The 52096-nt window shown below is 43.7% G+C and overlaps 1 protein-coding gene across 1 annotated transcript; it reads right to left on the reverse strand.

The window, feature by feature from the left end:
• Positions 1-212: 212 nt before the first annotated feature.
• On the reverse strand, positions 213-28775 carry ABHD17C (abhydrolase domain containing 17C, depalmitoylase). The gene is made up of 3 exons (XM_032122834.1): positions 27499-28775; positions 5094-5273; positions 213-1953 (listed from the first exon to the last, which is right to left on the reverse strand). The coding sequence occupies exons 1-3, from the start codon at positions 28029-28031 to the stop codon at positions 1734-1736; spliced, it is 933 nt and encodes a 310-aa protein (XP_031978725.1). The 5' UTR covers positions 28032-28775; the 3' UTR covers positions 213-1733.
• Between the last annotated feature and the right edge of the window lie 23321 nt (positions 28776-52096).

Below are 52096 nucleotides of genomic sequence, written 5' to 3' on the forward strand. Positions count from 1 at the left end.
TGACAATTTTGGCTGGAAGAGTCACCAGAGAACTGCTGGGGGACAGTTAAAAGTCACAATTAGACAGTACAGATGCCCAGATCCAGAGTCTAAGCACCCAGGTGATGTGGATCAGGACGCATGTCCTCATGTCTCTGAAAGTGAAAAGACAAGTTTTTCCCCTTTTGCACTAACAGGGGCAAGGCAATAATCAAAGACAACACACGCAGCACTGAAAATTAACTGCAGGCCTGTTATAAGAATTCATAATAACTATGTTCAAATATTTCTTCCAGGCAGTGAATCATAATTTTTCATTACTTAGAACCAGCTGAACACCACTTAAACATAACCTCTTCATATTTCAGTTACATACCCAGGTTACTCTACCAAGAAATCTGTTCTTACACTTTGCTCACTTATGAAAATTATGCACCAAATAAGATTCCAAACTTGAGCAAGCTCTAATCCATGCATCCTTTATTCCATTACAATCACTGTGTTGCTTTCTAGCAACAGGACACAAACTGCAATCAATCGCGATCAATTTATACAACAATCTGAGGCTTACAGTACATTTAAGGCCTTTAAATTTGGAAAAATTAGACCTATGCTAGTAGTGTAACAATTTTTAAGTGTTTTGCATTTCTGATGCATAATCTGTGCGATTCCAGTGTCAAAGAATCAAATTACTTCTAAACTAAAAAGATCAGCTCAATGAAAATTTAGTTACATAATTCATCAAAACATAAATGTGTAAATTTTTTTTTTTTTTGTCCTGGAAACTTTATAAAACTTTAATAGCAAAATAATATAGGGATAAAAACATATTTTAACAAAATGTATTCAATCATATACAAACCAGAATTTTGCAGTTTATTGTAACTAGACTTAAATTAAAACTACCAATTAAGAATCTATGCACAATGTAAATTCAAATATGTACAGTACTTTTAAAAAGTCTACAGGAATGCTTTACAGAAGGAAATGTCTGTTATGGCTATTATTCAGACAATCTGAATATTAAAATGAGTTTTCTAGTAGTAAATTTACACATTTATTTTTAAACAAAAGCAGTTTTGTCCCTAGATCCTTTAAGAATATTCCAGTTATGTTTATACACGTAATGGAGAGGTCATTACAGAGTTTAGCCCCATATAGTAGTTTGTTTATTTTCAGGTAAAAGTATATTTAAATAATTCACTTGGGAAGATCAGTAAGTTAACAAAAGAACACTAGAAGGGAGGAGGGGGAACTTCATCACAATAACTTTCCAGTTACAATACCACAGCTAGAAACTGCACAGAGAAAGTACTCCCTTAGATTGAACCCATGATTGTTCAGAACAAGCTGTAGCTCGTAACAGTTGTGTTCCCCACACTGAGAACACGGTGGGGAAAAAGTCTTTGTAGGACAGAATTATAAATGATCTGAAGTGAGACAGAGAAAACTGATCTTCGATTAATACAGCACTAGGTAAAAAGTGTCCCCATAAAGCAGCTAGGATTCCCACTTCCTTCAGGGCAATGAAGCTAAAAATTGTTGGAATTACAGTAGTTGACCATATTTGTGTGCATTAGTAGAATCATTTCCAGATATAAAAGACAAATTTCATCAGATGTTTGATTAGAACACCCTCAAGACAGGGTATTTCTTCATAGTATAAAGCTATTACAGCTATCCAGTTAAAGCATGTGCAAAAACAGGTAATTTCTTCCGTTCACAGTAACTGAGGTAAAATCAGGTAGGCTTCTTCAGGAGTTGGGAAGTTCATGAGATATGAACTGTTTTAGTCTCTCTAAGTACTGTGCATAAAGCTCTATGTCATTATGCCCAGCCCCTTCCACCCAGAGGGGCTCCACTGCTCGTGGACATCGCTCGTACATGGCCAGGCCATGGGAGAAATCGATCACCTCATCTTCGGTACCGTGGATGACCAGCACAGGAGAGGTCACTTTAGAGATCTTGTCAATGCTGGGGGAAGGAAAAGAAAGACACAGCTCAGCTTGGGGGTTTCTGTTTCATAACATTACAGAAAGCAAGCTTAACTATTGACACAACCCAGTTAACACTGCATGTTTTTAAATGGCTGCAGACCATTGGAATTGTGCACAACTGATATGAGACAAGGCTCATTCCCAAAAAAAACTACAAAAAGGAGCCTGCATTGCCATCACCACCATCCCACCAGTGCTAACAACAAGTTTGAGTGGGCAGCATGCAAATAAAGTTTGGCACCCAAAAACCCCCACCAAAATAGTGCCTGTATCCATCACCCAAAGCACTGTGAGGCAAGTAAGATTCCCTGGGACATTCTACATGCATGGACTCTTCTCAAATGACATATTATCACCTTCCAATTTAACAGCTTAGGAACTAATTAACTACATTCCAGTCGCAAGATTTCATTAACAAACAAACCAAAAAAAAAAAAACCTTGGCTCATGGAGCTTGAACCTGTCTTTAAACCCCCAAATTAGGCAGATTCAGCTAAAGGAAATCAATCTAAATACTGATTGTTTAAGTTCAAACAATGAAATAGAAAACTGGGAGAAGAGCATTACACAGGGATATTTAACTGCAAACCACAGAAATCACACAGGATTTTACTTTATGGAACCAGCCTCTTTGCCAGCTGTGACTGCAAAGTGGCCTTAGAGCAACGTTTTTCCTTTTGCCCAGCTACCCGTAGCACACCAATATAGCTTGAGACTACCTGTCAGAGAAAAATGGGTTCTGAGGGAAGGGAAGAGTGACAAAGGCACCTTCCCACCTAAGAGGTCAGGCCAGCAAACCCCAGTTATGAAGCACCCTGGTAGCACATGAACTTGCAAGCAGTGAACAGCAGCTTTCCCTGACTCTCCTCATGCAGGCGACAGCTTTTATTTCCAGACAGCCATTTCACGCTGGTAGTTACCAGTGATTCCAAATCTGGGTACAGACACCCTGTCCTAATGAACTCTCAGCTTCCTACCAGCTCCACTTCCATCAACAAATGGAGGAACGTGGAAAAATGAGTTTTGGTTACACTCGATTTGGTGGGAGGACAAATCTATTTCTTCATGGTAGCTAATAAAAGGTGTTTGGATTTTCCTGCTCCTGAAGAACAAGCAGGCATGCAATTTTGGCGTGACCATTGATTTTACTAAATGACCAAGACTGCTTAAAATGATTTAAAAAATACAGATGCCAGCATACCCTGACTTAAAAACAGGTTCAAAAAAGTTTTATGAAAATATAAAGTTAACTAGAAAGATGTAAACTGAAGCACTAAGCCTCACAGTTACTAACCTCAGCATTTAGTATTCTAGAGAACTGCCACTGGTATTCCAGTGAACAGCTGAGTGTAAACACATTTCTGTCTCTCTCTCTGTATCTCTCAAAAAAACCCCACAGGTTTCATGCCATTTAAGGTGCTATTTAAAATTAAAATGCAGCCTATTTCACTTTTCCTGCCTGAAACTTCAGCTGTGTGCAACTATGATGAATGAAAAAAAAATCCCAATATAAAAGAGGTATCAGAATAACACAAATTTTGTTCTTCCCCATTTTCATCCCAAAATTAGTATCATAGCCAAATGTAAATACTTTATAATCCACATGCTATATAAACTGAAGTTTCAAGCCCATGAAAGGTCTGCTGTGACAGACCTATCAGCTACATACAGCTACAGAGATGTTCATGCATGATTTTTGTGGCTAGACACTAAGTTCTCATTTATTGTAGGAAAGCCCTTTCACTTCAGTATTCATATAATGAAACCATTTTTCTTCCCATATATTCACAGACCATTAAGCCAGATAATATTTATATTTTGCAGAAAATTGGAAGGCGTCCCATTGCCAACTCAGCAACTCATAAAGCAGTATTTAAACTGCACATTAGCCTTACTTAGTATTCTCAGCCACACAGCTCTGCAGCTAGAAGAATCTACAGAGACCAAATTCTCATGGAGTCCCCAACATAAAACGAACATAATAGCAACTCACTGTAGGTGCACACAGAACTGTTTTGTTTCCCACTGTGCAGACAGACAGTTGAGCTGCACACATTCATAAAGTGCACTGCTGTTTATTTTCACTGCTCCCAGTACCAGGGAAGTCAGAGTGACAGCAATGAACAGCTCAGTAGGGCAAGAACAAAATACTCAAGTGCTACAGCACATCTGCTGTCACTGTTCCCCTTCCCACTTGTCTTTTTTAAACTGTTATTTGATTTGGCTGGTAACAGCTAATCACTGTTACTTCTGTAATCAGAGCTATGTTTAAGGCTTTGTTTTTTCCTCTCTCGCAGAAGCATTTGTAAATATTGGATTTCAGCTTTGAGGATGATGAATGAGCTGGAGTGTAAGTGCTTCAAATTCAGTCTGCACCTCCAACAAGTTAATTAATTAACTAATAATCTATTTCAAAGAGTTCTAAACATGGGGACTGGGAGAGCCACTACTACTTCATCACCATTCCTTCTAGCTGTTCTGGCATACAGATTCATACCTACAGCCTCCCACAGCTGCTAAATTTAATCTGTTGTAACCAAAATAAAACAAGCATAAGAAATGCAATGAATATTCCTTACTATACTTATCACAAGCATGACTTCTGAAGCAAAGCCAAATTTTGCCCAAGACTTCAGTGTGTGTTTTATCTTCTCCCTTCCATGGACCACTACGCTTTTTACCTGTGCTTCCCCCTGCCCTCCTATCGAGAGACTGGCTTCCCCTCTCATACTCTCCCATAACGTAAACTGGATCAAATGAGAAGTTCTAAAAGATTCCTAAAATATCTCCTCTTCCCATGACCTCTCCCACACCCAAATACTTGGGTACTCTTAAGTCTGTTGCAATTGCTTTTCCAGTGAAAATTGCACTATAAAAGCAAACGTTTTGTCTTAAAACCAGTTGTATATAGCTTTCTAGAGCTTCCCAAAACAAGCTTAAAATCTTCTAAAAGACAGGACAGGGACTTTGTTTTGGTCACAAAATCAGGGTCCTACAAGATCTCCACCAGGGAGAACAAATACAAGTGTCGGTATCTACTTACACCACCAGTCCCTTTTAAACACCTACAGAGCATGGGTGACTATAGGAACCCCCCCTTGCAGCACTGATACATACCTTGGGAAAGCATCAAAGCAATAGGTTTTCCTGGTGTCAGGAAAAGCTACCCGTAATCCAGACATCAGGGGAGAATGGAGGATCACTGCTGCGCACTCGTACCGAGATGCCAGGTCTACTGTAGGGACAGTACCAATGCTCTGACCATACAGGATAATGTTCTCAGGACTAACACCATACCTGCAGAGAAAAGAAAGATCCCTTTAAAAAAAAAAAAAGAAAAAAAAAAAAGGCCAAAACACATTTCACATCACAGATGCAAAAACCAAACCAACCAAACAAAAGTAGAGGATAAAACCCAAAGCATCCCTCCTATCCTTTGTGGGTCTTTATTGCTAGGAGACATGAACTTATAAGTTTAAATTTTAAAACAGTCCAGCAAAGTAAACAACCCAAACATTACACAGGCTGAAGAGAGCTATCCTCAAAGAAGGAATGGCAGTTTGGTCATTAATTTTCACCTTCTTCAGAACACCTCTTGTTGTTCACGCCACAGCACAGCAAATTATAAATGAGACTTCCCCCCCCATCCAGAGTCACTCTCAGGAATTTCAGCTGGATGTCCTAGAGGCTAACAGCCCTTCCACCATTAAACAAGACAGTTACTCCTCTGCCCACCTTTCATTCCATGTAGTTGGAATAAAAAGACAAAACTGCCTTGCTAGTGACACCAAAGACAACAGGTCTGTTCATTTTTCCAGATTCTGATCAGTATAAAATATTCCTCATTTTTCTTTTCCAGTTCAAAACGTGTCAAGTTTATTTTGTAACTATAAAAATACATCATTCCATAAAATGCAGGGTTCATAGGGAGTTCATAGGTTCCCCAATATTTCAATCCAGTCTATAAAACTGTCCCAGCCTGTGCGCTGCTTCACACTGCAAAAAAAGCTGAGAAAGAGACTAATTCAGTTTTCATTTAAAGTATGCAAAATAGAAAGGAATTTGGAAGGGGCACAGGAGGAGGTGACAGTGGATAGGAAGAAGTGAAGAGTATTTGCCCACCACAACTTGTTAGGAAAGCTGCAAATCAAAGCTGTTACTCAATTATAAACTATTTACCTAGAATACTTCTCTCTGTAACTCCACCTCTCACGAATGCAGAAGAGAACACGTATCTAGTAGAAAATTATTTGTGTAAAACCTGTCTTTTGGACAGCCTACACCATCTACAGTCCTGTGGTCACTGCTGTGACAATGAAAATCAAGCCCTGCAGTTCAGGCTGTACCCCATGTACACCTGAAAGGTACATTTTCCTTGCAAATTTCCTTGCAAAGCTGCTTGCAAGGTGTATAGCAGGCCTGGAGAGTACTCGACTTGCAAGCAGCTAAATGATTTGGTATGTGCAAAAGAGAAAATTACAATGGAAGAAAGATCAATTAATAATTAAAATTAAGAATAATCCAGTAATAATCGTCCAATTACAGGCTGTCAAGATTGCCTCTTTTTATGATGAAGTATAACTAGACTGGATTGTAGCCCCTGTGAAACTGAAATTTTCTTAATATTTTTGTACAGCTGAGCGTAAGGGTGCTTTTGGCATCTTCTGTTATATGAATAAGCAACTGTATAAAAATATCTCTTTGGAGTAAAATTTTATCCTCTTGGTAACCAAGCAGCAGTTCATGCTGGCGGTCTGTCACCACAGCCACAGCCTGGTGCTTTTGAAGAGATGTTGTGCAGCTCTTTTAGCAGACTTTTTTCTCCCTTAGTGTTAGATATGGTCCAGCACACAGCAGGGCCTGGCTGGCTTGGTTAACAGGACCTTGGAACAAAGTCTGGTCCTCACAGCCTGTTCCAGCTGCTGGGTGGGGAGGGCTGGAGGCATGCACCCCAAAGGCACCGCATGCATCCAGTCTATCTGCCAGCTGTTGCATGATATTAAAGACAGGCAGAAATGCATCAGCATCAGGGACATACAAGAAAACAGGACTGGAACGTGATCATCTACATGGCACTTCAGTGGGCGTGGAACGACATTAATGCTGGCAGGTTCCGCAATGTCATCCTGAACTGCGATATCATGATAAATGTGAAATTCCCTTTCTAAAAGGTTTACAGTATAAGCAGAATGTGGAAACAGATGTTCGAATTAGAATCAGAGGATAATAGGACAGCACAGGGTGGCCAGAGAATTCAATACATCCAATTGCCTTAGTATGGCAATCTTCTTCAACACTGATCTGGCTTTAGACTCACTCCTTTTGATGTTAGCTTGCTTCTGAAAACATCTCATGTTGTAAGGGGAGTACCTTGCTATTGGGGCAATAGGTACACCAGAGAAAAATCTGTTTCATAGTATGCCAGTTAAACTCAGATACAGTCTACAGCATCATTTAAAAAGCCCAGAGATATGTCTAAACTTAGAGTAGCTCTTCATCACCACAACTATTCAATATCTAACTCCAAAGAAAGGCAATGTGACAATTTGGACAAAATTAATAACTGTAAAAGGGTATTAGGACACTGAGTTAGTGCACTCTTAGCCTATTAGAGCAAATGTCTTTTCTGCTTTACACTGCTACTGACTGACAACTAAAAATCTCTGGGCCTGTTTTATTTAGGGACACTTCCCCTTTCCAAGAAGGAAGCGTTACTGTAACAGATTTATCTTTTTAAGCCCTTTACCATCAGGTCATCACTCAGCAGACAAGACATCGAGCTTACCGCAAACATCAGCGGAAACAGCTACATGTAATATTTATTTATTGTGAGGCCAAAGGACACAGGACAACTCATGAGCGAAGGCCATTAATAATTGAGCTGTGCAAAGTCCTTGGAGCTGAGGGCCAGGGCTTGGCTCCGTGATCCTCTGCACCCTCAAAAACACTGCCCAGTGGTGACTCAGCAAGCACAGCTCAGCCCAGGTACAAACTCACCTGGGGGCTTTATCTTTAAAACCCAACATTCTTAAAGCAGAGGCCGGGTCCCTCCCTCACTTTCTGCAAACTTCCTTGTATCAGATCCTTGCACAATAGGAACAGAGATACAGAAAGTGAAAGAGAAGGGAGGAAGCGCAGACATGGGTAAGAAGGCGGCAATGAACGGGAAACTGGGTGACACAGAAAAAGGGAAACAGTATGGTAGAAAAAGGCAAAAGACAGTCTGGAAAAAGAGGAATCCTGTTACAGTCTGCTCTCCTATTAAGGAAGAAAGTCTTTCCACCAGCTAAACAGCAGCTCCTAAAAATAACTTCCCTGAAACACACAAGCTTTGGTCTCTGTGGAAACAGAGCTCCATCCGACAGAGCAGGAGAGCCAAGTAAAATTTCTGGATATGCTTGGACACTCCTCCTGTGGAGCCCATGAGAGAGTTCTAAACAAGCAGGGCAACACCACAGTATGGAAACCAGCCTTCAGCAAAGCCAAAGCAGGAAACAACTCAGTTACCATGGACATATGCAAAACCCTGATTTGACAAAGGGGGAAATAAAAGAAGAAAAAAGGGCAGGCATGCTTTTTTCCCCAGAGGGAACTCCATTACTGACAACTGCAGCTACTGCTGTATAAATGATGCAAACATTTCTGCTCCCCTTTACCCACAAATACTTCCAGGTGGCAAAGCTCAAAGCTCTCCAGCCTATTCCACTCTCAATAACCCACAAGTACTCTCTGTGGCATACAGATTACATTTATTTGTGCAGAAAACCCCCCAGCAACCTTCACAAGCAGTACAGCTCTCTGTACCTAGAGCTTCAGGCCAGGTCTAGCTAAGGCCCCAAAACACTCCACAGTCTATAGTAACAGTAGTTTGGGGTTTTTTTACCCATGTTACTGCCTCAGTTAATACAAATGAGGTTTACAGACAATTCTAGTCTCTCCATGAACTACATGCACAGAAGCTGGTTATTAAGAACCCACACTCCAGACTCTTCTACTTATTCCTTCACAGCGTAATGAGAGACCTCAGTGACGCCAGCAGATCAGTGGGATACAGAAGACTGGGAATATTGCTGACAGAGAGCACAGCAGAGGATGAGACAGCTACTTCTGGTTCACCTGCTGGGCTGCATGGCTTGGGCCATGTCCCTCCTCAATTTCCTCATACAACAGCGATGATGGCACCCACTGCCATGCAAAGTACCTCATACTTTCTGGCTGACAGCACTATGTGCAAACTATGTATTATCTCAAAGCATCTTTAATTATGAGCCTAAGATACTGAATCCCTCCTCCCCACAGGGCTCCAGCTTTGAGCCATAGAGCTGGAAAGTTTACCATTGCTATTTTTACTCTCTCCTTGCTCAGTGGAGAGTGCCAGTGGAATGCTGCTGCAGGGACTCCAGACATGTCACAGCTGAAGCCCTGCAACGTTCATGGCCAAAGCATCAGCATCTGTGCCAGTCCTCAAAGGTGCCAAATACATATTCATTAAGGAGGCCAGTCCTTTTTTCAGCCTTACTGAATCCATGAAGTTAACCTCACCTTGCATTTTCAGTTTGAATTTTTGTATTTGCTGTCCCATTATCCCTTACCTGAACTGGAAAGCATAGAGAGCAGCATGTATTCAGCAACAAATTAGTTTTCAAGAATGGCCACAGAAACTGTCTATGCAGAGCATTTTGATGGCACAAGCCCCATTCCATAATGCTGTTGAGACCTAGTGTTTAACTGCTACTAAACTAAGGCAGCAACTGACGGGCGAGTTCTTCCTTACAACACATAAAGTACATAAATTTACAAGGCCAGGAAAATGAGGTAATCAGCTCCTGCATTCTCACAAGGGGACTGAGGCTGAAACTGGGCACTCCCCTCTCCAGCAAACACCAATGAAATAAATCATTTTCAAGACACGAAGAAAAACCAGCATATATCACGAATGAGACAAATCATGCCACAATTTGGAGGAAATAATGACTTCTAGAGTACCTTTACTAGAATATACATGTGCTCAGCTCTTCATAAGCTATTCAAGTTTCTGTTTACACAAACCCATTTGTCACAACATACAACTCATCTTTTCAAAATGCATTATCTCTAAGTTTAATAATCCAGAGAAAGTTACATCACTTGTTAAGAACCACTGATAGATATTGTCCAGCATCATTATACACTTCCATAAGATATCCAATGTACATTTTCAGAAATAAGTGGCTATTTAATCCTGTATGAATCTAAAATTCTAATTTTGGGGGTAGAAAGAAAAACAAAAATCCACAATTAAATAAATCACACATGCAGACTGCATATCTTGACTATAATTTTATGCTGTGTGACTTTTACTTAAAATACATCAACACTAGCAACTCAGTCAATAATGATTATTGAAAGAAATTGACAATATCAGAACAAAACACAGAATTTTGCATTGTGCTTCAGCAAGTACCACTCCAGCACGTCAGCCAAAATACCAGAGAAATTACAGCAGATTTTCAGTCTAAATGCCAACACTAAATTGAGAGGAAGGCATTAGATTAAGGATTTTTCGAGTTAACCATAAAATGAGAAATGTCAAATGAGAAAAATCAGATTTCAAGACTCCCAGGAAACCCTGGCACACAGCAAGTATCCCTGTGCCAGTTTCTTTGAATCCACACAAACATCGGTCTAAAATTCTTCACTGTTTTACTGACACTGACGCTTTAAATCATGAGATTTCCTCCTTCTCTACCTTATTCCTCTCCAGGCCTACAAGTACTATGCAATTCAAGTTCAGGTACATCACACTCTCACTTCACGTTTCCATGGTGCTAAGAGCCAAAACCGGGTTGTACTCTGGCTTATGAAGCTGCAAAAAAGAGAGACCAATTTTTCTGGCATATGTCCCTGCACACTGTCACAGGAGCAGATAAGTAATTCCACAAATGTGTTCACTCTCAAAATAATTTAAATGGCTGACAGAGAAACTTAATCAAGGAATCCACCACAGTTTTATATCACTATTACTTTTACTACCACACCAGAGAGTCATTTGGTTATGCTATGGGGAAACCCCAGTGCTAACCAATATAAGCTAAGTGACAGTGGAATTACAGAACGAACCTATGATTCTTGAAAATGCCCTCCTAAAGGCAATTTTGGAAGTTATTAGCAAATACCACACTACTACAGGCTTGCTGGACTCTGTGACTGTAATGCTAATCCAGTGATGTACCAGCTCCTCTTTTCATATAAATAATAAATGGATCAAGTGGAAGCAACTTCTAGGTGCTTCTGAGGGTGATCATTTGCCCTGCAGTAACTTAATTATACCAAAGCATGAAATCCCTGCAACTGGTTCTTGACTGCTGTCCTGTGACAATCAGCAGTCTGTTATCAAACACTGAGAACTGTGCTCACAGTTCAACCAAGTCCTGACAAGAATATTGGGTATCACTGGAGATATTGAATATCATGGGAGAGCTCAAGCATCCATGACAAAAACAGGGATCTACACACTGCTGAGTGGTGAAGCCACTGCAAGTTTGCTCTGAACAACCAGGGTAGGTAAAGTGGTATTTCATGGCATTCCCCACTACAAACTGTAATGAGATTACATTTTAAATTAACTGAATTATGCTAATCTGCACTGAGTAGCTTTCGGGTGACATGTGTATGACTTCTTTTTTAATCCAAATAATGCTAGTTTGTCTAAAAAAATGCTCCTTTTTCAAATACAGCCTTAAGTTACCTGTTGTTCATCTGCCTCAAATATAGGCTCCTGAAGATGTCATGTTTTGAAGTGGGAAACACCTTCTCTGACTAAAGTAAAACTGCTCAGGACTCAGAGCCAAACCAAGTGCTCTTGAACAGTAAATCCACTCCCCTCCTTTTTTTTTTCTCCCCCCAGCTTCACCATTACAAGGAAGTTCCTTTTCCCCCAGGCAAAAAATAGGCAGTCTGTGTTTGCAGATGTATTTGTTTTAAGGAACTAAGAAGTAAAACCTCCTTTGTTTTCTCTTGTACTGAGGAACTTCAACTGTATTTATAACATGACTTTTCAGCACCACAATAACCCAGGATACTGATTTTGGTAGATGATAGATTGCTCATTTGTCTACCACATGAACTAGCAGTTTTATGTATAAACAACAAACAGATTTGGAGCAGTTGCTTCTGCCTGCCTGAGAGTTTGTTGGGGTTTTTTTGTTCGGTTGTTTGGTTTTTTATTTCCCTAGATAGCAGGGAAGCAGGAAACAGAGTTTTCATTAAATGTGCACTGAAATTTAAGCTGGAACTTGTGCCACAGGCATGCTGATGTAATAGAATAACTTAGCCCCTACAAGCATTAATTCTTTCATACTGAGTGAAAGCAAGAAGGCCACTGACAAGCAAAAGGGACTCTCGTAAAACATCCAAGACAAACGAGCAATGATGTGGCTGATCCATCTGTTGAACTCCTACCTTCACCATTCCACTGCTTTATGACAAAAGGAGAATAACACTCCAAACTCAGTGCACACTCATGCAATGAGAGGGAGTGAGCACCTTCCTAAATTAATTCCTAAATAATCCCCTCTAAATGTTGGGGGGTTGTTTTATTTCTCTAATCACAGGGGCAAATACAAACCAAACCCACTGTAAGTTGAAATACAAGAAGCTAGTGGAAATAGGATCTAAACATAGATATATTCAAACAATTCCCACTGCCCCCAACTTTCTTTGCTTTAGCACCCTTAAAAATCCTCTGGGGTTCTGCAGTCAGCCCTGGCACAAGATTATAGTTTTGAACAAATGTGGGAGCTCTCTACTCATAATAGTTTCTTGCTTCTTGCAAAGTGCTTTCTTAGAGCAATCTTGATTCACACCATTTAGTCCCAAGACACAACAGGTAAATGGCATACAAAATGAATTTTTTACTCCAGTTATCTTAAAAATAGAGCACTGGAGTTAACTTTAATGAAGTATTTTGCATTAAGATGCTGTGTAGCAAATAAACCTGGAATACAGAAGACTGGAAACTTTTGCTGGCCACTGAGAACCATCTTTATGACCACAGCATCAATAATTCACAAAAACTCAGTCAGTTACATTCTAGTATGTACTCTTTACTGCAAGCAGTGTACAAAACCTATACAGTCATTCTCTGAAGTACATTTAAATAAACAGAGAGCAGAAAAAATTCAGCTACTTTCACAGAGAAGCTCAGTCTATAGTATCTTCTGAAGGAATCCATTATCTTCACCCTCACTGTCTATCTCATCTCATCTCTCTCCTGCTGGGGTATTTTTACTTCAACTGCACACATATCCTATGTTCTAATACAGCAGAGGGAAGACAGATGAGTATACTCCTCACAACACTTGATGTGACATTAAAATTTCAACCATGTTTTTACTGTTGCAAAAAGCCTGCACTTTCACACTGGGCATCCTACACTCAAAACCTGAAAAATAATGTAAACTACTTCCTAAAATTGTGCTCCTAATAAGGGCTGTTATCAAAACCAAGAAACACTTGATGATATCCATGCACTTCAGTTAAAACAAGTATGTGTCAACTAACACAGAAACTGATTCCCTAGGAGACATTAAGCAAACCTGAGTACAAGTACTAATACTGATTATTCATTCCCACAAGTTTTGTGCCTTCATAGCTGTTTCTTCGATTTCAGCTACTTCCAAACTGAAGAGCCTTGCATTACTCCTGAGGCTGAAATTTCACAGTGAGCCAATGCATTTTGGCTCACCTCCCAAGCCCATCACATAACCCTCCTCACCAGCCTTGGCTCAGCACTGGGGAACTGAGGGTTTACAAGCCTGGAGGAAACAATCTTGTGGCTCTTCCACAGTTCTCAAAGCATTTTTGTTCAGAAGCACTGTATTATTCTTTTTCCAGCATTTCCATCTGTTCATTGAAGCCCCTCTGGCACCTCTCTCAAGCACTGCTCTTGCCAGGACTCTTCACATCAAACTCCAACTTCCTGATGTATTTCCCTTACCCCTACACACCTGAAGCACCACCAGGTGAGGCCACCCTGCTGTGGCACTAATTGCCATGAGCTGCACCTATGCAAGGCCTAAGCCTCTGACTCATGAGCTGGGATTATTTATGGGAGGAGCACAGTGGCTTTTGACCAGAGCTGCTGCCTGTTCCACCCATCTCTGACATTTCTCCCCTTCCACCCGCTACAGCCCAGCTGCTCATAAAGCAGGGAACAACTGCTCCAGTGCACAAACCAGGACAGTCAAGACAGAAAGAAATGCCCTTTTCTTTCAGTGTACCACACAGTGTATTAGCTGAAAATAGTTATCACTGTATAAACATAGGATGAAACAAGACCAATCTAATGGATCAAACTGCAAAGCTCACGCAAAAACGTCACACCAGAAGGTTTGCACAGCTGGTTAGTCACACACACTGTAATTCATAAAAAAGGTATTCCTGACCTAAGGATCTGAAACAAGAAGCATATACGTAAATTCTGCTGAAGGCAGTTAGTTGCCTGGATGCTGTAGCAGCATTAAATGGTTTGCTCATGCTGGAATTAATACGTTGGAGACTAATATTTGGAAGATTAGGTGAAAAAATTCAAAGCAGAGCACTCAGAAACTGGTATCTATAGATCTTGGGCCTTGAACTGCTCAGGTAATGAATCCGACCACTGTTTGAATGCAACTAACTAACTATTTTCTTTTGTGTGGGGGGTTTCTGTTTCGCAGTTTGTTTGTTGTTTGGGTTTCTTTCCATTCTTGCCTTCTGTTTGCATTCTCTTTCATCTGTTTATTGTAATCTTGTTTATGTTTCAATCTCTAAGTAAAAGCTATTTCATCTACAGGTTTTACTAAGAACTTCACATTTTCAAATATTAGCAGCATTAAATGAATTGGTTTTGCTATGATTATTTGATACAGCTGGCAAGCCATTAAATGTGAAATACGTAACACCGATACAGCATTTTCCTTACATCACTTACAGACAACTGTAGCTGTATCTAAAACACAAGATGGTAGAAAAAAAGATTCAAGTGTTATCTCCATAATGCTAACAGAGGAGAACAAAGAAAAAATTCAACTGTCTACACAAACAGCAGGTGCTTGTAGCCAAAATCCTATTACAGCCGACATTTTCACACTGTTCTTCAAAGACCCCTGCAAATCTGAATGCTGTCTCTCCCACAGAGCACCAGAGCTGGAGTCCAAGAGGATTACATGGGAGCTGGAATGGATAAGGCCTTGCAAGAATGCAAGCAGACAAACTGGATGCAGCATTTCTTCCATCCAGAAGCATTAGTGCAGCTCAGGCAGTGATTTGAGTCTCCAACAGAAAAGAGAAGAGGGAGCAGAAAGGCAGGATTGAGAACAAGAATGGCAGAGAGGTCCTGATACAGAAGTGGTCCATGACAGTGAACTGGTCCAGTGTTCCTAAAAAGGACCAACAGCAGATGAATGCATCTGTCCCCAGAACATGAGTCTTTCAGCAGCCAGCACTGCGTGAAGATGACTCAGCTGGCAGTAGGATTTCTCTCTCCTTTATAGACTTACATTAATATGCTCAAGCACTGTAGAAGTAAGTTATTAAGTAAGAATGAGCTTCTCTCAAAGAAATGCCATACCTCATAAACACTGGAGAGCTCTATAGAGAAGCCCAGTGAAGAAGTCTCATGGCCTGTGCTATCCAGGAGGCCGTACATCCCACTCAGATAGTCCTCTTCAATTCCCTGGAAACATTTCATGTCTCTTTGAGCTACTCTACCCATTTCCACAGACTTGAAGAAAGGCAGTATTTTCTTTTGATTTAAGAATCAAAACAATAGGCGCTTCCTCTGCAATTACATGTCTCATGAATTATAAATAGGAAGAAATCCTACTTGGCTAAGTGACACTGTAACCTCTATTTTTCCCTACCCCATGGTAAGTGGAGAAAACACGTACCAATTTTTTATTTGCTCAAAACACTGAGCTTTGTCACAGTGTGAATCTGCATACATTTAAACATCTGCTTTCAAAAAGTGCCAAATTCACAGCCTTACAGAGAAACACAGCTCTCTGATGAGTCTCTCCTGTCTCTCTCAATTATCCATTTTCAAGCAGATTCATTAAATATTCTAGCAAATACCAAGAATGGTAAATGGCAAATGTAAGATGACAGTCATTTCATGAAAGTGATTTATTACCTGAAAAGATTCATCCAGCATCTTTTCAGAGAGAAGAAAATCTCAGTGTTCTGTCTTTTTCTGTGCATTTTTATATTGGCACTCTTGACTTTTAAATCAGACTCTTCTATTCCTTTCTTCCCAAGCATCCTCATCTTGCACATGTTCCTTTAATGAACTTTTAGCACAATCAATGTTCAACCCCCAGTAACAGTCAATATAAACCTAAGATGATTAAAAAATATATAGCAATCACCAGGATTAACAGTACCAGATGTTTTAGAACAGCAGACCACAGATAACTAGTTCAGAGCTTAAAAATCAAATTTCCTAGCCACAGCCTTTATCACCACAAACCCAGGGGCTAAATCCCTCTTCCCTCCTCCCAGTAAATACTACTTAGAATTGTGTACAATAAAATTTAGTACAGAGTCAAAGTTTCTGCTGTGTACTTCTGTTTTGTTGAAGTGCTCATAAAACCTGTCTTGTGCTCACTAAGGACCTGAAAAGATAGCACCAAAAAAAGTAATTTATTACAGAAACATACATCTGCATTTAATGATATGTAGAAACATTGCACATCAGTAAACTTAACCTGTCTTAAAGCAACAAATGCTATTCTAAAAAATGGGAAGGGTACTTCTGTACATTTAGAAAAGTACTAACTTTCCTAAACTCAGATGAGAAAATTCATTCCTGGAACCAGGTCATATATACTTGTTCAGCTTATCCAGCTGTCTTATCTGGGATCATCCGAGTCTATGGAGTAAAAGACATTTTGCCCAGATTGTGTAAATCAAGAGGTTTTAACAATGATCAAAGAGCACACTTGCAGACTTTGTTTTCTGCCAACACACCTAGTTAACAGGGCCAATTGCTTTTGTAGTTTTTTCGGTGAAAGATTTCTTGCTAGTCAGCTTTTTTCTCTCAAAAAAAGGATGCTTACCAAGCAATCACCAGCTATGCCACAAGAAGCAGAAGTACCTCGCAGTGGATCAAGGACAACTGTTAATGCAATCACTTAAGGTCATTATTTCAGCTGATGCTAAAGGTAGAAACTGATCTGCAGCTGCATCTTAGAAATTTAAAAAAAATAAAAATGAGAAGAAAAGCAGCTTCCTGATGTTATTCACCCCCCTCTTTGTCTCTGATGCAGTCCTTGTAAAGCATGCAGGCTCCCTACTTGACTGCAGTATCACCACAGAACAACTGGTTGTGCAGGAAGAAATGTTAGCAATTCCAGTCCATGCCACACTGGCACTTAACTGCCTCCCAATAAACCAGCACAGCATAAGGAAGTCTTGTACTGCTGGCGTTCCTGTTTTTGAAATAACAGATAACAGCACAGAAGTGTATTAATGTCATGTAGGTTTTCTGCAGTTCACCATTCCACAACATGGCCACTTTCACTTATAAGCTTCTACTCTTTCCTCCCCCAACACACATTTTTCCTATTTATGCACAGTTGTATTTTACAAATGGATATAGTGTTTCCCTTTGTGCTAATACCATAGAGCTTCCAAGAGAGAGGCAAAATAGAAATACTGAATGAGAATTTAAAAAAATATTTAAGGAGAAGTCTGGTCAGTTCTGCAGGGAACAACATGAAAGAACATAGTTCACTTGGCCCAGAAAAACTGGGAATAGTGGAAGGATGAAAAACAGAGTAACAGACAACAAACGATGCCTGCTAAATCCTCCTCTCCCCCTCAAAATTTCAGTAATTAAATGAGCTAAGTTTAAGCTAACACTGCCAGCTTTATTTCAAATTAACACGCAAATTAATGTACTAAAAAATTGAAAATTGCCATGAAAGTCAACCGAAGAGAATAATAAACTTTAGTGCAATTTCTCCTGCTGCTGAAATGCAACAAATTCAGAACTACATCCAGGTAAGAAATATCTAAGATCCTTAGGTTTTGTGTTCTTTATTATGAATATTTAAGAGGATTTTTGGATGGAAAGAGTAATTTCCTGAAATAATGGGAAGGTGCCAGATTCTATTTGTGTCAATAGTATCTGTTCAGTGCTCTACACAAAATGATCTACAGATCTAAGATGAGCTTTGACAGAAGGACATCCAGTTTGGAAGGTGGGATATTTGGCACCAGATTCCTTAATCTCAGGATAGAAAAGAACTCAACAAATCAAGGAGACTTTACAACCCACTCGCTCTCTATAAAACTCTATGAACATTTAGGATTTATGACACTATTATCTTTCAAGATCTATCAAAAATTCAGATCCAAATTACATTCAAGTACGTTCCGTCATCTTCATTTTTTATTAATGCAAATACAAATCAGAACAATTTCTTTTCTAAAAGCCAACTTTGTGCCTGTATTCCTTTACAGATAGTCATTTCTGCATCATCATACTGATTTTTAGTACAAATTTCAAAGAGAAAATAAAGAACTAATTGTACTGGACTTATGCACAGCAGGCTTTAGAAGGGAACATCACATTACAGGAATAATTAGCAAGAGTTCAGGGGAGAGGGCAAAGGGTTTTGCTATCAGAGAAACAGAAGGCTGGAAGCTGGCAAAGATACAGCAAGCCAAAACCTTTTAGGCACACTGGACAGGCTTAAGGTTGAAACCCCACTTAATATCTTAAACTACTGTACTGACTCCTGAAAGGGAGCTGCTTCTTGCATCAGAAAGTGCTGCCTGCAACACATGGTAACTCCCAGTGTATTTATTAACCAGTGTGAGCAAAGGTTACACGTTCATACACCCCTATGCATAAAAATAGCAAAACTGCAGCTGAAACATTACCCCGCCTCTTCCCACAACTCTGGTACTTTTACAGTTTGTTAAACTTGATGAGATGCTCATATCCAGACTGAACCAGTAACTTTTTCTGTACCTTAACACACATTAAAGCTCATGCTTTACCAGAAAAAGACAAGCTTTTTGCAGTAGGGTACTACAACAAAAAATACTACAAACAAAATGTGTGATACAACTTAAATATGCAAGTTGAGGTACACGTGAGTCTTAGGGGAAGGAAGAAACTGACTGACTCTTGAGTAGCTGCCTCAAGGTAAGAATTGTCCAGGGAACACCTCCAAAGTAAATATTATACAAAATTAGCTACTTCTTTCAAAAATAACCCAAAATGACACTTAAACATATGAACGCCTTTGTGAGAAATGAAGTTCTAAACAACAAATAGCATGCTGGAGAAGACTTTTGTAAATTTGCCCTGGAGAACATGCTCCAAAACCAAGACCATTTTCTTGAAAGATCCCACTTTCCCTAGGCTGTCCTACAGCCAAAATCCCACTTAAATAAATTCATTAGATGCTGGGGAAGACTGTACAGAACTGGGACAATGATTAAGTTCTGCACAAATTGGTCCAATGCTCATAGCAGCAAATTAACTTCTCAAACTTTCCTTTAAAGTATAGATGGTTCCATACACCACTTCGGTTGCAAAGTGCTCAACAGAAGTTCACTTTGTATTACTACTTATTACTTCATATTATTATTGTCATCTTTTTTATTTTGCATATTATTAAGGCTTGCAATTTATTGTATAGTGTAATAGTTAAGACGAAGTGTCTTGTTTAATTTATTTTAAAGAACTATTAAGATTCATGGGATAATGCTAAAATAATCTGAACCTTATCTCAGTTTATCTGCACACTGGAAAAATACACAGCTGGTTTTGCTTCTTTGCTGATGCTGAACACCATTTTTCCAGTTCTGTAAGGACATTCATAGCAAAGCTAACTAAAAGTTAGGAGGAACACTTAGGAAGATTCTATAATCTGAACAAAACCCATTATAAACAACCTTATTAAAGGGGAAACATTTCACGTCATACTATTTAAAGGGTGCTTTCCTGAGAAATATTTTGAAGTTGTTCTCAGAACTTTCAGACTTGTTGGCTCACATTATCCATTACTCCACAGTTGCTCTGCTGCACACAGAAAGAAATGGCCATACCATAGCACTAAGTTAAAATTAACTGGTCTAACATACTGGGATCTTAAGAAATGTGGCAGTGTTCTGTAAAAAAAAAAAAAATCATAAAAAAGAGTATCTTAAAGCTTCTAGCTGGCACTGCATGCCTTGAGGAGGGTTACTTGCCAGACACTGAGCTATGCAGTTCATTTAGCAGCATGCCTTGGCTGATAAATAAGGCTGCCATGAGTCAAAGTTCTTAAAGTAACATTTCTACATGTAAGCAGGATTTTTTAAAAAGGCACTGATCTTCCTAAAAGCATAGCCCAAACTGTCTAATCCAACAATCAATTCCAAATCAGCAGCTGAAAACAGAATTTTCATCTTGAAAGGTACACCTAGAAAGAACTTTAAGAGACTGTACCAATAAATAATGCTACTGTCAGGAAAGCATATGTGAAGTTTTTCTAAAAGATTTGCAATACAAAATAAAAACCAGAGGCAATACTTTGAGATTACCTCTCATTTAAATTTTTTCCCTCTAGACTTTGAGGCAAGCGTACTAACTGAAAACCTCATCTTCCACATCAACATCATTCTTCATTTGCTAACCCACATGGAATTCCCCTTTTTGAAAGTTGAGAGGCTACAGATTTATTTCATGATTATAGGGATTTTCCCAAAGACATGCATGTGCTTATCAGGAGACATGAAACCAAGGGTGGGAAGGCAGGTGGGCATTGAGCCAGATCCTGCTGTTTAGCCCTATTTTGTGCCTTTGTATTATTTGGTCTCATAGTCAGCAAATCCAACCACAATGTTTCATTTTAACAGGAGAACCTTTGTTCTGTAAAGCTAACACAGTGGTTAAAAAATATAATGATATGGATACAGATAATGCCAGTATAACTCTGTCATTACACAACTGACCCATGCTTGCACCTTTCTGTGATTGTTTGCAGGCAGCAGAGCTTAATGTGCAAACAACAGTAACCCATTTTTCTCAAATTAGCCCTTGGAATAAAGAATGCAAAGATGTTCCTCTGTCCTTAAGCTGACACTGTGCACTATTCATCCATCCCATTCTACATTCTTAGCCTTCTGTTAAAAGCATCTTTATTCCCCTGTGTTCATACGGCATTTCCGGGGTTTACAATCCCACATTTCCCACTGCTCCCAAAACCTGACACACTGAAAAAAACCCATTGCCAACAAACACTCAGTTTTAGTCAGGAATGAAATTGAGCTTCATCATCAGATGTCAGGCTGAGCACGCAAGACCAGTGTAAGTCATTCATCTAAAAACTGGAAAGCAGGGCAGTCAAGATGAAGCAGTAGCAAATGGGTCACTGCAACTGCTTGTTCAGTTCACCAGTGCTCGTCGGCAGCAATCTCAATTATCCACCACCAACTGACACAGGAGATACAGGAGGTTTGCCTATCAGTTGGTTTGAGTTTGTATTTTAAGCCACACAAACCCAAGCTTTAAGAGTCAGACAAAAAACCTATTCTTAAACACTTCATTTCAGACACCTAAGAGCCACCAGCATTTAAAAATTATAAAAAGATTTCTTTCGTAGATTCAAGGACGCACAAGGAACTCCTCATCTTGTACACAGGTAAGCAGCTTCAATTCCTTGAATTTAAGTTCAGTGGCAACTGAAGCTATCTCCTAATCTACAGGAAAAGATTTCTGATCTTCTTAGGGGCTACTTGGCAAAAGCGAGCCTGAATGTGCACACGCATGTTAGGCACAACACATCTGCCCCTTATTTTATGACTCATTTCAACTGCTTCCAACGCAGCCTTGCAATTGATTTACATTTGTGAAGGAGGGCAGAATGGATTCTTAGTTATTCATTAAATTTATTATCAGCTTGGGGAAAAAAACAAACCCCTATGTTATTTGCTCATTTTCTTTACTACTGCTGCATAATTTTGAGACTATTGACCTTAAAGCCAACAGAGAATACAACTGTGGAACTTAAAAGTGCGTTTGGGGCAGGGATGGAAAGTTAGTATCATCACATTGGCCTCTCCACCAGGCACATCATATTAAAAGGAAATAGGAAATTCAGACCTTTGTTCCAGCAGTCAGGCTCCAAACAACCAATACATGGCACTGCCCTTGTACGAGTCTATCTCCACATGAGGAAACATCACAGGAACAAAAAACCCCAGAAAACTAAAAAGAACCTGTTTTCTTCATCCAGTATTGAAACAGAAATATCCAATCACTAAGCCAGCTTTTCCCACAAAGCCAGCTGCTGGCAGATAACCACTTGCACACCTTGAAATGGTTTCCACCTACCCATTCCCACAGCTATCTAAGAGCTACCAACAACGTGCACAGGTCAAACAGCCATGGCAGACAACCATCAGCTCAGCCTCAAAAGGTGACACTTCTCTATCCAGAGAAGGAGAAAAAGCTTGCCTTTCTCATGCACTTCATGTAATTTAGTGCTAAAAAGCAGTTACTTCAGCATGGAGGATTTAACAACATGTTTCTCTAGAAATCTTTTATGTTCAATGCTCTGATGATGTTGAGAACCAAGTCCTACAACCTTTGTACATCAGGGTAAACCAACATCTCCAGTTCAGGCAGTTGAATTTCAGGACTATCTACACTCAGGAGAGCAAGTACTGTTGGCCAAAGGCTCTTTGGCAGCTTATTTTTCTTCCCAAATAACACCAGTTGCAAAACATTCTTGACAGTGAAAATTTTCCTTTTTTTTTTTTTTTCCTTTTTAACAAGCTTTGATCTTGCAGTCCTGACAGAAACAGGGAAATATTTAACAAAACTACTTTTACTTCAGTGACTAAAAGACGTAATACAACACCAAAGCTCAGTAAACACTTAGAATAACTTTGAACATCAGAGCACCTGTTTTGCACAGTTGTTGGTATTTGTCCCAGGGACGCTCATAATCTGAATTAATCTCTGCTCATTGCATAGACAACAACAGAAGAGGATTGTGTATGCTTCTATTTTTGCTCAAAGTTATATGTAGCCTTTCTCAAAGCATTGACCATGGCAGGTAGAATAAGTTAAGTTTTAGAGGGCAGTACCTTTAAACAATCCTTTGGAGACACTGTAACAACATTATTGAAAAGCTGGTATGACTGAAAACATCTACCAGGTGATGCTCCATGAAGAAAGGAAACCCTATTACTCCAGGACTATTAATTGTGACTCTGCCAAGCACTGCCTTTGGTCATGTCAGGAGTTTAGGTGGTAACTTCCAATAAAAACCTTTAAGTATCTAATCTAAAGAATTTGGCACAGAAATACAGTGTTGGTGAAAGAAGATTCTGTTGCAAAGAAAATTGATGTAGAAATTGACTATTTTGATTAGGCAAGGTAAAAAACCCTGAAGCTGTTATTCACCTGGAAAGCTGTAACCACCTCATCACATCAGAATGGAGACAAACTAAACTGACACACTCTCAGAAGATTAGTTATCACTCTGGTCTAATCCAATTAGGGCTGTTTCCTGATTTTATTCAATGTAAGACTTCTCCACCAGCCCCCTACAAAGGAAACAGCAATAATCTCCTGATAATCAGCACCACAAGTAATAAAAACAAATTAAGCTGTATTTTGTTAAATGCAACAAGAACACATCTTCTAAGCTATTTATCAATTACATTTTCTTCATCTCCTTTACGGATGCAGAAGATGGACTAACAGCTCCTTGATACTTTTCTACAGAAGCAGACGGAGTGGGGCAGCAGTGCCTTCTTTCTTTCGACTGGGATTTTAAAACATTTCACCAACCTTCTCCAAATTTTTTTGGGAACATACAAATTGATTTTAATATAAATAGCATGTGATCGACAAAGCAGCCATGGTTTTGTGCTTGAGCACTGAACCCAAGCCCTGCATGTGCATCCTGTTTTTAAGTACTGTACATTGTCTTAATGTAAAAGTGTTAGAAAGTTCAACCTTCCCATGTGGAATTCAGGAAAGGGGGGGAAGAGGAGGACAATCAAGTCATTTTGCACAGATGTTGCATTAAGACAATCAGATATTAGGATAAGAGACACATCTGAACAAAAAGCAGCAACTTAAAACCACATGGACAATGAGAAAAGACAGTCTGATAAACCATCTCTTCAATCTGGTTCTGAACTTGAAACAAACAGAACAAAACCAGACCAACCTGACTAAAATAAAACACAATAAATATGATCTGTAGCAATAAGATAGAAAATTCTTTTTGATAAACATCGAGATGCCAGATGGAAATTCGTTAATCAAGTGGAAATAAATATATGTAAAAGCCCAAATTAATTACTGATCAATACTTGATATTAGAACAAGAACAACCTCTATTGCTACAATTACAACCTCTGAAGAAAAATCTATAAAAATTCATTTTATGGGAATAAAATTATACATCAACATCTTTACTGGGCTGAAAGACAGTATTGAAAATCGGTAATTAGTAAAATTATCCCTTAAGAGTATACTTTATTCATGAGGAGAAATACTAAATTCCTTTAAATTAAGGGAAATAAGTTTCCTTTACAAAGACTAAGAGAATGGAGAATAGTTGAGACTGATCTTACAAAGACAGGCTGATAACTGAAACAGAACAAAGGAATTTGATGATTTTCTTTTCTCATCCACTGTTCTCAGATAGTTTTATAATCATTTGTTATGTAAGGTTTGATTCCTAAATGTGTATGTGATAGCAAGATCCTTGTTTCACGACCTTGAAAAAATACAAAAATCTGCAGCCATGATGGCAACCCCTGCCAGCTCACCATCATTTCTAAAATTTGACAGCTTCCTCCAAGCACAGGTTAATTCCCACCTTCTTTTCAGAACACACCGACAAATTAATGACTGCTAAGTACCAGTGGTACTTCAGAGGCACGATTTAAAAGGAAAAAAGAAGGAATCTCAGACTTCCAACAATTTAATGATTCCTTTCTGCTGCCAGGTGGAATGTCTGGTGGATTCAGAAGAGCAACAGCTTCCCACGGAACTTAGCACAGATGACTAAATGCTTTTGATGGCACAGTGAACCTCTATTTTAAGACTTCACTTTTAACTTTGCATTACAGTTCACTACCATATGACTGGAGGCCAAACGCCAGGAATTTGCATTAAGAATGAAAGCATACACAATCTCCTGGAGCTACCAAGGAACTGCTGCAGCAGGAATGCTGTAACATGACATTTTACCTCAAGAGGCATACTTGTATGTCTACTGCAGAATATTTCACTTAATTGTGAGCCACTTGGATTGAGGACTAGGAAATGATCAGCCTTGTGAAGTTCACACTGCTATCTGGAGAATTCATCAGCAGAAAGACTAAGGTTTCAGCTCATACCTGTTACAAACACAACGGTCATCTGTTAATAGAATTGATTAACTTTCTACTGAAATTACATTTTGCAGTGAGCAACTTCTTTACTGAACACCTAAAATACCGCAATCATAGAACCACAAAATCGTTAACTTTGGAAAAGACTTCAAAAGAGCATCGAGTCCAGCCATTAAGCCAGCACGACCGTGTTCACCACTAAACCATACCCCCAAGTGCCACACTCACATGGCCCTTTGAACTATTCCAAGGGTGGTGATGCCACCACTTCCCTGGGCATCCAATTCCAATGGTTTTTGGCTCCTAAAAACCTAACCAATGATAACTGCTCAAGTATACTCTCAAGGTACACCAAAAGGTTGGATTAATAAACATGGCAAAGTAAGAGTTGGGAAATTTTAACCCCTCAATTTAAGGTGGAAAGGAGAGCCTAGATCTTGTATAAACCACAGGAAAGGACACTAATGGAAACCTATAAACCTGTCCAGACACACTTCTATTGAAGAAGCCCGATCATCTCAGAGCAAGTTGGGCATGTGTTGGCATCACCTACTGGGTCAGGTTTCTTAAAAGACTTAAGTGAAGGAACCCCTTGTTTCTGGACCTACGTAGAACTTAACCACGTACTAAATGCCTGTCAGCAGAAGAAGCACCTCCAGGCAGATGTGAAAGTGCTTTTTCAGAGCTTGAGAAGGTTTAAATAAAACAATATCATCAACTAAGTATCAAGTGAAACAGAGAGAAAACACAGAAAACTGAAGGACAAACATTAACTAGACTTGGCTTAGACTTACCACTTTTTCTCCCTTGAATCTTATTTACATCACCCTTAAGTGTCATAGTGGCACTTAATAATTTATTACGCATACAGCATATCAAAATTACTTCTTTACATAAGACCACATTATTTGAATTCAAGGACACAAATATTTTTTAAAGTCCTGGAAAACGAGCCCAGAATCTAGTCTTGTCACCAGACAGAACACACGCTATGAAAGGATGACTTCTCCCTACACCTTTCTCCCCCTGCTCTTCGCTTGACTTAGGCAGAGCAATGTCAAAAGGCATTTGGACTCCACGACTAACCAATCCCTGGATTCTTGCAAAGCCAATTATCTAAATTAGTAACAACTCCTGTCACTATTTCTGAAGCTGGCATGTATCCCCAAGATAGACATTAAATACGCATTTCACGCAAGCCCAGTTCATCTACACAACGCCAGAGCCAAGAACTGAAAATGTTCACCACTTTTTTCTTCTCGGCTTACTACAATTTAAGCTTTTTAAAGCTCTCTCTTTCAGGACATGTTGTGCGAGGTCATACTTTAAGAACCACTTATGCAACAGCAAAAGGAGCTCATGGTTTCTGTGGACAATAGTGAGAGGCCCAGGGACGGCCATCAGTTGTAGCAAGGAGCCAGAGCCAGCAGCTCTGCTCAGGATTTTCTAGAGGCCAAGGGCTCACTGCTTCCATTCACCACGCTGCTTCTTGCCAAGCCTTCTCACTTGCTCCATGCCTTTGGATGCCACATACTTTGGCATCTCCTGGCAGAGTCCCCAGCTCTACTTCCAGATGTCAACGCTTTTTCGTTCCAGTCCGCTACCATATCCATTGGGTAACAGTTGTTTGGAGGCCCAAAGAGAAAGGCGCCTATGTTGCACGAGCTTGCATGAAACCCCAAACGTGTCACACAACACCAGCAGTTTCCTGGTAGGCCCCAGCCAAGGCTACTGCCAAATTCAGTCAGAGCTTTGGCTTACCTGGGTTACCTCTAAGTGTAGACAGCGGCGGGCAGGTCTCAAACAACCAGTTTTTTGCAGTCTGCAAGCTCAAACTGTAACCAGTGCAACATATCCTACTCAAGATGGAGATTTTCAATGGTGAAGCAATGGCTAACATAAATTACATCTGAATAATCCTCTAAATCTAGAGAAAGCCAAAGGATGAAGGTTTGCCCATCATTTTAGCAAATGAAGCCATCCAGTAAATCACACTGTAGCTGTTCACGGAACATCTGGTGAGGCCACCAAAGTAACTGAAACCGTCTACAAACCATTCCCTTCCTCTCAGCAAGGTTAACCGTGCAGACTTACTAGGATTAAAGGGAGATACAGAAATACTTAGTTCCCAATATCCATTTACCTTGTCCTGAGGGCCTGCCAGGCTGCATCAATGTCTGCATACAGGTTTTTCTCAGAGGGCTTGCCGGTGCTCACCCCATAGCCGGAGTAGTCATAGGAGAAAACGTTGCAGTTGATGCGGGAGCCAAGGCCAATGTAGAAGCTGCACATCTGGCCCAGGTCCACAGCATTACCGTGCGAGAAGAGCAGCGTGTACCGGCCAGTGGGGGCACAGCGAACGAACATGCAGCCCAGCCTGTTATCTCGGGCCGTGCGGGAGAAGAACACTTCCACGGCATCCAGTTCCCGCTGGGAATACTGCCAGTCGGCCCGCTCGCTCAGGTGCAGGCTGCAGGTGCCCGATCCCGTGGGGGTGCCCGCCCCGGCCGCCGCCCCGGGCTCCTGCTGCTGCTCGGGCTGCAGCACGGTGTAGGTGGGCTCCGGGGGCAGGAAGGCCAGCTTGGCAGCGATGCGGCTGGGGCAGGGCGGGCAGCAGAACAGCCAGCACAGCTCGCCCAGAGAGAAACCGTTCATTCTGGGGCCTTGTTCTGGCATCAGAGACGCCGGAGAAAAGCTAAACCTCTCCTGGAAAGAAGTCACACGGAACCGACCCAGAGCCCTCCTCCGACGCGACCTGCCGCCTTCCTGCGAGTCCACCGGCTGCCCTCCCAGAACGCAAACAATGGCAACCTTGGAGGAACTACAGCTCAGCAACAGCAGTGCAGCTCTTCAAAGCCTGGAAACTGCTTATACAAACCAAAAACACAACCCCACGAAATACAGACGGGCTACAGCCAGCCCTCAACCCCCCCCTCCCCACAACTAACGCTACAGCAAATTCAACTCTCTAAAACACGACCCTAAACCCCCCTCACAGCACGTGAGCCACACGTACACATTTACAAAATGAATTCCCCGATCCCACGGCTCAGTGCGGCGCTCCAGCACCGGAGCCGGCCCCCCGCAGGGAACATGCAGGATCCAGGGGAGCACCTTCCCGCACACACCGCACCACGCGCGGCTCCACCCGCTCCGCCCCGGCCCCCGGGACGCCCCGCAAGGCAGCGAGGGGCCCCCGCAGCGCCACCACCCCCCGGCCCGGCCCCGGCAGCGTCCCCGGGAGGAGGAGGATGAGAAGGAAGAGGAGCACGAGGAGCAGGATGAGGAGGGTCCAAGGGGAAGGCAAGGTCGAAGCTCAGCCGCGCGCGGCCGCGGGCAGGGCCATGCCGGCTGCGGCGCGCAGGCAGGAGCGGGCAGCGGCCATGTCCCGGCTCCCCCTCCGCGCCGCCGCAGCGCTTCCGGGTTACGGGCGCGGAGCGGCGCCGCCGCAGGTGCTGGGGCGGGTGCGGGGCTGTGCCGGGCCGTGCCCGCAGCGCCGCCACCTGGGCGGGGCGCCGGGAGGTGCGGGAGGTGCGGGAGCGGGTCCCGCAGCGCCGGGCAGTACGCGGGAGCCGCAGCCGGGCCCTTTAAGGGACCCCCCCCCCCCAACCCCTCGGCCGGCCGCCCACCCTCGCGCGTGCGCGGCGGGGCCGGGGGCGAGGGGCGGGCGCGCGCAGGGGCCATTTCGCGGCCTCGGAGGGGTCTGTGAGGGGATCTGCGCTCGGGTCACCCTGAGCGCTCACACCTGAGGCAGTGCCAGCCCTCAGAACGGGCCGCGGCGGGCCGGGTGAGGGGCTCCCCGTGGCCCTGAGCACCGCTCCTCGAGCCGCCCGCGTTGTGCAGCAATGCCAATGGAGATGCTCCTCCGCAGTGCCCGGCGCTCCGCTCCCCGGCTGCCGAGCGAGCTGCGCGTCCCAGGCTCAGAAGCTCTTCAGCATCTGGGGATTTGGGTGAAACTCGCCGGCAGTTTCAAGAGATACCACGGAAAACTTAAAATGGTGCAATTGCAGAAGCTTAAATTCTTTAGAAAATCAGGGTGGTGATCCGTATCCCAAACAATTCATTGAATAAATTAGCAAATTGCTTAGAGCATATGGCAGACCCATGGATCAGTGGTACTGCATCTCGAACGCATGCTTCGACCCTGAGAGCAGAACGCAAAGATTGTGGGCAACTGATGACACGCATATGTGTTACATTCTGCTGGTAACACAGGGTATAACTATGCCCCTTAATGAACCACCACTGCTTGCTTGCTGAAAAAAAGGTCACACAGCCCAAGTGAAAATACAAGGAAAATGACGCCTCTGCAAATGCACTTACCCTGCAATTCTTGCACTTCCAACCAGTGTCCTGGTTTGAGACACTGTGAGCATGTTCACCCCTTCATGTTGCTGTCCTACTGTTTGGGCATTACTATACATGTTACCTATGAGAACAAAGTTTCAAAAACTCAAGAACTGGGGTCATTTCATAAGTTACAAACCTGAGATGTCCTTCCCTTTCATGTTCATTGGGTAACACTTGCCAACTCTAAGAAAAAACCTGTGTACAGAAAGCTGGACATGTGTGATATGGTTTGTCTTTGGGGCATCCAAAATGAGCTCAGCCACCATCCACAGCAGTCTTTAGTTCTGCTAACAATGGGAATTTTAGAAATGCTAAAATCAGCCAGCAATAATTGTGTCTATGCTAACTGTTAAGGGAGAAAATGAAAGGGAGAAATGTATTATCGCCATCCAGCTTGAACTTGTGGCCTCTGGCATGGACAGACTGTTCCTCTAGAGGACAAAGAATACCCAGTTAATTATGTGTGTCCCAGGCATGTCCCACTGGGAGAGTGACAGGGTGAGAGATCAGACAGGGTATTGAAACGTGTCCCACCTACTTGATTGATGCTGGGCTCCTTTGGGTGGCAGAGACAGCCAACACAGCCGTGGATGGGTCGTGAAATGATGAAAGGGACTCCTACTCCACAGACTGTGATAGGAAAATCTGGATAAAGGCAACACAGACTACATAAATGAGGGACCCTGTGAAATTCCTTGGGGATGACAAACGCCCTCAAGCACCACCTCAGCTGTTACAAGAGACACTATTGATAATCTGTGGGAAGGCTGATACAACCCTGAGAAAACCCTGAATACACCCTGAGAAGTGATTTGGCTGAGGAGAGCTGTGAAGAGCCTGTCTAGTGCTGCCGCTACGCGTCCCCCTCACTGCACACACACTGAAACCAAGATAAGAGCTGGAATCTGGGCATTAGCACCAGCTGAAACTAACGTTTCTCAGAACCCTTTCAAAGGCTGTATGACTCGCCCAGAGCCAGACAGCAGAAGTTGTTATATCCTAAGTAGATTGCTACTCAAAGAATAGACAGGTAAAAGGACAGTATTTCCCATGCACCACCCTGGCCCTTCCTTAGGTCATGTTTGCAGTAGTGAAATTAAAGAATGGCAAGTGTCCTCTTTGAATCAAAGGGGAAGTGTGATGAATTTGCTCCTTGGGCGAATGGGGCTGTGCAAACCTCATTACCTATGAAATTTTTACTACCTGCCTTTAAGTAATTTTTGGTGGACTTAGAAAGATGCCTCAGGTGAGCAGGGAAGATATTCAAATACCTACCAAAAAGGCAAATACAATAAACAGAACACACTGTAGTTGGTTATGTCTTGATTATTTCCATGTTCTGTAGCCTCACCATGAAGGGCACTTCACACCGCACTTCCTTTTCCTGAACACTGGATAGACAAAAGAACAGGCCAGAAGACAGTGAGACTGAAGCCAAAGAAGACACCTGGCAGTAGCTCTGTGACGATTATGTATCCTAAACATTAACCATGTCTGACTTCCTGCTGCCGCTGGCCAACTGTGGCTGTTGCAGCTGGATAAACAGTCCACATCTCATACCTGCACACCTGCAACTATCATCTGCTTCAGGACTGGTTACAAACACCAGACTCAGACTAGGAAGTTCCTCAAAGCATTTTTGCTTATTTCCTGGACAAATAGTGAATGAAGAGTGCAAGTATTATTCCTGACTGCTCATGTAAGTTAGTAACTGTGTATCCCAGGCCTGTTCTAGGATCTGTTAAAGCAGTAGCAGCACTGACAGGCAATGCCTCTGTCAGCTGAAACACAAGGTGAGAGATCACACTGGAATCTACCAAAATCGGGTGCAGGCCAAATAATGAAGCACTATTAATGAGCATTCTTGGCTGTGTTCTCATCAACCATGTCACTGACAAGTTCTTTGCAGTTTCTGGACAAAGGTATGCTGGAAGGAAGGATTTGAAATAGAAAAATTAATTTGCTTTGTGTCTCGGTTTTGAAAGACAGGTGTCTGCTAAGGAAGGCAGAGGCCCCCCTTGAAGTGGCAGATATAACCCCTTTTCCCTCCAAGTTATTATATTTTGAAATCAAGAGCCTTTAGGCGAAGATGTGGGAAATAGGAATAACAGTTCTTTACTATATATATATATATGTATATAACCAGTCAAACAAAACAACAACAACTATGGCAGTAACAGCAATCACAAACCCAGTGCCAGCCTTCTCGGCTGTCAGGCTATTTCCCCTCGGGTGCAGTTCCGCTCGCAGCCGGCAGGGGCGCTGGCGGCTCCCGGTGAGCAGGGCAGGTGCGATGGTTCCCCCGCGGCTGCAGGGGGCGCTCCGGAGCGAGCTCGGGAAACCCGCGGCTCTGGTGCCCTGGGATCCCGGGAAGGGATGGAACAAAGGCTTCACAAACCGCTGGGCAGTTGATCCCGGGCTCTCAGGGACAGCAGGCTGGAACGGCAGGGACGAACGCAAATCCCGGGTGGCAGACGAGATGTATCCAGATGGGAAAAACCCACGGAGGCCCAGGCAGGCAGGGCGAGCAGGGCTACAGCGTAGCGAAAGCTCGAAGCAGCAGCGGAGCAGGGCAGCCACAGCTCGGTCTCCAGCAGGGCAGGGAAAGCGGCTTTTGGGGTCCCGGCGTTGTTTCCAGCAGGAAGAAAGAACGGCCAAAAAGAAAGAAGCAGCAGCTCCTTTCTCTGCAGCTTCTCTCCCCGGACGCTCAGAGCGAACTGACCCCACACCCAGGTGTAGACAAAGGAGTAGCCAGGTCCGCCCCACTCCCCTTTTGTCTTTCTTAAGTACAGCTATTTGTCCCCTAGCAACATGCATATGGGAGAAAATTCCTTTAACAGAGAAAAAACAGACTAAACTAAAACCCCAACATTATCCACCCCGAATTTTTTCCCATACTAACATGTTACATGAAACTTAACTTTTTTAACCATATAAATCTATGCATTACCCAAATTATATACAAATATACATGCTGATACTGATACAAGTACAGAGCCATGGGTAGTTCACCCTAAAACAAGGTCCCCTTGAGGTAAGCATCGGGTCTCTCCATCCTTTTGCATCACCCACCAGGTGCAGCCTGGTCCCTGAGCAAAAACAACCCCACGGATGGGTTTGTCTTTGCTCAAGGCAGACTTTACCCAAACAGTTTTTCCAAGCATACCTCTCATGTGCACCACTGGAACCTTATCCCCGTCTGTTGTTTGTAGGGGTTCAGATTGGGCAGGGCCTGCTCGGCTGGTGGAACCTCGAGTGTTAACTAACCAGGTGGCTCTTGCTAAATGCATCTCCCAGTTTTTGAAAGTCCCCCCACCCAGTGCCTTCAAGGTGGTTTTAAGCAGTCCATTACACCGCTCAACCTTCCCAGCTGCTGGTGCATGGTAAGGGATGTGGTACACCCACTCTATGCCATGTTCTCTAGCCCAGGTGTTTATAAGGCTGTTCTTGAAATGAGTCCCATTGTCAGACTCGATTCTCTCAGGGGTGCCATGCCTCCAAAGGACTTGCTTTTCCAGGCCCAGGATGGTGTTCCGGGCAGTAGCGTGAGGCACAGGGTAGGTCTCCAGCCACCCAGTGGTGGCTTCTACCATTGTGAGCACATAGCGCTTGCCTTGGCGGGTTTGAGGCAGTGTGATGTAATCAATCTGCCAGGCCTCCCCATACTTGTATTTGGACCATCGCCCGCCATACCACAGAGGCTTCACCCGCTTGGCCTGCTTGATCGCAGCGCATGTCTCACAATCATGGATAACCTGGGAGATACTGTCCATAGTTAGATCCACCCCTCGGTCTCGTGCCCACTTATAGGTGGCATCTCTGCCCTGATGACCTGAGGCATCATGGGCCCATCGAGCTAGGAACAGTTCTCCTTTATGTTGCCAATCCAAGTCTATCTGGGACACCTCTATTTTCGCAGCCTGATCTACCTGTTTGTTGTTACGATGTTCTTCATTAGCCCGGCTCTTGGGGATGTGAGCATCTACATGACGGACCTTCACGGATAGCTTCTCTACCCGAGTGGCAATGTCTTTCCACTCTTCAGCAGCCCAGATTGGTTTTCCTCTGCGCTGCCAGTTTGCCTTATTCCACCTTTCCAGCCAACCCCACAGAGCATTGGCTACCATCCATGAATCAGTGTAGAGGTAGAGCTTTGGCCACTTCTCTCTTTCAGCTATGTCCAGAGCTAATTGGACAGCTTTGAGCTCAGCAAATTGGCTCGATCCACCTTCTCCTTCAGTAGCCTGTGCAACTTGTCGTGTGGGGCTCCATACAGCGGCTTTCCATTTCCGGCTAGCGCCTACAATTCGGCAGGAACCATCGGTGAAGAGGGCGTATTGTCTTTCACTCTCTGGTAGCTCGTTATATGGTGGGGCTTCTTCGGCACGTGTCACCTGCTCCTCTTCTTCTTCAGAAGATAACCCAAAAGTCTCACCTTCCGGCCAGTTCGTAATTATTTCCAAGATCCCAGGGCGACTTGGGTTTCCAATTCGGGCGCGCTGCGTGATGAGGGCAATCCATTTGCTCCAAGTAGCGTCGGTGGCGTGATGCGTGGAGGGAATCTTTCCTTTGAACATCCACCCCAGCACCGGTAGTCGGGGTGCCAGGAGGAGTTGTGCCTCTGTGCCGATTACTTCTGAGGCAGCCTGGACTCCTTCATAAGCTGCCAGGATTTCCTTCTCTGTGGGAGTGTAGTTGGCTTCAGATCCTCTGTAGCTTCGGCTCCAGAATCCCAGTGGTCGGCCCCGAGTCTCACCAGGCACCTTCTGCCAGAGGCTCCAGGACAGACCCTTGTTCCCGGCTGCAGAGTAGAGCACGTTCTTCACCTCTGGTCCTGTCCTGACTGGGCCAAGGGCTACGGCGTGAGCAATTTCCTGTTTGATCTGGGCGAAGGCCTGCTGCTGTTCAGGGCCCCAGTGGAAATCATTCTTCTTGCGGGTAACCAGGTAGAGAGGACTCACGATCTGGCTGTACTCGGGAATGTGCATCCTCCAGAAACCTATAGCACCTAGGAAAGCTTGTGTTTCCTTCTTGTTGGTCGGCGGAGACATTGCTGTGATCTTATTGATGACCTCAATGGGAATCTGACGTCGTCCATCTTGCCACTTTACTCCCAGGAACTGGATCTCTCGGGCAGGTCCCTTGACCTTGCTCTTCTTGATGGCAAAACCAGCTTGCAGGAGAATTTGAATTATTCTCTCTCCTTTCTCAAACACTTCGGTTGCGGTGTTCCCCCACACAATGATGTCATCAATGTACTGCAGATGTTCTGGAGCCTCACCCTTTTCTAGTGCAGTCTGGATCAGTCCATGACAGATGGTGGGACTGTGCTTCCACCCCTGGGGCAGTCGATTCCAGGTGTACTGCACGCCCCTCCAGGTGAAGGCAAACTGAGGCCTGCACTCTGCTGCCAGAGGAATGGAGAAGAATGCATTGGCAATGTCAATAGTGGCGTACCACTTTGCTGCTTTGGACTCCAGCTCGTACTGGAGCTCCAACATGTCTGGCACGGCAGCGCTCAACGGTGGAGTCACTTCATTCAGGGCACGATAGTCCACAGTCAATCTCCATTCCCCGTCAGACTTGCGCACAGGCCAGATGGGGCTGTTGAAGGGTGAGTGGGTCTTGCTGACCACCCCTTGACTCTCCAGCTCGCGGATCATCTTGTGGATGGGGATCACAGCATCTCGATTTGTCCGATACTGCCGGCGGTGCACTGTCGAGGTGGCAATTGGCACTCGTTGCTCTTCCACTTTCAGGAGCCCAACTGCAGAAGGATTCTCAGATAGTCCAGGCAAGGTGTTCAATTGCCTAATGCCCTCTGCCTCCACAGCAGCAATCCCAAATGCCCATCTGAGTCCTTTTGGATCTTTGTAGTAGCCATTCCGGAGGAAGTCTATGCCCAGAATACACGGGGCCTCTGGGCCGGTCACAATCGGATGCTTTTGCCACTCCTTCCCAGTCAGGCTCACCTCAGCTTCCAAAAGGGTCAACTGCTGTGATCCCCCAGTCACCCCAGCGATGGATACAGGTTCTGCCCCCACATGTCCCGATGGCATTAAAGTACACTGTGCCCCAGTATCAACCAATGCATCATATTTTTGTGGCTCTGATGTGCCAGGCCATCGGATCCACACCGTCCAGAAAACTCGGTTCTCCCGTGCCTCTTCCTGGCTAGAGGCAGGGCCCCTCTAGCCCTGGTTATCATTCTTTCCCTGGGTGTACATGCTCGAGGTACCTTCAAGGGGATCCGACATATCATCCTCCCTTCTGTAATGCCTGGCAGCTCGGTCACGGGAGGCTGGGGCTACTTTCACCTTAGCGGAACCCCCTCGGTTAGTGCCTCCCTCCTTGAGTTCACGCACCCGCGCTGCCAGGGCAGAGGTGGGTTTCCCATCCCACCTTCTCATGTCTTCCCCATGCTCACACAGGAAAAACCACAGCTCAGCTCGTGGGGTGTACCCTCTCTCTCTAGCAGGGGGACGACGGGCTCTGACTTGGGGGCCTGTGACTCGCACTGGTGCCACACTGACCCTCCTCATCTCCTCCCTCATCTCCTCCATCTTCTCCTTCATCTCCTCTTTGAGGTCCTGGACCACAGCAGAGACATGAGCTTTTAGCGGGCCATTGATCATGCTGTCATAATGCCTGAGCCTGTTGGCAACAGAGCCCACTGTTTCTCGGGTATTGTCAGCATCAATCGTTGCAATGAAGGTGGTGTATTGTGATGGCCCTAGCCTTGCCAGGTTCCACATCATCTGTCCTGTGCACCTGACCTTATCGGGGTCATTATCATGCTGTCCATCCTTCCCAAAGAGTACCTCTAATATTGCCACCTCTCTTAGCTGTTGGATCCCTTGCTCGAGTGTCTTCCACTGCATTCTATGATGATACTCCTGCATTCTTTCTTTGTGAATGAACCTTTCTCTCACACTCATTAAGAGCCGCTCCCAAAGAGAGAGAGGCCCTGGCTCCCTCACAAATATCTGGTCCACACCTGGGTCCTGGGTCAACGATCCCAGATACCTTGCCTCACCACTATCCAGTTGCACACTTGTGCCCATAAGGTCCCAAACCCGAAGCAGCCAGGTGGTATAAGGCTCACGCCCCCTTCGCACAATGTCGTTTCGCATAGCACGGAGACTGTCGTGCGACAGGGACTCAGTGATGACTTCTGGCTCTGGCTCTCCTGCTGGTTGTGAGGGCCCTGGTTGCCCATCATCATTAACTGGTCGTACTGATTTGGTCTTATACTTCCTCCTTTGCACAGGGGCGACTGCTGCTGGCTGTGGTTGTCCTTGTGGTTCAGCTGAAGCCTGGATGGTTGTAACATCCGTGGGTTCCACTGCTGCACCATCGGACTCACCCTCTTTGGGGCAGGGAGAGGGTTTTTCACTAGCTGAGGAGGTGTATTCCCTTAGCAATTGGCATATCTCCTGGCGCACCTGGCCCATCTCCTGGCACATCTCCTTGCGCACCTGGCCCATCTCCTGGCATATCTCCTGGCGCACCTGACCCATCTCCTGGCATATCCCCTGGCGCACCTGACCCATCTCTTGGCACATCTCCTGCATCCCTTTTGCCAGTACCCCCACCCAGTTTGGGTAGTCCATTTCTGAGGTGGACTGTTGGGCAGTATCAGTCTGTGGGGCGGGATCTCTAGTGTCTGGGGCTGTGGCAGGCTCTGGCTCTGGGGTAGGATCTCTAGTGTCTGGGGCCGTGTCAGGCTCTGGGGCAGGATCAGGCTCTGGGGTAGGAACTCTACTCTCTGGGGCCATGTCAGGCTCTGGGGCAGGATCAGGCTCTGGGGTAGGATCTCTAGTCTCTGGGGCTGGTGTCCGGGTAGATATCCAAGCCAATCTCAACTTATCCTTGAATGCTAAATAGAGTAGGCCTATCAGCAGCAGATGGTTAGTATTCAGAGGGAATTTAAACCCTTCGAAAATTGATGGGGTGGGCCCAAAGAACTGGTTGAGGGGTTGGGAGAAAACTTCTCCTGGTGTCATTTCCTCACAGAAGGTACCATTGTTAACATAACCCCAAAAACATGTGCTCAGTGTGTGATAGCTGTTTATCCATGTGCCCACATTCCGGAGGAAGTTAAAAACCCATGAATTCCTCACCTTCTCGACCCATAACGCAAGCTGGATAACAGCAATGGTAGCCTTAGTCAGAGGACCCATATTCAAGTAAGGAGCTGCAAAGGGGAAGAATATAGCCACGGCTACATGCCACCCGAACCAGGGTAAACTAGACCACATAGTGCTGCCTAACAAGGTTCCAATATCCAGCACACAAAATAAAGTTATCGAGGAACTGTTATTCCTTTTTCACCTCTATCTCTTAATGCCCTTAGGCCCCACGTTGGGCGCCAAGACTTTGGGAATGGAAGAAGACCCTCCCAAACACAAGGGGACCAAATGTAGTGGGAAGTGGTGTGTCTGGAAAAGAATGCATGGGCAAGAGAGGATGGCATCAAGAACTTACTGGAGACATATCACTCTGGTGCCAGTGAGAAGATCATAGAATCAGGGAGTCATTTAGGTTGGAAAAGGCCTTTAAGATCAGAGTTCAACCATTAACCCAGGACTGCCAAGTCCATCTCTAAAACATGTCCTTTAATGCCACGTCTACACATCTTCTAAATACCTGCAAGGATGGTGACTGAACCACTTCCCTGGGCAGTGTGTTCTAGTGCTTGACAACCCTTCCAGTGAAGAAATTTTTTCTAATACCCAATCTGAACCTCTCCTGGCACAACTTGAGGCCATTTCCTCTTATCTTATCACTTGTTAGTTGGGAGAAGAGGCCAAACCCCACCTGGCTACAACCTCCTGTCAGATAGTTGTAGAGAACAATAAAGTCTCTCCTGAGCCTCCTTTTCTCCAGGCTCTGGTCTCTGTGTAGTCAAAACTTGAAGATATAACACCTAAATTAATCACCCAGGGTAAGCAAGCTAAATACAGTCTTCAGTAGATGGCCTATACTTAATGTTTTTTCTACTGGGTGTATCCTTCCCTACATTGTGCCAGCAGAAAGAACTTGGATTATTTATTTCTCTTTCTTCAGCTGAGCAAGACTGTAGCAATTTTCTGCCACATAAACCCACACAGCATTAAACTTATAGGTCTATATGGACAAAAATGTTTCAATTACTTTACCAGAATGAATAAATAAAAAGGAAAAATAGAAAATTCATGGAGCTTGAATGATCAATTTCTTCAGATATATGAGTCTAAGACAAATGACACTCTTCAAGGTTTAAAACAGCTTTCTTCTAGGTCTGCAGGGTTTTATTCAAGACTCAGCTATCTTCAGATTTGCTGTGAATACAGTATGAGAAGAATGTGGAAAGGAAAACAAAGATGTACAAACATCAAAACTTATGGGAGGGATAGCAGGGGGAGGGTGAAGTGGCAGTTATGTGATAATATACAATGAGGGTTTAGAGTCTTGATTTGCAGTGACTGCATTTTATGCCTGTCACTGGCAAATTGACATTTTAAAGATATGTTCTTGACTGCTTTTTCATGTCAGTATCTTTGTTCAGGCTATATCTGGGCTGATGAAAGGAATTTCAATTAAGGATGAAATCCTTTCCATACTGTATTGAAATGCACAGGGTGGGAGCCGAGGGAGAATGGAGCAATGAAAGCTCTATAGAGAGTTCTTTAAGGCATCTTGCTGACACAGGACAAGATAGTTTAGGAATGCCTGGGGCAGTGCACTCTGTAGTGGTTTACTGTGCCTTTACAAAGAAACAGTGTGCACTCACCTTAGTGCCTACTGCCTGAGGCCATATATCATTCAAACAGGGGGCTAAGCGTTTAATAAATCCCAACCTAGTTTAGTCCTCAAGGGAATAGCAGTCTGGAGTCATTCAGGAGTGGCAGGGAGGGTGGCCACATAAGCTGGCAGGAAAAGGCTGATTTTCTCCCTGTGTATGTAAGCAGTATCCTGGGAATTGAAAGGGGTTATAAATCTGCATAGTGAAAGCCTTAGGAAAAAGAAGTGTGAAAAACAGTAAGACATGGATATGAAGACAGTCCACGAGAGAGAGAAAAAAAGAGAAAGACAATAGAAAACTGAGAACAGGGGGAAAAAAAGGAATACTAATTGTAGGAAACCATATCAAACCCACTTTATCTACCTACCTTGCAATCACCTAATATTTGGGGTGAAAGACAAATTAGTTACCACTGAGCACTTTCACAGAGATGTATTTCTCTTTGCATGCTTGTCCTTGTCCACCCTTTTTCCAGCCTATGTCATGGTGAGAATTTTTAGTTTGCTGATACATCCAGAATGCTCACCCAGCCCTTCCAGGTGGGCTCCAGCTGTCGTGGTGACCTTCAAAGAGCAGCTGATCCACACTCCGCTCCCACCCGTGCATTCAGCGTGGGTGTAACAAGTGCACTCCAAAGACTCCTTAGGACCTCTAAGTACCTATAAGTAGTGCCTTCATTCAGGTCTGAAGCTGGGCGTGAGGCGTTACTGCTCAACAAAATCTGGACAGAAGCAGAGCTCGGTGTCACTCTGGCCAGACCCATAATCAAGCTATCAATTAAAAGTCAATTTGTGTATGTCTACAGCACTACAGAGTCATTAATGTGACTGAAGTATAGACATACATTTCATTCACTACAGTAATTCATCTATTAAGATGATGTGATTTATCAGCAAGAGCCAGAATGATGGTGCACATGGCTTACCCGTGTCCAGTTATTCAGGGATGAGGCTGTCATATATGAAATCCTGATGTGAGCATTTGCATACAACTGCCAAATCCCATGTATGTTACAGGAACTGAAGTGGAAAACTGCCAAATTCTCCTGCAATAATGTGGGAGCTCTGATGGTGTATCACACTGTTTCCTGAAAAAAATTAAAACTAGAACAACTGGGTTTTGTGTTTCCCCACTTTTCAGAAATCATCACAAAACATACGCTTCATTTCATCATAAACCTCCAGGGCATTTTCAAGGTCAGTGCAGATGGAGTTCAGGCTCCCATTCATGAGTAGTGGTCATATAATTAAAATAGAAAGACATATTTTGGCTTCTGCATGCTACTGCATGTCAGAAATCAGCAATGCTTTCTTGAAGCATGTGGACTCCTCCAGCTGTGTGTCAATCTTCACATCCAAAGCCTGAACCATATTCTTCAGCTGGAATAGATCTATGATAATCAGCTTAAATTTCATTTTTAAAAAGCACAATACAGAAGGGCCAAGGGTGATTAATTAAAATCTATGGACATCTATCAAATTTTCTTCTTCTCATTTCTTCTCATTTTCTTCAATTTTTTTTTCTTCTCAACATCACTTAAACTTGGTTTTCTGAAATCATGCAAACCAAAACCACCATTAGTCTGAGACCATCCCTGAGAGACATAAATTTGAAAAGCAGGACACATGTTTTCACCTGAAACACACATTTGAGACTGGAAACCAGATAGCCCAACTCTCAAGCATTACCTACTCCTCCCTTCCTTCTCTTTAAATTCTTATCTCCCCTATTCTCCCTAGAAAGCCTGGATAAAGCCTGTTGTTCTGTTAACATGCTTTTATCAGTGCAGGAGGAAGCAGAGAACTGAACTGTGGAATATATTCCCTCTTCGGTGGTGCTGCTGGGGGTTATTTTACCTGTCACTAGATACTGGTGGCACTCTTTTTGTCTCCTATGACAACAACAGCAAGGCATCAAGAACTGCCTGTCCCAAGCATGATCTTCGATTGTGTGGCACTCATCTGGAATTCTCCACCCTGATGTTCTGAAAGCAAATAGGGAAAACCTTGAATAGACACCCTGACATAACGAATCTGAGGGAAGAGGTGAAGTTACCAAAACTGCTGCAGTAAACCAGTGTATACTCCAGATGCAGCACTGGCTGAGAGGATTGGGCATGTGTGGCCAGTGGAAGAAGCAGGGTTAAGAGAGAGATGAGCAGAGATGCTCCTCTCTGTGAAAGGAGGGGTAGGAGGCAGCAGAAATGACACATTCTGGCTTCAGTCTTCACCAACTGCCTACAGTTGTTACCGTTACTTAAAACCAAATACTGTTCATTTTAGCTTAAGACAAATTCTGAGAAGAAGAGGAGACAGTGAGTTGAGAGACCTCTGTGCTGTCTCAGAGTCATTTTGCGGGCAAACTCAATTCCTCCACATCGCCTTTTAGTCACTGTGGTTTCCAAAAGGTCAGACCCTGAAGTTCATAGTCTAGGGCAAAGCTCCTAGAAAAGTCTTCTATGTTTGGTCCCTAATGTCTAAAAAAGCAGTACAATTACATCCAAGCACAGAAGCCCACCACTACTTTTCCTACAATCAACCTTAAGATTAATTTCTTTTCCTCTCTACTGTAGTTATTTACATATTTATTATTACCCCTATTCTGTCATTTCTTCACATTGTTGCAATTCGTTCTAATTTTTCCCTTCTTCTGTTTCTGAGTCATTCTTGTTCTTCATCTCTCTCAAGCTGACCCACAACTTTTCTCAAATGCTGCAGGCTGGATATGGTACCTCAACTGTGGCCTTACTCATGGCAAGTAGAATAGTAGGATGAGCTCATAGCTTATAGACTGCACTTTCACTGATCTATCCCAGTATGATGTTTGCCTTTTTTTCTTTTTTTTTTTTTTTTTCTTTTTTAAGTAAGATCTGCATGACACTGCTGGTTCCCATAGAGCCTGCAGTTCTCTCTAACCCCCATACCTTTTCAGCTAACTCATGCTTGCTCTGTTGGCTCTTTACTCCATTTCTTTGCAATTGATTATTCCTACCAGCACACAGACCATTACAGTTGTCCTTATCAGGTTGCAGGTACCCACTTCTAACACAACCAACTTGGCACCTGCAGAGCTGCAAACAAACACAGCACTGACTACAGAGCCTTTGTCAGGTCAGCCCAGCCTTTTTAGGAAGCACTTGATATTCTTATTATCAGACCCCTTGTCTATAAAGGACAAATGCTGCCAAGGCTGTTGGCCAGCCAGGATGACTGAGAGGGTCTCCCTGGGAGCCCCTTACGCTGCCAGGGGTGGGCAGGTGCTGTGGGGCAAAGTGCCAGCCAACCCATATCCCACAAGCCAGCCCTCTGCTCCTGAGATTTGAAACATGACAGGCAGGAGCAAAGTCTCATATTTCTCCAAGAGAACAAACATTTATTTTGTTTTTGACTCACAGTACCAGAAAATAAAAAAACATAAAAACTATTTACCACCTGATGAAAATATAACTATTTTCCCTTTTTTTTTGCTGAACCTGTGATGCAGTATCTGCTGATATATATGGGGTACTTCAGGGCATATGTGCTTACTCAAAATATAGTTTATTCTGATGTGTATAAAGCTCTCCACAAATTTGTCCCCAGTCTTCCAAAATCTCACAGAGTTTTATATGTGATTATCAGACTGTACACATGTGAGTGCTGGCAATACAGAACAAGCCTTGTCATTCTTTATACTTTTGTCTGACAGGGGTATTTAAAGAGATGTGCTGCTACTTCTGCAATGATCCAAATGATCCAAATGATCCAAGCTACTGTGATAGCAGATTGATGTTAAGTATGTAATTAGAGAAGGAAAAATGAATGAAAAAGGAAACAGATGTAAACCAGCTTAATAGTTATTTTGTATCTATTTGCCAAATAGATCTTATTATGGTTCTGTTGCTGCTGCTTTTAAATCTCTGTCAACCAAAATGTATCAGATATGGAGAGCTATGACATTTTCCTTCAGGGTTACAACCCTGGCAGTTCTGCCCAGCTCAGCTCATTGCAATAACCTGCCAGGATGCTAAATAGTTAATGAGGTTACAACAACTGCATTCATAAGAAAGAAAAAATGGTAGATGGTCAGTTCCTTTTGGCTGAAGTCTTTAGGTTTTAAAAATTAACACCAAGGTACTGATAAAATACATGGTAATTTCCTGAGGAAAGATTAGAGGCTTGGGCTGAAGATAAAACCCAAAGCATATGTTTCCCTGCCTGGGCTTTCATGTATTAATCCTGTATGGATTGATGGTGTAATTAGAACAATTCTGTGAGAGTCACAATTTGATGAGCGCCATCCTATAGCTAAGCACACATTCCTTATTCTCCCAAGACCACAGGAATCTGAATATCTCACTGCTTTCACTTTGTTCAGTATTAAAAGGAAGTTTGGTGCTCATGTCTGTCAGCAGGTAATAAAGACTGGATTCCACAAATGCCATAAGAGATGATGCCTCACAACCCTCCACTGCTGTGACCAGGCCTGACAGATCTTTGTGCACTGGTTATCAAGAGATGACCCTTCCTTCCCACAGCTCTCAGCCTGATTCACATCAGCAAGGCTTTCAGTGACTGCACTAATGACAGAGCTGCATCCTAGACCAGCCTTGTGTCAGCTCTGAAGTGATTTCTGCAGTGAAGGCACTGTCAGGAGGTGGTCCAAGGCTGCTTCATTGCTCTGTGTACCTGCTGGTCCAACTGCACCATCTCTTTTCAGTCTGACCAAGGCCATTCTCAACTTGCAGGGCAGGAACTGCAGAGCTGGAAAGCAGAGGAGGAAGGTCTGACAAGTTCAGTAAGATACGGGAAAACTTCCCTTGCGAAATGCAGCATTTTCCTCTTCCTGCACATTGGTCACTCAGGGAGAACAGAGGAAAAAACCCTTTTGTCTGAGTCATTCACACTATACTAAGAAAAGCACTTGGAACTGTACTCCAGGGAGTAGCATTACACTAGGATAAGGGAGTACTTGGGTGAAGTCAGGTTCCTTCTTTTTACAGCAAATATCACTACCTGAATGCTGTTGTTCATTTCCAGGCATTTTGGTGATTCAGCCTGAGAGGTGTCTGTGTTCACAAATTGCAATTACTGTCTATCTTTCAAAAGGGAAACTGATACAATGCACTGCTTTAGTTGTACTGAAATGGGATTGGTTGTTTTCTTACAGAAATTGGAAGAATTTTGGCTCTGAACTGATTAAGTACTTAATCTGTTGCTTAACTTGAAACAGTTCAGTACTTCCATTGACATGAATAAAATTGTCCACATCCAGCTAAGTAATTTTCCTGTTTTTCTGGACTATGTTCTTTTAGAACTGAACAGTTACCTTAATAAATACTAGACTAAGCATAACTGTAGCCTGATCTAAAAAGAAAGGGGGTTTAAAGGGTAGATCCTGTGGCTTCTGTAATTTTTTTTTTTTTTAAGAGAAAGCTTTCTGCCTCCCACTTTGGGCCAAAATGCGATTTTTTGGAGGTATGGAATTCCACTCTCATGGTTCAAATTTCAACAGTGATGGCAACATTTGCAGTTTTGTTTGCAGTAATTTCTAACAGAAGGATTACTTCTCCCTCTTGGATACATTTGGTTCTTGTAACGCTTGATGCAGTGCATCCATTTGGCAATAAACCCCTCATTGGGGAGTTACAATCTGTTGGGTTTTTTTCTGTCTGAAGTTTCTCAAACAGAGGTAAGTCCCAAGTTAAATTTATCTGAACCAACAAACGCATGATTCGCACAGATTTTAAGTCACCAGACCCTCCTTTTACTCACAGCACCTCCCAGGTGTTCCTCCTACAGAAACCAACCATAACTCTGGTGAAATTGGGGTGAAAATTCAGCTTCACGTGTCAGCAAAAAAGGCTCCTCTCTTAAGAGGGGGTTGAGGCAACCTCCCGCTGAAGCCTCAGTGTACATGATGGATGGTGACCCACTTCTCCAGCTTGGAAGGCTTGGCCAGTCTTCACAGAAATCAGTGAAATCAGGTCAATTAACTGCAGTGAAAAAGCTGGCCAAAGGAACAAACAGGATGGAAAAGGGATAAAGTGATAAAGGAGCTAAACACAGCTTGAGCTGAAGTGTTCAGGGACCACAGTTCAGGCGGCCAGAGGATAAAGGTGAAGTTCAATGACAAGGTTCCCTGGATCTTCTTTTTTTCCCATCTGCGCACTCTTTAGTGTGACCCAGTTTCCCCTTGGCTGTTGGCACTGGGGAGAGCATGGTCCATTCTGACCAGGATTTTATTTCTAACCCCACTTCACTGAAAGGAGGATCCCAGTTTACACTGACAAGGTAACTGGGCTCTTGGTGTTAGATGGGGGCTCAACACCCCCTTCCCCTTCCCAGCAGCAGATAGCTCAGCAGGAAAATGGTAAAACAATTGACTGGGCTGACAGATGTTCAGTCTGACTTCAGATGATGTAGGAAAGCCTGGATCTGCAGATGTTGATAGTTTTCTGATTAAAAATCCTCCACTGACATACAGATAGATTAAAAAAATAATTCTTTAAAAGCACAGCACAGCCTTGATTTATCTATGTACACTCAAAAGTTGTCACCAGCTTTGATATGTGTTTCCTGCCCCAGAAACCCACCGATTGTGCAGGGCAGAGATCCGGCCTGTCCTCCACCATCAGGGAAATGCTGGGATCTCATTACAGCCTCTCAGGTCGGGGCAAGGGGCATTGCCTGTCAGTCGCGTTGCTTCAGCACCCTGACAGGAACTGCACTGCTGAAACCCAAAGATGATTGAAATGTTAATTGCTTCCAGGACAGTGTCAGCAGCCTTGCCTGGCTGAAAGAAAAGCCCCAGGGCATTTACCTGAGGGCAGATGAGGATCCTCCTTATCCCGGGTCAAAGAAGACCAACTCCATTAATTTCAGCCGAGTCTGGGCTTTTTTTCCCCTGGAAGAGTGAGAGCTCAGAATCTGTTCTCAGTTCATTAGTACAGCCTAACAGAGAGAAACCAACTGCAGAACGGGAAGTTAGCTGTGAAATACACTGTTAATATAAGTAAGGGAACAATGACAGACATCAGAATTACTCTGCTATCCTTATGTTCTGGGAGATGCAGAACCCCAGCAGATCATTAGCAGGGGGCAATGAAGAAGTCCTTAGGCAAAATTTTGCCATTGCTCCCAGTAATTGCTTTTTAAGCAACTGGGAGTTTTTAGCTGAAAGGTCTCATACAACCAGAATGAGCAGTTCATTACTAAATTTTTCTGACTGTAAATCAGAAGCATTGAGCCCCCAAATACTCATGGTTTTGCCAATGCTAACAGAGCAACACAGTCCTTATGTTGTACAGCCAGTAGACAGATCACACCAGCTTATTGCAAAGATATATTTTCTTACACACAGATGGTATTAGAAAACAACTCTGTATATAAATTCTACAAATACACAATGAATTAGTGATCTGATACACAATAAATTAGTTTTCTGTGCAATCCTCCCAACAGGAAGCGACGCATGTCCAGTGACTAAAACCAATATTATTACTTGCTTAAATAGAGCAATGCATCCTGTTGTTGTGAAGGATAAGCTTTGATTGAAAAGGGCTGTTTTTGCAGCTTCAAGTAATTCAAAACACTTTTTTTTTCAAAAAAGAAAAAAGTAAAAAAAAGTTTTATTCACTTCTAAGCAGCAACTCTTGGCATATTTCCTTACAGAAGACACTGTTGTGTCCGGCTATTACTCAACCACTAACATTAGAGACATTAAAGTTGCAGGAAACACAGTTCATCTTTTGCGTAGTTAGAAAGGAGTTGGCTTCCCAATGACCCTGGAAACTGGACCTGGTGCTGGGCAGAAAACCACAATCCACAGCGGAAAATAATAGCTGATATATGAATATCTACCTAAAGGCTAATCAGCAAAACAAACAACGTGTGAGGAAGATGACCCACATGACGTTGTTTGGAGGAAGTTAGTCATCAGTATTCTCTAGCTTCCTTTTGTTTTAAAACACTAAATCACTGCCCCTCACCAGTTTAGATAAGAATGGGTTAATACAATCTGTTGAGGATAAGAAATCAAGCTGTTTTCAAGGGCCAGGATGTATTTTATAATCACCTGCTGTTGACCATGTGCCTGTTGACTTCCATGGGTCAGTGCTCCAGGCTAGTCTGTAATTCCAGATGTTACTGCACATCATGTGGTGCTAAGGGTCCTAGCAAGCATCGCCACCATGAAAGAAAGACATGAGAAACTGGGGGTAGAGTTGGCTCAAGTTTGTGCACGGTCCCAACATACCTTCTGCAGTTCCCTGCTGTATTCTATGAGCACACCTTTAGAAGTTTTCTTTTTTCCCACTTCTGGCTTCATTGCACACTATTTAGGGAGGATAACCAGCTTAACAGTGCAGTGAGAGAAACCTCTCTGGATCTGAGGTAACTGCAGTGATTCTGATTTCCAGCTTAATTACGCCAATGCTCAACCAGGAGCAACAGTCCCTCTGAAGCCAGCTGTGTGATGTACAGGCAATAACTCTGAAAGGGTATGTTTGCTTCCTTCTCCATCAGGAGACTACGCATAAAACATTCCAGAAACCAAGTACTACAGGACATGCTCACCAAACAAACAAAAAAATGCCATAAGATGAATCCAGGACCTAGTGATGTCAGTGGGAGTTTTTGCTGTTCATTCCGCCTTGGCCAGCGGTTTTCCTGTCCCCAGTCCACAGGCAAGACAGGGCAGAGTGAAGTTGGTGCTTGGAGCTTCCTGGATGGTGTGACTTCTCCTTCAAGGTGGTTAACTCCTGTTTATTTTCAAAAGCCAGTGCATCCCTTAGTTGTCAATGCATGCTGCTCTGAGGCTGGTAGCCCCTTTGCCTCTTACATTTTAATTAGGCTCTAATCTCTAGCAAATTAGCTTGATTGCAGATGTCCACTTTTATTAGTCAAAGATTTAAGTAACATGTTGTATTTACAGCTTTCTGGCCAAAAAAAGACCCAGACTCACCACTGTTTCACACTAGGCTTCCCCAGGTCAACACATAAGCTCTGGCGGCTTTAGGCAGCTTTGCCCTACATCCACTATAGTGCAAAGGCATGTGGCTCACACTGACCTGGAAACTGCTGCCAAAACAGTCCATTTTGATGTGTAAACCAGAAGAAAGGTCACTGTGCTGAGGAGCAGACAGGCACCAACAGCAGTGATGTGTGCAGGAGCTGGAAAAAGCATCAGCCTCTGCGGGTGAGTATGATGACAAGACAGTCTGGAGCTGGGCCGCTTTGGCCAGTCTCACCCTCCACCCTGTACACTGCTTTGGGCTACCTGGTAAGGACAATCTGAGCAAACTCTGGCAGAAGTTTAGGGGTTGTCACCACTGGGTTTTGTTTTCATGGTTTTTAAAATGTAACTGTTTCAGTGAAAGAAAGAGAAGAACCAAAGAAAGAAAGAATCCTCAATCCAAATGCTAAAACTCTGTTTTAAAGCTTTGAGAAAAATGCTACTTTCTTCCCACCCCCTCTACACCAGGAAATGACTCAGTTCTAGAGAAACATCCAAAAAAAAAATCAGCTTGTCTGTTAGTGTAAAAATCAATTAAGAAACCCCAAAACACGAGATGTGCAGCTGGCTTGGCTGAATATGTCTCCTAGCAGTGGTCTTCCCTCATCTTGCCTGTTTCTCCTCTGGCCTCCTACCCCACAGCTGCATCTGCTCCACTCCCTCTCCTTCCAACTGCTACTTCTTTGAACAAATCGGTGCTACTGAGTCATGAAAAGGCCAAGCTCCTACTCTTTCAGCTCATCTCCTAGTGTCAGAAGCTCCTGCGGAGCTGCCTCTCCAAGCTCTTTCCTCAGCCACAGCCCCCAGCATTGGAACCACAGTCATCTCAGTCCTGCAGGAGTTCAGGTAAGAGTCAGGGCTGCTGCCAGCAGACCTACTGGGAACAGGATCTTCTTCCCAGTTTGTCCTGAGGCCATGATTTGCCTGTCCCAGCAGCAGGCTGTCTTGAACAACTACTTGCTGGTTGTACTCCATGGATATGTCCTTTAAACCCCATGATTTTCATGGCCTTATAAACAATGCAAATATTTTCTCTGATCACTACCCACCCAACATTTTCAGCCTTGGCTGTCCATCAGCCTCACACAAGCCTGGGCAGGATCACACCAGTCCCTATGGATCACCATGCTCCCATATCATGCTGTGGCTGCCTGTGCAGGGATAGCTGTGTGTAACTCACGTAGCCACCACTGCTCCGCACGGGGCCCGGGGAAGGGGCTGCCCCAGCCCAAAAGAGACCTCTGGGAAGGGGCTGGGTCCGTGCCAGGTTTGGCAGCTCCCCCAGCAGCTGTAGCTGCACACCAGGGTAATGGTTGGGGTAATGAGCTTGTAGCAAAGTGTGAGTGTGCATCTGGTGTGGATCAAGGGCTGACTTCATTTCCTTCCTCCTGGCTCCCTTGTCATGCTCTGCCCGGCCATTTGGCCCAGGCCTGGCTGTGATCCAGACGGTACCTAGTTTCATCAGGGCAGAGCCCCAGATAGCACTGGCTTCCCAAGGTGTGGGACAGCTAGTAATCACTCCAGTGAGCCTTCATGAGCATATTTTGTTTCTCAGGAGGCACCAGGTCTCCCCAATGGCATCTGGAGAACATCCAGAGCTGACAGAGCAGTAAACAGGCGCTTCCCTGTTGTACCTGCCTGAACCGGAGACCGCAACCAGTGAAACAGAGAGGAAGATTTCCAGTCCCTTGGCCCACGAGGCTCTCTTAAAAGCTGGAGACAGGAAACATTATCTGTTAGGGACTGATCAGTATTTGTACTGCAGTGGCTCTGAAGGCTCCCACTGACATCCTGCTCCTGTTATTCTGGGCACAGCCACCAGATTGAAAACAGTCCTGGCTGCAAAGACTTTGCAGTTGAGCTCACCTACGTGAGTAAATCAGACCTGCCCTACCAACAGGCCTGCAGCTAAGGGCTTGGCTCTTCCTTTATAGCCAGGACCACCAGGGACCTGTGGGACCTGCCCAGCCTATTCCAAGCCCAATGTACACATCCCCAGACTGGAGGATGCCACTGAGTACCTGGAAGGACAGCAGCAAAGCTGAAGGAAATGCAGCCACTTTTGGCCCTCCTTTTCCTCCCCAATAGCTCCTCATTTGATGGATGGTTTTACTCTTAACCCCACCACCTTTAGTAATTCCCACAGGCAACAAAGTAAGACCAACACCAGGGCGGGGAGAGAGACAAGGACTTTAACTCAAGATCACAGTATGCAGGTCCACAGCACAGCCAAGGGCTGTAGCCAGGTCATCTGAAACTCAACCCTGTGCCCAGTCAGCTGAGCAACACCACTTCTCATGCTTCTTTGTGTTTAAATGACAGGAAAATTGTTTTGTCAAAGTAATTTTCTGGGGTTTTCAACTTGGAATAAGAAACTTCCAAACTGTGCAGACCTGCCTATGTGGAACAGAGTGCTTCTTGTTCTTGAATGGTAAAGATGAAGTTAATTGCCAGGAAGTGGAAACTGTGCTATAATATCTTGGCGAAAGTGTATATGATGAAGAGCTGTTTGCGCCGCTGGACTTGCAGCGCTAATAACACACATGTGTCTGCTGGACTCTGTGCCATCAGGAGTCAGCAGGAACTGGAGGACCCGCGTGGTGTTGGATCAATCATTAATCAAAACCTGGCAGCTGAGCCTGGGACGGTGCAGGGAGGAGTCGGCTGGGACAGGCAGAGGGATATGCAGAGGCTCTCCCCAGAACAAGCACTGCCTGTGCTGATCCATCCCTGCAGGCAGCATCAGTGCAAGCCAGATCCTGCACACACACAGACCTGGGACTGCCTGGATCTGGCATCCTTCTGTGGACTGAACCAGGACACCAGGGCAGAAATACCTGACCTTGGGATCAGTCAAGTACATGCATCTTAATTAACAAACTGTAACAAAGTGCTTATCAGTCCCTCATTACCAAAGATTATTCTCCAATGTCTGCAGCACTTGCAAAACCTGGAACTGGCTGGGTTTGTTCCTCCCTTATTCTTCCCAGGAGGTATACGTGCAGTCAGCACTATTTAACCATTCCCAGGAAGAGATGAGCTTTCCTGAAAGGAAGTCAGTGTTTCATCTCCACCCAGAAAAATCAGCAGGACTGGATAAAATCCACAGTCCTGTAAGGAAGCCCAGGGGCATGGCTAGCAAGCAAGGCTTGTACAAGCACTTTTGGTCCAGATGAAAGGTTCATGAAAAAGGACTTAAACCTCTGAGTTTCCGTACTTCCAGTGTGAAACAGAGGATGCCCGGCCTGGTTCTGCTCCCCCTGATCTCTTTCTTTCCCCTTGGCTTCCTGCCATTGTCTTTGGCAGAGCTGGGATGGCTCTGGGAGCCCAGGGAAAGGGGGCACTTTCTTCTCTTGCTCACCACAGCAATTATTTGTAGCCCTTTCAGGTATTTTCCACCCTTATATGTTTTGCTCAAGTGTCCACATACACACAGATATTATGTGTACACATTTATACATGCACACACACCTACTTTGGATTTATATTCCTGCATGTGCACACACTTCTGCAGTGACCTTGGTCCTTCAGAAAGTGTGTCAGACTCACTTCTGCCATGCTCACATAATTCCATCAGCAAGCATTCAACTCCCAACGTTTTTCCTGCAAA

Source organism: Corvus moneduloides, chromosome 13 (assembly GCF_009650955.1).
Source record: "Corvus moneduloides isolate bCorMon1 chromosome 13, bCorMon1.pri, whole genome shotgun sequence".
In the NCBI taxonomy this organism is placed as follows: domain Eukaryota; kingdom Metazoa; phylum Chordata; class Aves; order Passeriformes; family Corvidae; genus Corvus; species Corvus moneduloides.

What these genes read in the sequence shown, in the direction of transcription:
- ABHD17C (XM_032122834.1), bottom strand. Translation starts at nt 28,031, where the DNA reads ATGCCAGAACAAGGCCCCAGAATGAACGGTTTCTCTCTGGGCGAGCTG. An exon ending in TGGCAGGCCCTCAGGACAAG is followed by an intron (nt 5,274 to 27,498) that starts GTAAATGGATAT and finishes TTTTCTCTGCAG; the next exon opens with GTATGGTGTTAGTCCTGAGA. An exon ending in TGCTTTGATGCTTTCCCAAG is followed by an intron (nt 1,954 to 5,093) that starts GTATGTATCAGT and finishes TCCTTCCCCCAG; the next exon opens with CATTGACAAGATCTCTAAAG.